Raw genomic sequence first — 63410 nt, 5'->3', positions numbered from 1 at the left:
TCCTCGGATTTGTCCCAGTCTTGCCCCACCAGGGCCTCATGTGGCGGGCTTCATCCTCCCTCCTGCCTGGGCCTCTATGAACCGAGAGTGGCCAGGGGGGGGCCTCACCATGGTGAGTTCAGCTGCTGCCCAACGCCGTTACCAGACCTCAACCGCTGCCACCGACGCCACGCGCCCAACTGCCGCTGCTGCGCGGTGCACCCGCCCGGGATTGGCCCGCCGCTGCCCAGGTGCCCATTGGTCCTCAGTGCCTCGGGGCGGACCTAGGCCTGGAATCCCGCTTCTGATTGGACGTTACTTGACTTGCGGAGTATGGTGCTTTCTGATTGGATATGGCTTTGGCGGGAAGGCTGTGGCCTAGCCAAAGCCGAGCATTCTGATGTATCCTCGGATGTTAGGTGGGAGTGGTCACGGTTTTCTCTGCGTGGGACATAGCACATTTTCGTGCACGTAAGCCCTCAATGGCGCGTGGCTTCACGTCAAGCTTGTGCTGCCTTCTTGCTTGGAGGCCCAGGCCCACTCACCTGTCTGCTCGTGATTCCGGTCTTTGCAAACGAGACACCCTCTCAAGGCCTGCCCACCATCTACCTGTAAGCATGCAAAGGAGAGCTGCTCTCCCTGCTTCGCAAGCCAATAAAAGACTTGCACCAAGTTTTTGCCTTGAATAGGCTATTCGTTGGTGTGGCACCAGCCAGGAGAACGTAAAACCAGTGTTCAACGTCCCGAACTTCCTGATGGCTTATAAACGAGGGGTTTTACGGGGAAGTTTGGGGCAGGGCGGGGGGCCCCCGGGCGGGGGGGGTCTCCTGAGAAGGTGGACGCTATTGATTGGAGGCTCATGAAGTCATGTTCACAGATGTTACTTTGTTACTTCAAGTGGCTTCATCTGGTCCACGGAGGTGTGTTCTATCTCAAGAGACTTGAGATAGACTACCAACCAACAGATGGATTGCACAGCTTCATACCCCAAATCTGCACCCGGCTTTCTTGTCCACCCTTTTTTCCGGTGCAGAAAGCCTTTGCCATCCAGCGCCAGGGAACCAGGCAGGATTGATTACTTCTTTAATCTGGGGGTTTCTGAGTTCTGGGGACAAGGGAGTTGGAGGGTATACCCAGGCTCCCCCGCCAAGGCTGCGTTGGAGTGCAGTGTCCATTTTGGGGAACTTTGGTACAATCACCTGATTCTCCATTCTGTAAGGACTGACTCTAACTTTCTTTGGGATCCACTGTGTATTTATTTCATGATGAAAGCAGGGGAAAAGGATTCTGGCATAACCCAAACTTATCATAGAATGCAACATCCTTTCTGGTGATTCCCTAGAGCATGTTGGAGCAGACCCTTAACTTTTACAGAATAGCGGGGAACTCTGCCCCTGCAGTGGCACACAGCAGGTAGAGGAGCTGGACTTTTTCTGTAGGCCTTGGGAACATTGGATAGTATGATTAGGGCGGCCTTAGAAGACTAAGCTTGGCAGCAGGGGAGGGGAGATGGAAGGAGGTCAACGGAGAGCGGGGAAACAGGAGAAACCCTCCCTCCTTCTTCCCTCCAAGAGAGTGAATCCTTCTATCTTAGGTCACCTGCCATAACAGAACACCATGGCCTGGGTAGCAATAAGTAACGGAAGTTTATTTTCTGGGTTCTAAAGGCTAGAAGAGTATGCAAGGTCAAGTTCTGGAAGGGTTGGTTTCTAGCGAGGGCTCTCTTCCTGATTGCAGAAGGCCTCCTTCTTGCTGTGTCTGCCTAGGGGTGGAGGAGAGAGCAAGCTCTCGGTGTCTCTTCTTACAAGGACACTAATCCTATCAGATCAGCGGTCCCACCTTTATGACCTCATGTAACCTTAATTGCCTCCTATTTCCAAATATAGTCGCATTGGGGGTAGGGCTTCAATGTAGGAATTTGGCAGGGGGACCCATTCAGCTCTATAGCACCCTCCTCCACCCTCACGGCTCCAATCATTCCACATACATAACTGAATTGTAGCCTGTATCACATTTAAAGTACTATTTATTTTTCTGGTTTTAAAAGTAACACATATTCAGAGGAGAAAGTGTAGGAAATGAAGAATAACATAAGGAAAATAAAAAATCATCCCCAACCCACACCTTATAGCTAAACATTATTAATATGTCAGGTATTCTTAGTTTTTTTCCCCCTGTGTATATACTTATACATGGGTTTTACAAAATGGATCCAACAATATGATTTTTGTTTTAGTAACAACTTCTTGAGATATAATCCACATACCCACTACAATTCATTTTTTTTTATTTTTTTTTCAACGTTTATTTATTTTTTGGACAGAGAGAGACAGAGCATGAACGGGCAGGGGCATAGAGAGAGAGGGAGACACAGTATCGGAAACAGGCTCCAGGCTCTGAGCCATCAGCCCAGAGCCCGACGCGGGGCTCGAACTCACAGACGCGAGATCGTGACATGCTGAAGTCGGACGCTTAACCGACTGCGCCACCCAGGCGCCCCTACAATTCATTTTTTAAAAAATAGTGTTTTTTTGTTTGTAAGTAATCTCTACACCCACTGTGGGCCTCAAACCCACAACCCTGAAATCAAATCACATGCTCTCCGCCCACTGAGCCAGCCAGGTGCCCCCAACTCACCCATTTAAACTCGTGTACAATCCAGTGGTTTGCAGTATATTCACAGAGTTGTGCAACCATCACACAATCCATTTGAAAAGTTAGAGTAGGTGACTTATTTGTTTAAGTTTATTTCTTTATTTATTTATTTAGAGAGAGCATGAGTGGTGGAGGGGGTGGAGAGAGAGAGACAGAGAGAGAGAGAGAGAGAGAATCACAAGCAGGCTTCACACTGTAAGCGGGGAGCCTGAAGTACACGGCTCAAACCCCAAACCGTGAGATCAGGACCTGAGCCAAATCAGAAGTTGGAGGCATAACTGACTGAACCCACCCAGGCGCCCCATCACAATTCATTTTAGAACATTTTTATCATCTCCAGAAAAACCCATGCTCTTTCGCTGCCAACCTCCAGTCCCTCCCATCTCCCTAGTCCTAGGCAACTTCTTTTAATTTTATTTGAGAAGAGAGAGAGAGAGAGGAGAGGAGAGAGAGCAGGAGCAGAGCAAGTGAGTGAGAGAATCCCAAGAAAGCTCCATGCTCAGCATGGAGACACAGGACACAGGACTCAATCCCCTGGGATCACAATCAGCTGAAATCAGGGTCAGATGTTCGATCCACTGAGCCACACAGGCGCCACAGCCCTAAGCAACTTCTAATCTACTTTCTGTCTTGGTAGATTTACCTATTCTGGACATTTCCTATAAACAGAATCATACAATATGTGGTCTTTTGTGAATGGCTTCTTTCACAGCATCATGTTTTCAAGGTTCATTCATGTTGTAGCATGACACATTCCTCCTGTTACATGATACATTCCCTTGGTAGCATGATCCTTCACTCCTGTTTCTTGTAAACTGCTTTATTGAGATACAGTTCACATACTCTACAATTCATCTATTTAAATGTCCAATTACTTTTGGTATATTCACAGAGTGTGTGCAGCCGTTACCACAAGCAAGTTTAGAATGCTATCATCACCTCAAATTTCATTTCTTTTTATGGCCAAATAATATTCCATTGTATGGGCATACCATTTTTATTTATTTTTTAATGTTTATTTTATTCATTTGAGAGCAAGAAAGAGCAAGGGAGGGAGGGAGAGAGAGACTCCGAGGCAGGCTCTGCTCCACCAACGCACAGCACAGAGCCTGATGCAGGGCTCCATCCCAAGGTTCGTGAGCTCATGACCTAAGCCGAAATCAAAAGGCAGTTGCTCAACTGACTGAGCCACCCAGGTGCCCCTATACCATATTTTATTTACCCATTCATCAGTTGGTGGACATTTGTACTTTGTGGATATTATGAATAAAGCTGCTGTGAACACGTTTTCATTTCTCTATGACACGAATTGCTGGGTCTGTGATAAACTACAGGTTCAACCTTTTAAGGAATTGCCAGACAAACCATGTGATTTTTTTTCAATCCTGATTTTCTCACTTAACATTAACCATGTGCTTTTTCATAAACTGTTAACGTGTTCAATGTTTTTTGAACGCTTGGCTTTTAATGATTGCAGAGTTCCAATTCTTAGTTAATCAGTCCCCTGTTATTGGGCATCTAGATTATTTCCAATTTTCATATTATAAACAGCCTTTCAGTGAGCATTTTTGGGCATCAATATTTTTTGTGAAACTTTTAAAAATATTTATTTTTGTGAGAGAGAGAGAGAGAGAGAGAGAGAAGAAGCACGAGTGAGGGAGGAGCAGAGAGGGAGGGAGACACTGAATCTGAAGCAGGCTCCAGGCTCTGAGCTTTTAGCACAGAGCCCGATGCGGGGCTCGAACTCATGAACCTACTGAGCCACTCAGGCACCCCTGGGCACCAATATTTTTATGCATCTCTGGTTATTTCTGAAGAGCAGATTAGTCAGACCATTGAATCAAAGGCATAGGCAGTTTGGTACATAAAACCTTGGTACATAAAACCTTCCAAAAACCTTGTGTCAGTTTGCGCTCTGGCAAGTTGAGTTTGGGAATGCCAGTCACACACCACCTTATATTTTCATGGTCTCTTGAAGTCACCAAGGCAGGAACTTTGGAGATCTTTGACCCCATACCCAGCTCAACATGTAGCACACAGCACAAGTTCATGTTACGGAAATTAGTGTGAGCAAAGGAAGGCCCACCCTCTGCATTAACAGAGGCCATGGGATGGAGAGGAGGGTACAAGTGTCTGAGTCATCATGAAGACAGGCTCCACAGGACTTACCACCCAGCTGACATGGGGACTCACTGCAGACTCAAGTGGTAATAAAGCATCATGAGGCCAAGAACTCTCCACATGGAAGTTGAAGTGGCCAATGTGAGAGGAAGCCACATACCGCAGTCACTTAGGGACAGACGCCAGTAGGGACGGGGTGTAGACTGGAGGCAAGTCTTTTGGACTCCACTCTGTGGGCAGCAGTCTTGATATAAAGTGCTGGAAGAATTACCTTCACTGAGATAGCGAGGTCATCAAACTCTCTGTCCACTTGGATATCCTGAGGAGAAACCCATTACAAGGCAGTACATTAGCACCTTCTGAGAACTTTGCTGGTTTTTGCTGGTACACACAAGGTTTTGGAGAAAATCCTTAGGGCAGCTTCTCTCCTATGGATGACAATGTCATTAGTCCCCAAACTATGAAAATAGGGAAGGGAAGGGGCTCCGGGGAGCTCCTTGGAGTCTGTGATTTCTTGACCTGCAGGTTGGTTGCATAGGTCTGTGCTGTTTGTGGAAATTCACACCCCAATCCATGTGCACCTTTCAGCATAAACGTTATTCCTCAATAACAAATGAAAAGGCACGGGGAGTGAGGGGAAGGATACTAGCACCAATAGTGTCTTTCTCTACATAGTCCTTTTCTGTGGGGTCTGCTATCTCATCCCATCTTCACAATGACTCTGGGTGGGAGATTTTAGCCTCATTTCACAGAAAGACCAGGCTGAGCCCTGGTTTTACATGAACTGTAAGGATTTAGAAGTATTTCCCTTACAGTTATTTATTTTTGAGAGACAGAGACACAGAGCACAAGCAGGGGATGGGCAGAGAGAGAAGGAGACACGGAATCCGAAGCAGGCTCCAGGCTCTGAGCTGTCAGCCCAGAGCCCGACGCCGGGCTCGGACTCACAAACCGTGAGATTATGACCTGAGCCGAAGTCAGACGCTCAACCAGCTGAGCCACTCAGGTGCCCCGAAGTATTTCCCTTAAAACTGAGAAGATCTAGGCTAGGGAGATTAGACTAATAACAGTCAAGGAATAGGAAAACGGAACATTGCATCTAGACAGGTGTTGCTCTCCAATTCAGAAGATCCCATGTTGATGGACTCAGGATTTGGTCCCAGGCCTGATTCCAAAGTCTGTGGTGTTTCTGTTATGCTAAAAGCTTCTGTTAATAACCATACGTTATATTGAATAAGCATGTATTTTTGCAGAAGTTTCATATATAATTCCTTTTTTTTTTTTTTTTTTTAACGATGGAATCCAGTGCTGACAGGAATTCTCAGAGCAAGCGGAACATGGTCAAGGCATGCTACTCTCTGGCTTTGGAGCTGTAGAAACTGGGCAGGCAGAAGGAAGCAATAAGCAATAAGAAGAAGGAAGCATCAGTTGTCCCAAGCCTGAAGGATTGGAACTGTAAAAACGTCTCTGGAAAGACTTTGACACAAATCTGGTTTTAAATAAATGAGGGTTGGAATAAGCAGTGATTTGTGACTAGACTTCAGTTTAATAACTTGTGTTTGGGGATTCTCTCCTTAATGTTTAACTGCTTAAATAATTTTCTCTATATATTTTTAAGTTTATTTATTTTGAGAGAGAGAGAGCGAGCGAGCAGGGGAGGGGGACACAGAGGGACAGAGAGAGAATCCTAAGCAGGCTCCCTCCTTTCAATGCAGAGACCAACATGGGGCTTGATCTCATGAACCATGAGATCATGACCTGAGCCAAAAGCAAGAGTCAGACACTTAACCAACTGAGCCGCCCAGGTGCCCTGAATTTTCTATATTAAAAAGGCACCATTGAGATGCCTCGGTGGCTCAGATGGTTGAGCATTTGACTCTTGATTTCAGCTCAGGTCATGATCTCAGGGTCATGGGATTGAGCCCTGCATCAGGCTCCATGCTTAGCATGGAGCCTGCCTAAGATTCTCTCTCTCTCTCTCTCTCTCTCTCTCTGTCTCTCTCTCTCTCTCTCTCTCTCCCTTTGCCCCTCTCCCCTAAAAGTAAAAAACAAACAAACCCACAACTGAATGAAAAGGAGTCTTAATCTCCCTCAAAGCCACACGAGTGAATCTTCCAGCACCAATATCCACCTGCAGGCAGAACAGGCCAGGGGGTGAGGTGGGTAAGTACTGAACCTTCAAATCCAAACGTCAGTGAACAGTGAGCTAAGTGTCCTCTGAGGCAATTCTCTCTCAGCCAATGAAGAACCCAGGCATGAGTCAGAGATGAGAGCGCAACGGTATCCCCCAGTCAGGAGTGGAAATAAAGCCACAGTGGCACTGTGACCCTCCATTCAGGCCTGGGCTGGAACTCAGACTTAGCCACACTGAGTATCTGAGCAGGACATGCTGTTTCTCTAATCCCTACTTTCTTCCTCTAAATGAGAACTCGTGGGGCTGTTGCAAGGATCACAGATGAGATTTATGAAAAGCTCTTACAGAGAAATCCAGCAGTTCTAGGGCAGACCCTGGATTATCCCGGACAGACTTTAGAACTCCAAAGCAGCCTTCGCCTCGCATGGGATTCCTGGACATCTGAGAAACACACACACAATTGAGAAAAACTGAGCCCAGGGAAGCTGGAGGTGGAGCAAGTCAAAAGGGAGGGAAGGATTCTTCATCTCTGATGACAAGTGCCTCAGGACAGCCCCACTGTCTCAGCTCAGAATTTGTCTCCACTGACAAAACACCCTGGGTGAGGCGGTGAGGCTGGGGAAGAGGGGAAGGGAGTATGCACTGGCTGAGCGCCCACCATATGCCCAAATCTGTGCCAGGTGCCAAAGATACGGACACACAAGGCACAGCTCTGCCTTTAAGGAATTCGCCCATCACGGGGAGGAGAGGAAAAGGAAACATCATGAAAATGCAGTGTGATAAGTGCAATGAGAGTGTACATCAACTCTTCTGGGGAGGTGAAGTTTACGCACCCGCACTGAGCTTTACGGGCGAGGCGGGCAGAGCTGGGTATTTCAGCAAGAGCAGGAGGAGCAAAACAAAGGGGAGAAATTGCATCATGTGCAGAAAATTCAGAGCAGCTTGGGGTGAGCGAATGAGCCTCAGCGGTGGAAGGCAGAGGGGCTGTGGCAGAGCCCAGAGCCCAATGTGCGGTGAATGCCATACTACTAACCTTGGATTTATCCAGAGGGGAGCCGTTGACAGGTTTAAAGCCAGGAGGGGACGGGAGCATGTTTCTGCTTTAGAAAGATCAACTGGCAGGTGAGAAGGAAGGACGAGAGATGGGAAATTCACAGGTCAACGGACCTTGAGGGGAAGTGAGAAGGAAGAGCAGGCAGCCCCAGCACCCTGCAGGAAGCAAGATGAAGGTTGGAAGGCAAGGAAAAGAGAGGGAGGAGTGAGCACTGGGCGCCTACTTCTGACTCAGTGAGGAGCCCCCCCCTCCCCCACCACCAAGAGGCAGCCCTTAGAGAGAAAGGACGCCTTCGGGTTGTGCTTTATGCCCATGGGACATCTAGGGGATGGTCCAGCAGGTGGCTGTAAATGGGGATCCAGAGCTTAAGAGAGGTCTGGGCTGCAGGGGGAAGCGTGGATGGGAGTGCTTCAGGGGGTTCTTCTTCTTCTTCTTCTTCTTCTTCTTCTTCTTCTTCTTTTTAATGTTTATTAGAGAGAGAGAGAGAGAGAGGAGAGAGAGAGAGAGAGAGAGCGCATGAGCAGGGGAGGCACAGAGAGTGGAGACAGAAGATCTAAAGTGGGCTCTGCACTGACAGTAGAGACTGATGCGGGGCTTGAACTCATGAACCTTGAGATCATGACCTGAGCCGAAGACTGATGCTTAACTGACTGAGCCACCCAGACGCCCACAGGGGGCTCTTCTGCCAGTTGATGGAGCTGAGAGCCAGGCAGGGCTGGATGCCCCCCAGGACCTGTCCTCTGAGCACAGTGGCCCACTTGGGCTTCACCTTCCATTGCACCCTCCCTTTTCCTACCCGACTGGCAATGCTGAAGAAAGGGAAACCCCATCTGTCACACAAGGCCTCAAGTAGGTCTGAGCATAGCCAACGGTACACCTGGGCTGACCCAGTGAGCTGAGAAGGAGCAAGGACAGTCGGGAGGTGGAGGTGACACTGCTGGGGGTTGGGGGGAGAAGGATGGACGAGGGAGGAGTCGGAAGAAGTGCCGGGGTCAGGTCAGAGGTGGGTGAGGGAATGGCAAGGGAAAGAAGTGGTCATAGGAGGAAACCAGGAGGTCCCCTCCCTCATCTGGGCTCTAGAAATTTCGTACCCTGCTGCCACTGGAGTGGGGAGATGAGGCAGGGGAGGGATCTGTGTGGACACATACAGGCAGGTCTATGCTGGGGCCTGCCCCATCAGGCTAGCACTCACAACAAGAATCCTCAGTGTCTGGTTGACCCGGAGGCCCAGGCCCAGGCTCAGGGCTCCCACTGCAGAGATGCGGTTGTTGCTGCAACAGAAAGACATATGCATTTTGCTACCTTCCGAGCAGCTGTGTAGAGCCAGATGGTCCCAGGGTCCAAGCTGGTGTTGCTGGTGCATCCACCTGCTTGGGCTTCATGTTCCAGCCTCCACTGATGCCCCAGGGACCCTGGGCAGGTCAGTATGTAAAAGCTGGATAACAACCCTGGTTCCCAGTGTTGAGGGAGATCACTCAGCAAGCACACCTGGAGCATCCCTCCCCTACTTTCCCCTCCCTTACCCCCCGCCCCCCACGACCCTGGGATCATGACCTGAGCCAAAACTGAGTTGGACACTCAAACAACTGAGCCACCCAGGCACCCCTCCTCCCCTTTTTAAGTGAAGATGTTTTACATATATGTTTTCACTAGCAGCCCCCACCTATCCGTCAGGAATTATGAGCTCCAAGGTACAAGTGCTGAACTTGAGGGGCACCCGGCTGGCTCAGTCGATAGAGCCCGTGACTCTTGATCTTGGGGTCATGAGTTTGAACTCTTGTAGGGTGTAGAGATTACTTAAATAATTTTTTTTTCAAACTTAAAAAAAAAAACAACCCAGTGCTAAACTTGAGTGAGAAGGAGGGAGCTGGGTGCTCTTGGATTGTGTCTCAAGCCCCATCGTGGGTAAACTGTGGTAGGCTTGGGAGTTGCTAAGGTGGTAAACAGTAACAGGATCATGGAGTCCCTGGTCCCTCAGGTGGCTATGGATCTGGAGACTGTGACACAGGGCCACCCTGTGTGCCTCACCTCATGTTGAGCTCTTCCAACACATTGTTGGTCTTAAGTGCCTCACCCACTGCAGATGCTCCAGGATCTCCAAAGCCATTGTATGAGATGTCCAGGACTCTCAGGAAGATGTTTGCCTAGAATGCAAAAGAGTGAAGCCAGGAGACCACCTGTGAAGTGGGGTCACCGCCTCAGAGCCCGGGAGGCCCAGGGTGCAAAAAAGCACGGGCTGAGAGCAGAAGGTCAGAGGTTCCTGGTAAGAGTCTTGTGGCTTGGATGACGGTGACCGGGAGAACCAAATGACTGGAAGCACGGCACCAAGGGTGGTTGTGGGTGTGGATGATCCTCAGAGACGGAGAGGCCCACCGCTCAGCAGCAGACCCCAGGGACACAGTGGTCTGGTTCCACGGCTGCTGGGGGCGGGGGGGGCGGCGAGGCTCAAGGGCAGGTCCTCTGAGGCACAGAGCAGAATGACAGAGGGACTCCGGTGAAGGGCTTTGGGGGGGCTGTGATGGGGAGAAGGGCAGGAGCTTGTGGGTGCACTGGGAGGACAGAGCCTGACCCACCACCCTGTGGGGCAGGATCCCCAGGTCAGCCCCTGAGGAGGGGGGCAAGGCAGCTGCTGCTGTTCCCTGAGGAGGGCCCCACAAAGCTAGCCAGCACCAGGGGCATCCTGGCAGGGGCTAGGAGCCACACATTCCTGAGGCTTATGAACCACAACATCGAAGGAAGCAGGTGGGATGTTTAAGACTATGTGCTGGGACGCAGGGTGCAGGGCTGTCATCTCAGGGAAGCATCTGCATGTGCCCATAGCAGGCATGTGTCACCAGACTGCACGATGTCCCCCACCAGCCATATGTCTGTAATAAATGGAGAAGGTGTGCAACATTGAACTGCAGACCCTTGAGTAAGTGACATGAGAGTGAGCACGGTATTTTGGAGTCACGAAATGGGGCTGGGACAATTAAAATCACCAAACAAAATATTCTTTAAGCTCTGCTTGAAGGATCCAAGGGTCATTTCTGAAGAGCTGCAAAGATAGGAAGCTGGCACCTGGGAGACTGTCCCCACAGGACAGGCCAGAGGGCAGATGGGTGACAGAGGTGTTCATACCTCCAGTGCCCTGGCAAAGGCTACAGCTCCTGGTCCTCGAAGGTGATTCCAGTTTATATTAAGCTCGGTGAGTCCAGTATTTTCTGCCAGGGCTGGTCCAAGCATCTCCCCTTCAGAAACACCAAGACAGGCCTTATTCACTCTGTTCTTTCCCTCAAAAAATAATACTGATGACCGCTGTGTGCCAGGGTCTCCGCTTGGCACAACAGTCACCAAGTTGAACCCTATATGGGCCTGCTCTGTCCTAAAAGAATTCACATTTAATGGGGGAGAAGCAGTTGACCCTTGAATAGCACAGGGGTTAGGGGTGCCAGCCCCTGTGCAGCCAAAAATCTGCCTATAACTTTGACCGCCCCCCCAAACCTCAACTACTAACAGCCTACTGCTATTGGATTTAGAAAGAAGACTTTATCGAGAATGTAAAGTGTTGATTAACACATATTTTGTATGTTATACATATTATATGCTGTATTCTTACAATAAAGTAACCTGAAGAAAATATTATTATTATTTTTAAAAATTTGTTTAATGTTTATTTATTTTTGAGAGAGAGAGACAGAGCGTGAGCAATGGAAGGACAGAGAGAGAGAGGGGGAGACACAGAATCAGAAGCAGGCTCCAGGCTCTGAGCTGGCAACACAGGGCCCAACGCGGGGCTTAAACTCACAAACTGAGAGATCATGACCTGAGCTGAAGTCAGACGCTTAACCGACTGAGCCACCCAGGCACCCCAATATTATTATTATTTTTAAACGTTTATTTATTTTTGAGAGACACAGAGAGAGATCGGGGGAGGGGCAGAAAGAGAGGGAGACACAGAATCGGGAGCAGGCTCCAGGCTCTGAACGGTCAGCACCGAGCCCCACATGGGGCTTGAACTCGCAAACGGTGAGATCATGTGCCGAAGTCAGATGCTCAACCGACTGAGCCACCCAGGCGCCCCACCTGAAGAAAATATTAAGAAAATTATGTGGGGCACCTGGGTGGCTCAGTAGGTCGAACATCCAACTCTTGCTTTTGGCTCAGGTCATGATCTCATGGTTTGTGAGATCAAGCCCAGTGTCAGGCTCTGTGCTGACAGTATGGAGCCTGCTTGGGATTCTCTCTCTCCCCACTCTCTGCCCCTCCCCCGCTTATGCACGTGCTTGCTCTCTCTCTCTCTCTCTCAAAATAAATAAATAAAACTTAAAAAAAGAAGGAAAATCATAAGAGGAAATACACTTATAATACTAGACTGTATTTATAAAAAAAAATTGTGTATAAGTGGACCCACGCAGTCAAACCCATGTTGTTCAAATGTAAATACAACTTAATGGGGTGTGAGTTATTATAGACTACAAATGGGGATGTGTGGGAACAGCATGGGGACTTACTCCCTTTTGAGGAGGGTCAGGAAAGTGAGGAAAAAGGAGATAATCTTGAAGACTGAGGGACTCACCGGGTGTGTGTGCATGCACAGTGGAGAACAGACATGGGAAAGAGCAAATGTGTAGAGGCATGTGGGAGCATAGAGCACCTGAGGAAATTCCCACAGGCCTGGTGGGTGGGGGGAAGCCAGTGAAATGAGGTAGCAATGATGGACACTGGAAAGATACTGAGAGGCCATCAATGCTGGACCAAGACTTTTGGGCACAAACCGATTAGTAGGCAGGGAGGGCTTTAAGAAATGACAAGGGGGGCGCCTGGGTGGCGTAGTCGGTTAAGCGTCCGACTTCAGCCAGGTCACGATCTCGCGGTCCGGGAGTTCGAGCCCCGCGTCAGGCTCTGGGCTGATGGCTCGGAGCCTGGAGCCTGTTTCCGATTCTGTGTCTCCCTCTCTCTCTGCCCCTCCCCCGTTCATGCTCTGTCTCTCTCTGTCCGAAAAATAAATAAACGTTGAAAAAAAAATTAAAAAAAAAAAAAAAAAAAAAAGAAATGACAAGGCCGGGCTCCTTAGTGGCAGGTGTAGGGTATGGACTGGGGTAGGCAGGGGCAGGGTTAGAACCCAGGACACCAGTTGGAAGGCTTGTGCCATAGTCTATAGGCAAAAGGTGATGAGGCTGGTGCAGCTGTGTGCAAAGGAGACACTTGTGGTGGAGAAAGGAAAGAGGGTGCAGTGCAGGGTAAGAAACCCCGAGAGATTTTTAGCTTATAAAATGCAGAGAAGCCCCAGCCACCCATCATGCTCTCCACTCTGTCAGCATTCAGCCAGTCTGACCTGCTCCCATGCCTCTGGGTTGTCCCCCTGTGTAGAACTGTTGACCCCCTTCTTCACCTGGATAACAGCTCCTCGTCCTTCTAACCTGGGTTCATGACATCAGGAAGCCTTGCTTACCCACCTGGGCTAGGCTGCCTCAGGCCCAAGTCCACTATGCTTCTATCTTTCCAGGCTCTGATCTAATGACCTCTCTTTGCCTGGCCAGTCTTTCCCATCAGCCTAGGAGTCCCTCAAGGATCTGAATTTGACTCCTCTCCATGGTCTCAGCTCCTCCTCTTGCAGGTTTAGTGAGGCTAGTTTGAAGAAATGTACAGAAGAAAAACAGATGCACTAATTAAGCAGAACTAGCCTGCTTGGGGGGTGTCTGGCTGGCTCAGTCAGTAGAGCATGCAACTCTTGATCTAGGGGTTGTGAGTTCAAGCCCCACCTTAGGTGTAGAAGTTACTTAAACCTGAAATATTTTTAAGTTTATTTATTTATTTTGAGAGAGGGAGAGAGTGAGCAGGGGAGGGGCAGAGAGAGAGGGAAAGAGAGAATTTGAAGCAGGCTCCACACTCTCAGCTCAGAGCCCAACTCAGGATCAATCCCACAAACCGTGAGATCATGACCTGTGCCAAAATCAAGAGTCAGAAGCACAACCTACTGAACCAACCATGAGCCCCAAAAATAAAATCTCGAAAAGAGAAAGAAAGAGAGAGGAGAGACAGAAAAGAAAAGAAAAGAAAAGATAGACAAGAAAGACAGAGACAAGAAGAAAGGAGGAAAGAAAGAAAGAAAGAAAGAAAGAAAGAAAGAAAGAAAGACAGAAAGAAAGAAAGAAAGGCAGAAAGAAAGAGGGGCACCTGGGTGGCTCAGTCCAGTAAGCATCCAACTTGGCTCAGGTCATGATCTCATAGTTGGTGGGCTCGAGCTTGCATCGGGTTCCGTGCTGACCTTGCAGAGCCTGGAGCCTGCTTCTGTGCCTCCCTCTCTCTCTGTCCCTCCCCTGCTTGCGCTCTGTCTGTCTCTCAAAAATAAATAAAAATGTTAAAAATGTTTAAAAGAAAGAAAAGAAAGAAAGAAAAAGGAAGGAAGGAAGGAAGGAAGGAAGGAAGGAAGGAAGAGAAAGAAAGAAAGAAGGAAGGAAGGAAGAAAAAGAAAAAGAAAGAAAGGGAGGAAGGAAGGAAGGAAGGAAGGAAGGAAGGAAGGAAGGAAGGAAGGAAGGAAGGAAGGAAGGAAGGAAGGAAGAAAAAGAAAGCAAGCCAGACTACTCCAGCAGGACCCACTGGAGCAAGATGCTTTGGCACCTTGGAGAGCTCCCTGCAAGGCTGCTAGGACTCCCAGTGATGCCTTCCTGAGCTAGGACTCTGGATTCCACACTTGCACTGGGTCTGACACGGCGGGTTCTCAGATACAGACGCTTCTAGGGCTGAGAAGAGAGAGTGGTGGTCCGCACTTTGTAGGGAAACCCTCCTTTCTGAACAACTAGAGGGTGAGGAGATTCTCCAACATGCATGATTGGCCTCTTGAAATTCCCATACTTGGTCTTCATGACCTCTGTAGCCAACTATGAGGCAGGGGCTACCTTCGCCATGGGTCAGATTGGGAGATTGAGACCTAAGCTCTTCACCCCTCAAGGCAGTTGAGATCCCCACAGATCCCCATTTAGGGAAACAAAATGGTCCTGCTGAGTTTGTCCTTTTCCAAGATGAAGACCTCCGTACTCCATATTTGTGCAGGCTTCACAGAGCTTTAGCTTCCGGCCCCTACTATCCTGGCTGTCTCTCTGGTGCTTACCTTTTCACTGTGAAGATCTGGGAGACATCTATACTCAGTTTTTTGGAAGTCTGAAATAAACTTCTCTCCCTGTTTTCAAGTTTATTTATTCATTTTTGAGAGAGAGAGAGAGAGAGAGAGAGAGAGAGAGAGTAGGGGAGAGGCAGAGAGAGAGGGAGACAGAAGATCTGAAGTGGGCTCTGTGCTGACAGCAGAGAGTCCAATGCAAGGCTTGAACTCACAAACCACGAGATCATGACCTGAGGTGAAGTCAGACACTTAACTGACTGATCCACCCAAGCAGCCCTGAACTTCTCTTTTAATTTCACAGACTTCTCATGATAATTCTCTTAGAAGGGAGGCACCTGGGTGGCTTCGTCAGTTAAAGCGACTGACTTCAGCTCAGGTCATGATCTAACAGTTTGTGGATTCGAGCCCCATATTGGGCTCTGTGCTGACAGCTCAGAGCCTGGAGCCTGCTTCAGATCCTGTGTCTCCTCTCTGTCTCTCTCTCTGTCTCTCTGTCTCTCTCCCCCCACACACACACCCTTGTGTTCTCTCTCTCTCTCTCTCTCTCTCTCTCTCTCAAAAAAAAAAAGATAATTTTCTTAGAAGGTAAATGGCTCTCTGGCAGTTAAATTCTAAGGCTGATTCTCAAAGGCCAAGGCTGGTACCATTCCTACCCTAAGCAGCTTGAGACAGAAAAGTGATTCCCAAACTTTCTTGATCAGATAAATCTCCTGGGGTACCCATTAAAATGTAGATGCATGGGCATCCCCCCACCAAGATTCTGGTTCAGCAGGCCCAGGGCCCAGGAATTTGTATTCCTAACCCAGGGTCCTGAGTGATTCCTGTAACTGACTGGAGTGCCTGAGGACAGACGGGTAGAAGTGCATGCTCCTGGCAAAGCTGACAGCCTGTGCAAAGGCCCCGGGACATGAGAGAAAGTGGTGAGATCAAGAAATCCCATCAAAGTGGATGTACCGTGAAGACGGTACTTGAAATAAAATCTTCATGCCTTTTGCCAAGATTTGTAGGCCTGAAGCTCTCCACTGCCTCTTCAACTCACAGCTTGGCCCCTCTCTCCTGGCTCACTAGCCCAGTCACACCGGTGTCTATCAGTCTGGGAAATAAGCCTGCATGTTTACTGTTCCTCTGCTTTAAATGCTCTCTCTCTCTGGTCTTGCTATTGCTGATTCCTTCCCACCCTGCGCATTTCAGCTTAAATGTCATCTCACAGAGCCCTCCCCAACCACCTCTCTATAGCATTCTTCTCTAAAATCATTCCTTTTGTTTATCTTGTGGCACCAATAATTGTAGACAATTATCTAGTTAACGTGTGTTCCTTGAGGCCAGGGACTTTGTTTTGTTCACAACTGGGTCCCTAGTGGCTAAATTAGCACCCAGCACATGCAGCAGCAGGCCATGACTTCCGTGGAATGGATTAAGGGTTCGGTGTGGACGGACAGGGAGAGGGGTAGGCTAAAGTGGAACATGGGAAATGGGAGCCAGAGTATGAATGTTCAGAATGGTCCTGCCAACCTTCACCCACCCCTGCCTCAGGAAGATGGGCTCAAGTGCCCCCATGGTGACCCTGGTCAGATGTTACCTGCTTGGTCATTCAGCTGGTTATAGCTCAAGTCCAGGGCTTTCAGGCCTGTGTGGGCCAGCAGGAGTTCAGCAAGGTACGGGGCTGCCTGCTCGTCTAGGCCATTTCCTGCCAGCTGTATCTTCTGCATGGTTGGGTTCACCATGAGGGCAGCACAGACAGCCTGGGCTCCCACTGCTCCCAGCTGGTTCTCCGACAGGTCCACATCTAGGGGTCAGCACCACTTCTCAATCAGTGGCATCCGAAGCCCGGCCCCACCCTCTTCCGCCTTCCTCTATCCCCCAAACCTCCAGACCTGAGGCAGCAGAAGGGGCTTTGCAGCTGGACCATCCTGGGTCGCATGGTGACTCTGCCACTCACCAGCTGCCTCTCCCCAGGCCCCCAGGCAGCTTCTCTGATGCCCACACCCACCCCACGCATCCACAAGCTTCTTTGTCAAGGGGTTAAAACCGCCTACTTCATGGAGCTGTGCAGGATGCCTGCGATGGAGATCCAGTCACCCTGTTGATGATTCGTGCCTGGCAGCGATATAATACATCCACAGAAGTCTTCACTGATGCATTTCTGGGAACTGGCAATGACGGCCCAGGTGGCCATGCTTGGAGCATGTCACATATGCAGTTTCATTTAATACTCAGTACAACTCCAAGGGCTAAGTGGTATCGTTGGGGCCATTTCACAGATTGAAAAGTAAGGCTCGGCAAGGGTGAATGGCTTGCCCAGGGTCATCCCTGGTAGAAGGTGGCTCATCGGTGGTAGAGGTGGCGTTTGCATCCAGCCCCACTTCATTCCCACCCAGCCCTCCACCCTCTCACACTGCCCACCCCTTGGCTCTCTGTGGGAGGACCCTTTCACCCTGCATTTAGGCAATGGGAGGCCACCATATGGAGGGGGAGGTGCTGGCCAGCCAAGGAGGGGAGTGGGGAGTAGGCAATCAGGAGAGGAGTAGCATCCAGCATTGGGGGCGCCACAGAGATTCTAACTCCACCCCCATCAGCCCCACCCTGTGTTAAGACCCCTGCACCAGCAACACCAACAGGCCCCAAGTGAGAAGGCCCAGCTATGGGGGGAGCCCACACCCCTCAGGAAAGGGAGGACTCAAATGTGCCCACCAGCCCCAAACTCAGCACTTACCACAAATGCTGCTGCTTTGGCTTAGGGCACCTGCCAGGGCCTCTGCACCGGCCCCACAGAGCCCATTGTCTCGAAGGTCCAGCCGCTTGACACAGGGATTGGAGTTCAGTGCGAAAGCCAGAGCCCGGGCACCCTTGGACAAAGAGGGGCCTGAGGGGCCTGGTCTTTCCTAGGGGCGAAGGCCTCAGACATGGCTAGCCACTACCCTGGCTTGTTTCCAGGGCTCAGCCCACCTGGTGCCCTCCAACTGGAAGGCTCTCTCTTTCCCACATGCCCAGGGGACACCTGCTTCTCTTTTAGGCTGCACCCGGATCTCACTTCCTGGAGCCTTCCCTGACTGCCCCCCCCCAGCAGGTTAGAGGTCCCCTGCAGGCCCCTCAACCCTTACACTGAATTCTGTCATAGCCTCGATCCTACCCGTCACCCAGATACAGGGGATGGGGCATGCCTGGCACATAGCAAAGTTGGGGAGTGTGCAGTATGGGTTCAAGAAGGGGCCACTCCATGGCTGCTGCCTCTGAGGTCCTTTTACTCCAAGCCTGGCCCCGGGGTTTCCCCAAGGTTACCTGGGGCCCCAGGCCACGGTGCCGCAGGTTCAGCTCTGGGGCGCTCCCTTGGCGCAGAAAGCAGGAGGCGGGCACAACTCTATGGGCCTGGCAAGACCTCAGGTAGAGGGTGTCCTTGACCAGTTCTCCAGGCCCATGGATGCCTGATAGGAGACAGGGAGATGATGAATGTAGATCCCTCTCTACACACAGTAGCCTCCTCCCCCCCACCCTCTGTCACCATCCAGTCTGTGTTTCCCTCTAGAAGCATTTCTTCCTCTGCTAGTAGAGACTGAGGCTCAGAGAAAGCAAATCCTTTCCCTAAAGTCACGCAGAAAGTAATAGCTAATCTGAGTAGAGCCAGGATCAGGACCCTGCCTGTCTGATGCCAAAGTGCATGCTATGTGTTTTCCACTGGGTTGCAGAACACGTATGTTTTGTGAACATTTTATGGGGGAAGAAACTGAAACAATTCTGTTTTATACATTCATTAGCTTAGTTGTTCCTGGGGGTTGGGAAAACCCAGCCCTGATCCCATTTCTGGGTAGGACACCCCCTCTTACACAGTTTGGTGGAGTTTTTGCATTTTAACATCACTTTGGGGGTGTTTTCTTCTTTTCTCTCTCTCTCTCTCTTTTCTTTCTTTCTTTCTTTCTTTCTTTCTTTCTTTCTTTCTTTCTTTCTTTCTGTTAAAGTTCATTTATTTACTTTTAAGAGAGAGAGAGAGAGCGCGAGAGAGCAGCAGAGAGGCAAAGAGAGAGGGAAAGAGAGAATCCCAAGCAGGCTCTACCCTGTCAACTCAGAGCCTGACTTGGGGCTCAATCCCACAAACTGTGAGGTCATGACCTGAGCCGAAATCAAGAGTCCGAAGCTTAATAACCAACTGAGCCAGTCAGGCACCCCTCTTTTTTTTTTTAAGATTTTATTTTTAAGTAATTTCTACACCCAAGATGGGACTCAAACTCACAACCCTAAGATCAAGAGTCCCCCACTCCACCTACTGAGCCAGCCAGGTGCCCCTGGAGGTGTTTTCTTTTTTTTTTTTTTTTCTCCTTTCCTTTCCTTTCCTTTCCTTTTCTTTCTTTCTTAAGCTTATTTCTTTCTTTTGAGATCTTTCTTTCTTTCTTTCTTTCTGAAGTTTATTTATTTATTTTGAGAGAGACAGAGACAGTGTGAGTGGGGGAGGGGTAGAGAGAGAGGGAGAGAGAGTGAGAGAGAATCCCAAGCAGGCTCCACACTGTCAGCACAGCGCGTGATGCGGGCCTCAAGCTCAAACTCATGAAACCATGAGATCAGGACCTGAGCGGAAATCAAGAGTGGGACACTTAACTGACTTCGCCACCCAAGCGCCCCTGGAGGCGTCTTCTAAAGATGGAACTCCTGATGCCGCCAGGAGCATTGTGGGGAGGGCACAGGACTGGAGAGACCACAGGCTGTCCTGAAGGTGTCCCACGTAGGGGTGCGCTCCCTGCTGGACAGGGGTCCCCTGCCTACTTGGCCCCAGCCTGCCCTCTGCAACCCTGCGGGATAAGCTCCCAGTTGAGGAGAAAGGCCTGCCCCCATCCCTGCCCGGGAGCACCTTCCGTCTCCTGGTCGGAGTCTGAATCAACTTCCGAACGCTGTTCGGCCTCCGGAGCTCCTGCAAGATGCCCAGCGGCCGCTGCCGCCGCCGCCGCCTCCTCCTCCTCCTCCTCCTCCTCCTCCTCCTCCTCCTCCTCCTCGCCTTCATTCTCCCCAGGCCTCTTGTAGGGACCCCTCATAGTTACGCCCATTTCTCAGTGGCAGCAATGAGGCGGAGACTGCACCGCACAGCAACTCGAGCCCTTCCCCGGGGATGTGGGCGGACCCTCCGTCTGCGCCGATCAATTGGATATGCCGTGCAGCGAACAGGCGTCCGCTGCAGCCAATAGGAACACTCCCCTCCCGACAGCCGTCGTCTGGGCAACCCAGGTGTTGTGGGTTGCTATAGAAACCGTCGCTGGACTGGGTAGACCTTTAGCCTGTTGACAAGCTGAGCGGATGAGAGCGTGCTCCACGGTTTCAGCATCGGTCCCCCTTCCCCGCCTTCCACGGACTGGGGAACGTGGCTGACTCCAGAGTCTGTGCCTTAGTCCCTGCGCTCTGCGGGCGCACGGCACGAGAAAGCCTGGGGAGCCTTGCAAAGCCCCATCACCCTCCTCTCTGGAGCCAGAGTCACGCTCTCACCGTATGGCTGCCAGTTCTCTCTCATGCTCTGGCGTCTTATATGCTATTTCCTCCACCAGGAACATTCCTCTCCAAGTTTCCTTGTTGAACTTCAGAATCTGCAAGCGTCACTTCAGAGATCACTTTTTTCCTGAAGTTTTTCTTCCTTTCTTTTTTTCTTTTATTAATTGTTTTGACGTTTACTTATTTTGGAGAGACAGAGAGAGACAGCGTGAGCAGGGGAGGGGCAGAGAAGGAGGGAGACACAGAATCTGAAGCAGGTTCCAGGCTCTGAGCTGTCAGCACAGAGCCCGACGCGGGGCTTGAACTCACAAACCGCAAGATCATGACCTGAGCCCAAGCCGGACGCTTAACCGACTAAGCCACCCAGGCGCCCCTTTCCTGAGGTTTTTCTTGACCCCTCCTCTGGGCTCCTGCAGTCCTCATGCTGCCCTCTCACAGCACCTATGACACTTGTCATTTCCTCCTCCTTCCCTCCCCCAAGGAAGTGAGGCAGAGGGCAGGTTGCAGGGGCTGCTCCTCTCTGCCTGGCCCTGGGCCCCTGCAGAGGGAGAGGGTGGCAGGCCCTGGGCAGCTGGTGGTTGGGACTAAACCCAGGGCTGAGGGGTGGAGGCTGGAACCTGTCCCAGTGGAAGTGTCCCTTTAAAAGCTGCTGGCCCGCCGGCTTGGACGCCTGCTTTACCTCCTATTCAGCTGTGGCTGCAGCTGCTGTGCTGACTCATGTGCCCCAGCAGACAGCAGGAGCTGGAGGCATGGGCTCCCCGGGGGCCCTGGCGGGCTGGGGGCTTCTGGATTACAAAACGGAGAAGTATGTGATAACCAGGAACTGGCGGGTGGGCGTCCTGCAGAGGTTGCTGCAGCTCGGGGTCATGGCCTACGTGGTGGGGTAAGAGAATGGCTCCTGGGCCACACTGGCTGGAGGGATAATGACTCTTAGTCCTGGGCTGAGGGTTGAGGGTTTGACTCTTCGGGGGCTGAGCTGGTGGTAGCAGAGGGGAGCAGGTGGGAACAGGGGAGCAAGTAGGCAGAAGGGAGGATCTTTGTCTGTCTGGAGGTCAGTGGATACAAGAGCAAGCTGTATGCTTGTGTACTCCTTCCTGTGTGTCCACCTGCCTCCTCTCCTGTGCCTTGTTGCCAGGCCCATATTGAGGTCTGCACACAGAGCAAGATGGGCCCCCACCCATACCCAGGAGGCCCCTGGTGGGGTAGGAAGTAGCTCCTGATGTTTGGGAGAGCTGCAGCACTAAGGTCCCCGATAGAGACCACCAATTTTAGCTGGGTCGGGGGAGTCTTTAAGGAGGAGTTGGGCCTAGCCAGGACAGGAGGAGGGTGTTGGCTGGTGAAGGAGGAGGTGATGGGCATCTCCAAGCCCATGGGTGCCATGAAAGACTGGCTCTCTGATCATGGTTGGAGCTTCTGATCTGTGCAGGGTGTTTGGGGTGGAAAATGAGGCTGGAGGGGAGCTAGGGGCCCTGAATCCTGGGTTGGGAGCCTGCAGGGTGTATGAGGAGAGAGGCTGAGAGGGTGGGTCCCACTTGCTTACCATGGGCCGGGGACGTGCCACACTGCCCATCAATTCTTCCTAAGGTGGGCTCTCCTCGCCAAAAAAGGCTACCAGGAGCGAGACCTGGACCCCCAGATTTCCGTCATCACCAAACTCAAAGGGGTTTCTGTGACCCAGATCGAGGAGCTGGGTAACCGACTGTGGGATGTGGCAGACTTCGTGAAGCCACCACAGGTAGGTGCCGTGGTTCTGCTGCTAGGCAGTGACACCTCTGATACCACCCTTGCAGAGAATGTGTGTGAGAGAGGCATGTGATGCCAGAGCAGGGTGCTGGCACCGTCATAGGGCCGGGCTTGGGAAGAGCCTTACAGAGGAGTGGTGCCTGGATAGGGCTTTCTGGGATGTGTAAGGAGTGTCTAGGAGGACAAGGGGACAGCCCAGGAAGCCAGGCCAGAGGAACAGCCTTTACAGAGGCTGTACTTAGAAGAGTGGAAAGTTTAGGAACTCAAGGCTTGAGCTTGAGGGTGGGGCAGGAGAAGCTTGGGGAACCAGGGCCTTGAGCTTCCTGAATGCTCCCCTCCCTGACCTGGGACACTCCTCCTCTGGCCCTCCCACGAGGCATTTCTGGCTCCTCCCTTTACCCAGATTGCCCACAGCCTCAGTTTCTACCTTTATCCTGCCAGTGCCAGAACTGTAACCCCAGTGACCACCTGCCTCTAGCACAGCTGCCTCCTGGGTGCACACCCACCACGTCCATAGAAAAATCATCTCCCTCTCCCAGTGTGGCCTCTCTTCATCCAATGAGGGCCAAAGCTGGACCTGTCCCTCCCTCTGACCATCCCATCTCCTAGTAGTTTTCACTGCTGCCTGTGTCGTACCTGTGTGAGGCCGTGACCTTCTAGTGGGTAGTGGGTCCCCGGATGCACTCTACCCAGCAGCCAGCCTGAGCTGTCCTATATGTTATCAATCAGAGCTTGACAGCCCTTGTTTCCACCCTGGGGAGACTTCCTTTCCATAGTGGTGGCCACCGAGTCCCTCCAGATCCTGACCGCTGTCACACCTGCTGCCTTCTCTCTTTCCTGGGTGTGCATTGCCCCAAACTTTCAGAACTCACACACACGGCGCTTGGATGCCAGCCACCCCGCCTGTCCTTAGCCACCGTTTGCCCAGGCAGAGTTCACCGCCTGCTCCACTGGCCCCTGACCATGTGTGCAACGAGGGGCCCGCCTCCCGACTAGCCTGGGCAGGCTCCTGGTCCAACTCAGCTCTGGATCTTCAGTGCCTGGAAGCGGGAGGCAATTGGAAAATTCTGGTTGAAGGAATGAATACAAACATGGAAGATACACTTGTCTCAAAGAGGCAGCTGTGGGCTTAGAAAAGGCCAGAAACCCAGCTGGCCTCTCTCCTCTATTTCAGCTTGCCTCACTGGAGGCGCTCTCCTGGGGCAGAGTTGATGACTTGATGGGGCCAGGACCCCTTTCCCCACAAGCCAAGCTGCCAGCTTCTGGCCTCTCTCTTTTGGAGAGGGAAGCAGAGACTGACTCTGACACTTGCTTTCTAGGGAGAGAATGTGTTCTTCTTGGTGACCAATTTTCTTGTGACGCCAGAACAAGTTCAGGACAGATGTCCAGAGGTAAGGTTGCTCAGGAGCTTCCCAGCGGGTCCCTAGTTCCTCTGCCGGACCTGGGTCACCAGCCATGTCCTCCGCTCGCCTTCCCAGGTAACTGAGGGCTTAGTATATATATGCTACTGTATCCCAGGCACTGAGCGAAAACCTTTTAGTGAATCATTCCATTTAGTCTTCACAAATACCTTGCCTGGTAGGAATCACTAATGATCCAGGAGCACCTGGATGGCTCAGTCCGTTAAGCGTCCTACTTCGGCTCAGGTTATGATCTCACAGTTTGTGAGTTCGAGCCCCACGTCAGGCTCTGTGCTGACAGCTCAGACCCTGGAGCCTGCTTCAGATCCTGTGTCTCCCTCTCTGCCTCTCCCCCGTTCACACTCTGCGTGTGTATGTCTCTCTCTCTCTCTCTCAAAAATAAGTAAACATTTACAAAAAATTTTTAAAAAGGAATTACTATGATCCCATTTAAGATGAGAATCTCAGTAAGGTAGAGTCACATGTTCAAGGCCGCCCAGTCTCTGGTCCTCCAAGCAGTCTTCTGGAGTCTTCCACTGTAGCCCCCTGTGAGATATCCAGGCCCCTTCCCTTCCTGGTCCCACCTCTGGGCACCTTCCAGTTTGTCAGAACTGGGTATAAGACTCAGGTGAGCTCCAATAGAGCCCTTCCTCTCTTGTATGCACAGACTCTATTAATGTGTCCCAAGTCACCTTCCATTTTTGTGGGCAAGCACGAAAACCCCAGCTTATGCTGACCTCAGGGTCACTTATGATCTCTGGGCATTAAAAAAAAAATTTTTTAACGTTTTATTTATTTTTGAGAGAGAGAGAAAGACAGAGTGCGAGTGGGGGAGGGGCAGAGAGAGAAGGAGACACAGAATCCGAAGCAGGCTCCAGGCTCTGAGCTGTCAGCACAGAGCCCGATGCGGGGCTTGAACTCACGGACCGCGAGTTCATGACCTGAGCTCCACTCAGACACTTAACCGACCGAGCCACTCAGGTGTCCCGGGCAGTTTTTACAACTGTGGTCACACCAGAGTCGCTCATCCTATTCTTGTCTATTCCTCATCCAGAATTGCAGGTTTTCCACCTAAAATCTCCCCATTGTCCCTTGCCTAAGGGTGACCCATGGATCCAGCGTCTGTCACAGTGCACAGTGCTCTTCTCTCCAGTTATGGGTTTTTTTTTCCCTCAAATTTGTGTGTGTGTGTGTGTGATAAAATACATGTAACATAAAATTTACCATCTTACCCATTAAAGAATTTTTTTTGTTTACTTTTGGGAGAGAGAGAGAGAGAGAGAGAGAGAGAGAGCGAGCGAGCAGGGGAGGGGCAGAGAGAGAGGGAAAGAGAGAGAGAGAGAATCCCAAGCAGGCTCCATGCTGTCAGCTCAGAGCCCAATGTAGGGCTTGAATTCAAACCTCGAGACCATGACCTGAGCTGACACCAAGAGTCGGACACTTAACTGACTGAGCCACCCAGGTGCCCCGCATCTTACCCGTTTTTAAGTGTATGGTTCTCCAATTGTGGATTTTGTTTGAGCAGTTGGGACTCAGGACATAGCCTTGGAAGCCTACTTCCATGGTAACAGCTTTTTAAGATCACCTCTAACACGGGACACCTGGGTGGCTCAGTCGGTTAAGCATCGACGACTCTTGGTTTCGGCCCACATCGTGATCTCACAGTTTGTAAGTCTGAGTCCTGCACTGGGCTCCATGCTGACAGTGAGGAGCCTGCTTGTGATTCTCTCTCTCCCTCTCTCTCTGCCCCTCCGCTGATTGCTCGCTCTCTCAAAGTAAATAAACTTAAACAAAAATTTTTTAAATCACATCTAACATTTAATTGCTTGCAGGGCTGGGGAGTAACTGTGTGGTCACCTGTCCCCTGTGTCCTGATTGTTGGTGCCACCACAGTTGCTGGAGGCATCACATGTCCTAGGCTGGCTCTGTCCACAAAGGATGTGAAGCATGTGCACAAAGGATGTGCTTACACACGGCAAACATACACGATGTCCTTCATTTTCTAAATGCTCAGAGGACATCTGATTAATGTTCAGGCTGTAGGCTGTCCTGAAAATTTCCTGAAGCCATCATTCTGTGTTTTCTGGATCCATGTGATTTGCCTCATGTCCCAGCTTCTAGGTCTTCCTATGAAACTACTGGAGCTGGGAAGTAATCAGATCTGACAACATGGCTTCTGGAGACTCACCAGAGATCCCGCCAGCTCTTCTCGGCGGTCCTGGTCATCCGGTCCTTCCCGACATATTGGCTGTGCTCCTTGGAGACTCACAGCCTTTAGCAAACAACTGCTGAGCCTCTTGGGGGCCAGGCCTGATGCTGGGCTTGCAAGACTCCACCCCCTTTTATCTCAAGGAGCTCCTGCACAGGCAGCCCAGCCAAGGTGGCCGGTCCCGTGATGGGGGCAGAGGCTGCAGCTGCAGACCCAGGGAGGCATGTCTGCCAGCTCAGGGCCTCAGGAAGGGTTTCCCACAGAACTCAAGGCTCAAGTGGGATCTTGAGACGGTCCAGGCAGAGGGAGCTGTATGAGCAAAGGCCCCAAGCTATGTGAGATGAGGCACCTCCAGGGTCACCTGCTGCTGAGTGGGGTTGGAGCCTAGATTTGGATTCGGGTGGCAAGGGGGTAGCCCAAGACCTCAGGGGCCCTGTGAACTCTGTGAAAGAGCTAAACTTGATCACAGGAGCATGGCAGAACTAGGGATGGTCTCTGCTGAATGAATGAGGCAGATGATGCAGAGAGCGGCCCCGTGGTGGTTATCATGAGGTTCGATTGGAGGAGACGGTGGCCCAGCCAGGGTGGAGGGGAGGGGCGGACTCAGGACACAGGAGGCCCCACTCTGTCCTCTGCCCACGTATCACGGTCCCAACCCCACACAGTCCCACTGTCTCGTTTGGCTTGGAGTCCCCAAGTCCTTCTTGCCACCCTGGCACACCGCTCCTCCTTCTGCTCCTGAGCCAGGTAACCTGGACAATGGTGCTCACTGTCAGCCTGGGGCAGAACTGTGTCTGAGAGTGTGCCTTCCTCTTTGGGGGGTGTAGGACCCCCAGAAAGGTTGCTAGTCCCCCCTTCTGACTGATCGCCAGAACGCTTTGCCCAAGAATAAGTAGGGGAGGGACTAGCCTATGGTCCCTCAGCAAGTGTGTGTGGTCCTGCCACTTCCCTACCCAGCCCCCTCCAACTAGGTCCCTGCCCTTTGTTCACCGTGCCCCACCCCTCCACTCTGGCATGAACTAGCCCTTCCCAGAGTCCCTTCACCTTCCCTGTTCTGTTGTCTGAGGTGGACCAGAGGATCTGGGCCTCCGGCCAGGAGAGAGCTATCAGGAAGGAAGGAGGCTTGCTCTGCCTTGGAATGCAGCACCTGCACCCCTATCTGGCGGGGGGTGGGGGGTGGGGGTGCTTGCCACCTTCCTCCTCCAACCACCTCCTTTTATTTTTACCCTCCAGCTTTGCCGTGTGCCCCCAAACTCAGGGACCTCTATGCAGCTAAGGCAGGGAGGGCTGTGTCCCTGCAGACTGCAAGACTGGGTCACAGAGGGGCAACAGTCCCCGAGCCCTTGGCAACTTTGCTTTCCCCACCTCAGCACCCTTCCATCCCGCTGGCTAACTGCTGGGCTGATGAGGACTGTCCGGAAGGGGAGACGGGGACACACAGCCACGGTCGGTAACTGTGGGCCCTGTCTTCCATGGGCTCCCCTGGGTGGGGGCTCCAGGGCCCAGGCTGGGACCCTGGGTGGTTCTTGAGGGCAGGCCTGGTCGTGCCTCTGCATCTCTCCTTTCTGTCAGTGGCCCCCTGCCCTGTCTCATCCCCTGGCCTTGTGGAGATTTGAGGGCCTGGTGTTTGTTTTGTATTCTCAAGGCATAAAAACGGGCCAATGTGTGGAATTCAACGGGACCCACAGGACCTGTGAGATCCAGGGCTGGTGCCCCGTGGAGAGCGGCACTGTGCCCATGTAAGTCTCTCCACCCACCCCCACCCACCTCCAGGACAAGGCCCCAGAACCCAGGAGTCTGACCTTCACTTCTTTACCAGCAGGAAGCCCCTACTGGTCCAGGCAGAGAACTTCACCTTGTTCATCAAGAACGCTGTCACCTTCAGCAAGTTCAACTTCTCCAAGTAAGTGTGGGTGTGTCCTGCTGGCCCCAGACCCTCCTTGTGTCCTGTCTTACCTGACCGTCTGTCCCATCCCCCACCCCCACCCCCAGGTCCAATGCCTTAGACACCTGGGACGCCACTTATTTCAAGCGCTGTCGCTACGACTCACGCTACAGCCCTTACTGCCCTGTGTTCCGCATTGGGGATCTCGTGGCTGCAGCTGGAGGGGTCTTTGAGGACCTGGCATTGCTGGTGGGTCCATGGGGGGAAGAGTTCCAGGAAGGCTCAGGGAGAGGGTCCCGGGGCCTGCGTGCTGGTGAAGCAGCGAGCAATGTGCTGTGTGCAGGGAGGTGCTGTGGGCGTCCGAGTCCACTGGGATTGTGACCTGGATGCTGGGGGCTCCGACTGTCGGCCCCACTACTCCTTCCAGCTGCAGGAGAGGAGCTACAACTTCAGGTGCGGCCCCTACTGCCCTCCTGCTGTTCCTTAGCCAGGTCCCCCCACTGTCCTGTGGCAACCAGGACTGGCCACACCCTGGCCCAGCTCTCTGGAGAGTCCATTGTGTGTGTGAGGAGGGCCCCAGGGGCAGGAGGGGTGTCCTAAGCTCTGGTCCCCCAGCACAGGCTCTGTCCAGCCTCCCTCCTGATCCCATCCCCCTTCTGTTCCCTGGGACTCCTCACCCCCCCCCCCCAGCCCCTCTCCCACCCCACCCTGCCTCTAGCACCTCCCTCCTCGGCTGGGGGGGGGTTCTTTTTTACTTTTCCCTTAGGTCTTATCTCAAAAATTTCAAAAACCTACATAAAAATGCAAAGCCATATACCCTCTATCTGGGTTCACTAGGGTTTTTTTGGTTTTGGTTTTATTTTTTATCATTTTGCCACATTTGCTTTCTCTCTCCCTCTCTAGAACGAGCTGGATAGAGTTAGATAGATTTCAAAGGGAAGCATTTTAGAGTAAGTGGCAGACATCTGACACTCTTCCTCTCAACACTGTCCTGAGAATGAGGACCTTACCCACGTGACCACGGTACCACAGTCACACTCAATAAATTTAACATTGGCAGAGTAAATCGAATATTTACTCTGAATTTCTCCAACCATGCCAATAATAGTCCTTTATCTTTTTATTTTCTGATCCAGGATGCTTTCAGGGATCTTGTGTTGCATTTATTGTCATGTCTTTGAGTCTCCTAAACAGATCTCCGTCAACCTGCCGGGAATCCTTGTCACTTCCTGTCACCTGGTCATTGTCACACATACGCGCACACAGCCCCCAGGCCTAGAGACCATGTCCCTTGACATTGCTCACTGGGCTTTTCCTGGCCTGGCTTCCTTGACCTCCCCGGCCCTTTGCAATGATGAGGGGCTGGCTCCCTACCCACATTCTGCTTCCTGCACCTCTGTGCTCTTACCTGTCCTACTTTCTCTGTCTAGAACACTCCTTCCTGACCCCTGGAAGACCAGCCTCAAAGTATCCCTTGTAGAAAGCCCTTCCCACCCAGTTTCTAGGGGTAGTGAGTTCCCCCTCGCCCTTTGGACTCACACAGCCCAGATCTTGCCTCCCTACCTGCCCCCTCCCCCAGTAATAGTGTCTATGTAGGGATCCTGCTGTCCCCTCTGTCCCCTCAGCAGGCAGGGAGCTTCTACGGGGCAGGTCCCAGGTTGCCTTTTCCCTGGGTCCTCAGCAATGGCACAGGGGGAGACAGCTGGGGATGGGGGTTTTTAGAATCAATGGATGGGTAAGAAGGAGGCCTGGGAGGACCAGCCCAGCCCAGGAGTGGCAGCAGAGCAAGCCACCAGACTTTCCTACCCTCAGGACAGCCACTCACTGGTGGAAAGCCTCAGGTGTGGAGGCTCGGAGTCTGCTCAAGCTCTATGGGATCCGCTTCGACATCCTTGTCACTGGGCAGGTAGGAGGTGTTGGGTGAAGGCAATGGGTGGTAGGAGTAGGAGGGGGAGACGGTCATAGCTCTAGAGGCTCAGCCCAGGTCGGTCTCAGGCAGGGAAGTTCGGCCTCATCCCCACGACCATCACTCTGGGCACCGGAGCAGCTTGGCTGGGTGTGGTGAGTCTGACTAACGTGGGCTCCATTTGGTTGCAACTGCGTGCCCAGGCCTGCCCAAGTGCATACCTGAGCCCCACCCCCCGCCCCCCACTCCTCTCCCGTGCATAACGTTGTCTTGTGGTGAGGGCCGGGGAGGTGGTAGAAGGGCAAGTTGAGGGCCAGGGCACAGGTCTGCCCTGCCTTTCCCAGATCACCTTCTTCTGTGATCTGCTGCTGTTGTATGTGGACGAAGAAGCCCATTTCTACTGGAGGACCAAGTATGAGGAGGTGAGCCACGGACCCGTCCAGATCCTTGGGTTCTGTTACACTTTGGAGGATGTTGGTCAGAGCCCTGATATGATGTTCTCATTTGCAGGCAAAGGCTCCGAAGGTGACCACCAACCCCGAGCAGACAGAACCAGCTTCTGCACCCCCGTGCGTGGCTGCCCAGGTGTCTTAGAGGGGACCCAGTCTGGGAGCCAGACACCGACACCAGAGTGACCGTGCCAAGGCTCCGGTCTCCCACTCACTGGCCTGTTCCTGAGGCCTGCAGCTGTTCCCTGCTGGTTGTGGGGTGGGGGTGGGGGCCCACCTTGGGGACCTCCTGGGCAAAGCCCCAGCAGGAGCAGGTATGGGGGAGGGGAGAATTCCACCCTCCTACTCCCAGACAGACTGTCTCTCCCCTGACTCCAGCTCTAGCAGGATGCTGCCTGGGGGAGCCAGAGAAGCCAGTTTCGTATAGAGACCTGCAGCAGAACAGGAGCCACAGAGAAGGGGAGCCCCTGGGATACGCACATGACAGGGCAATGGTCCAGTGGGGCTCCTGCTGTGTCTAGGTCTAAAGAACTCTCTCCCAGCCTCCATCACCAGTGTTTTCAGAGGTGGCCTACTCACCAGCTGTCAGCACTGACCCTCCCACTGGCAATGGCGGACTCCAGCCCTCCTCCCCCTACCTACACCCCATCTTAGGTAGAACCCCTCCCTCTCAGCTGTGCCCCGCTGGGGTCTGTGCAACTGGAGTCTAAAGCAAGGTAGAAAGAAGCCTGACAAGAGGGGTCAGCTGCTCCCATGTTGGGTTGCCTGAGGTGGGCTCCTACCCAACTCTGGGCCTCATCCATGGAATGAGGGGTGTGTAGGAAGTTAATCCAACCCCCTGGCACCCCAGGCAAGGGCACAGGCACCCTTTGGTCTCACACCTGCCCAGCTTATGAGCATCAGCTCCTTCTTGGTAGTAGCCTTTGGGGTGTGGAGGGTTGGGATGGGGAGGAGAAGGTGAAGAGGTTGAGTTAGTGGTCACTGGATCCTTTGGGATCTTCTATATGCCTCCTCATTAACCCCCCAGCCCTGGAACCTGCTCACTGGAGCCATGGGGTTAGGGAAGCTGTCCATCTGCTACCCAAGGTTATATCTAAGAACCTGTCAGGGCATCTGCACGTCCCAAAGGACACAAAGACCCCCAGCGGGCTGGCCTGGTATCTTTCAGGGTCTGAGTCCTGCCTGCTGGAGAAATCCCCCACCCCCCACAGCCCCATATCAGTAGGGGAGGAACAAGGGCTGTAGGAGCCAAACTCCTTCCTGCTCCCAGGGCAGAGGCAAGGATTTGGGAGTACCCACCCCAGGGAGGCAAGGGGCTTCTTTCTCATGGGTCCCTGGTGACCAGGGGTGTGCTGGCAGTTTGGCGGTGGAGCAACAAAGGCCAGCTGGGGAAGACCAGGGCTGGCGCTCAGGCTGAACTAGCATCTGGGAGGCACCTGGAGCCCCAGCAAAGCCTCAGGGTCTCTGCTGCTTCTCAGTCCCCAGAGCAACGTCCATGGGGAGGCAGGTTCAGAAGAGCCAGGGTGAGAGAACATGGCTCTGAGGTGCGGTCATTGGAGTTGGGGTCACATGTACCTGGTTGTCCTCAGGGCCCAACGAAAGCTGTCATAGCTGCAGAAAGTCAAGAGTAAAGCCTGCCAAAACCAGCAGCTTCCTGTGTAGTCCTTATATGCAGGAATGGGTAGTTGAAAGCAGTGGGAGGGGGCAGGGAGGGCCTGATGACCCCACCAAGGACTGGAGCCTCACAGCCACCAGTTCGACTCAAAGGTACTTGGAGCAGGCCCAGGTATTTTGCATCCATATACAGGGAGCGTATATCATACATGTGTGTAGCCTTTCTCTCAAAGCCCTTGAGGAAAGAGGTGGGGGGAGAGGATGAGTGCCAGCTGTGACAGCTGGAGAGCTGTGGCCAGGCTTGAGCTGGAAACAGCTGTTGCCTCAGTCTGCATGTGGGTGTGAACTACCAGGGTAGCCATGTGGGCCACGTGGGCACATGCTTAAGAGTCACGTGTGCCAATGCAGTGTACCTCTACATCTCTGGGGACTACATTTCCTGGAAACCCTGGGAACCCAAGAGGGGCCTGGAACTCCACTGCCCTTTCTAGGTGGCCTTTTTTGGGACCCAGGCTCTGCTCTCTGGATCTGCCCCCCAACCAGGGGACATGTGGGGAGCCTGTGCAGGGGAGCCTGACTCTGCCCTTTTCATGGATCCCTCCTCTCATGGTGTGTGCGGGGGTGTATGCAGCTTCCCTCTGAGCTCGGCAAAGGGCACCGGCCTGAGGGCAGGACCCCAGGACTCAGGCTCGGTGGTGTCCCTGACCACAGCTGGTGCCCCCCTCTTGCCAAATTTTGGCATCTTTGCTATGGATTGGGAACAATCACCTGGTTCCTGGGGGCAGGAGAGGACTCAGTGACACAAAGAATGCAATGGTGGACACAGCAGCAGGCCATGTGGCTGGCCAAGAGGTTATTATTATGGCTATCTGGGGTTGCGGGCTTCCTCCCCACCCACCCTAACCCACCCCACCTGCCCAAGTAACTGGAGTTGTTCATGAACAGTAAGGCTCTGGGCAAAATGTTCCCCACACCAGCACTGGCCACGGCCCACTCCCCAAAACCCAAAGCTAGGCACTTGGGCTAAGGCTTTAAGGTCTGGGGGTCCCCTCAGCATGGGCAGGCCTGCAAACCTGAGCTGGCTCAGACAGAAGGGACTCCCAGCTCCTCAGGGCTCCTGAGGAGGTGGGGTGAGGGCAGAGCAAGCATGGGCGGGCCTCCAGCTCGATTCACGGACTGGTGGGCTGGGCTCCTGGGAGGGCAGCTGGCTGGGGGGCTGCACAGTCTGTACCGTCTCCTCCAGGTTGGTGCTGGGGAACACCACGTAGCGTGTGGTGGTCAGCTCTGGCAACTCCCGCTGATTCTCTTTGCTGTGCCAGATGCCATAGCCAAAATACACGGCGAGCCCTGCAGGAGTTGTGGGAGACTGAAGGGCAGGTCCCGGCCCTGCTTGCTCTCCTTGCCTTCTTCCTGCAGCCCACCCAGGGCCCCAAGTCTGGCCCCCACTCACCGATCAGCAGCCAGATGGAGAAGCGCAGCCAAGTCAGGTAGCTTAGCTTCAGCATGAGGCAGATGTTGAGGAGGATACTCAGGGCTGGAGTCAGGGGCACCATGGGGATCTGAGGGGGAAGAGCAGGGCTGGGCTGGGCTGCAGAGAAAGTCTGCTGGCTCAGGGCCTGATTCCTCAAGAGTCCACAGAGCCGTTCTCCACCTCTGGAGATTCTGGAAACAAGCGCCCACTTGCCATGCAGAAAGAGAGGGAGATGGGCATACTGGCCTCCCCAACCCTGTGAGCCCTGATTCATCCTGCTACAGTAGAGGAGGAAGGGGCAAAGAGAGCTAGCTTGGCTGACGGCCAGTGGGGATTGGCTGGGGAAGGTACCTGGAAGGTGTCTTGCTGGCGCCGTTGCTGGTGGGCCCCCAGGATGAGGAGGCTGAACAGAAACATGACAGAGCTGAGCAGGAGCAGCAGGATGTAGCCCCCGTATGGGAGGTGCAGGGCTGAGTCCCCGAAGACCAGTACACAGGCCAGGGTGATGGCCGAGGCCACCAGGATGCCGAGGGCCCAAGCCACAGCAGCTCCAGGGCTGTACCTACCTAGAAAGCCCAGGTAGGGCCTTAGGGCTGGCCGCAGCTGCCCAGGCTCGGGGGCTAAGTCCTGCTCAGTGCCCACCAGCTGTATGTGGTCCGAGAAAGAATGGTACTCTTTGACGCTGGGGTCAGGGCTGGCTGGGCCTGAGGAACTGGACGGAGGGGTCCTCTGGAAGCGTAGCACAATAATGCTGGTGGCCACGAAGGTGTAGGCCAGCAGTGTGCCAATGGACAGGAACTGGACCAGTGCCTCCAGATCCAGCAGCAGTGCCAGGCAAGTCATGAGGCCCCCGAACACAAGGATGCCAGCCATGGGCACCTGCGTCCGGGGGTGCACTTGGGCAAACACCTGGAAGAAGAGCCCATCGACGGCCATGGCATAGACGATGCGTGGCAGGGAGAAGAGACTGCTGAGCAGGACAGTGTTCATGGCTGTGGCAGAGGGTGGGGGACTGGTCAGCATGGTGACAGGCCTACCAGGGGCCTCTTCTGCGAGCCAGGGCATGCCCAACCCCTTGGGAGCACGGGCATGCGTTTGTCTGGGATCTCAAGGTGAGCCTGAGGGCTTACTCCCCACCTCCCCCCCACCAGAAATGGGGCACCTTAGTTTAGGTGACAGGTCCATCAGAGAATCTGATGAGGGCTAAGTCCTTCTCCCAGGAAAGGACCTGGAAGCACATGCTCAGAACCAACATCTAATGTACAATTAGGAGGGGACAGTGGGTAGATCCCTCTCAACAAGCCTAGGTGGAGAGTCTAATAATTAGCAACTTCCTGGGCCCAATATGCAACCAGTAACAGACCCAAATTGGAGATGTGATCCCTGGGAAACTTAGGGCAGGGCCCCACTGCCCCGGTCACTTCCACCGTGCCTGAATGGCCCCTTACCGCAGATGGAGCCAGCTGCCACAATGAAGCCAGCCCAGCTATATCCCCGCCGGTAGAAGGCATCAGCGAGTGCGGAGTCAGGGTCCAGGCTGTGCCAAGGCACCATGAGGGTGAGCACGGTGGAGACAAGAATGTAGGCGCCAGCTGCCAGGCCAAGTGAGATGGTAATGGCTACAGGCACAGCTTGCTTTGGGTTTCTGGCCTCCTCACTGGAGGCAGCAATGACATCAAAGCCCACAAAGGCATAGAAGCAGGTGGCGGTGCCAGCCATGATGCCAGAGAAGCCAAAAGGTGCAAAGCCACCCTCCTCAGCACTCCAGTTGTGCGGGCGGGCGAGGATAAATCCCAAGATGATGATAAAGAGGATGATGACGAGGCTGACAACAGAGAAGGTGTGGTTGAGCCAGGAGGAAACCCGGGCTCCGCAGGAGATGAAGACAGAGGCCAAAATTATAATGCCAGCAGCCAGGAAGTCTGGGTAGTGGGCCAGCAAGGGCACCTGCCAGGTTCCAACATAGGCCTCGGTGAAGTTGTGGATGCGGTGGTTGAACATGGCATCCAGGTAGCCACTCCAGGCACGGGCCACGGCTGCACCACCAATGAGGTACTCGAGGAGCACATTCCAGCCGATGAGGAAGGCCCACAGCTCACCCATGGACACATAGGTGAACAGGTAGGCAGAGCCCGTACGTGGCAGCCGTGCCCCAAACTCTGCATAGCACAGAGCTGACAGCAAGGAAGCCACGGCAGCCACAGCGAAGGACAAGAGCACCGCAGGGCCAGCCATCTGCTTTGCCACAGTGCCTGTGAGCACATAGAGGCCTGAGCCTACCATGCCACCCACGCCCAGCAGGGTCAGGTCCAGCGTGGACAGGCAGCGCCGCAGTGATGTCTCCATGGTGGACTCCTCCAGTGGCTTCAGTCGGTTCAGCTTCTGGCAGAAGCGCGCCAGGCTGGCAGTGCTGGGCAGCCCCCTGAGCATGATGGGCACATAAGAGGAGCACCAAGCCAGCTGCCGGCACCTACCAGGGCAAGAGGGGAATGACAGGCTGACCAGTTAGGTTCGGGCCAAGCTTCAGTCTGCTCTGTCCATCCATCACCCACACACACACACACACACCCGGACCGAACACCTGCATAGCTAGCTTGCCTGAGGGTTGGGATGAGTCAGAAGTGGGCAGGAGGTCACAGGGAAGCCTCTGGGCAGGTGAAGGAACCTCTTGCAGCTGGACCTGGGCGTGCTTGGGGGGCCAGGGGTGGGGGTGGGTCTGAAGGTGGAAAGGGTGCAGCTCCAGGAGGTGTGGTTGGGAAACTCTCCTTGGTCTGGCATCCAAGAGCAAGGTGGAAGCCCCAGACTTCCCGGGAGCTGGGCAGGTCTCCAGGCCTCCAGGCCCCGGAACAGGAGCAGCCTTGCTGCCCTGGGCGGGGACCAGGCGGCCATCTGGCCTCAGACATTGGCACTCACCACTACCCCCACCCCCCGCTCCCTCCCTGGCCCCGTGAGACTTGGGGACAGACGCACAGGCCCAGAGGTGGGGCTCTCTTAGCCCTGCACCAGAAGCCAAAGCTTCTTTCTCTGCCCCCGCCCCGATAGGCTACCGCCTCCGCTGCTGCCCCTAGAGCCAGTTCCACCCGGATATCCAAGTCTTTGCCTCCTTTCAGGCCCCAGTACGTCCCTACAGGACTCGCTGAGACTTACCTGCTGTCACCGCTGCCGCCGCTCTGCGTGCTGTGCTTGCCTAGCCAGCTGGCGTCGCCCGTGCACAGAGCCCGCCCCCACTCCCCCTGCGCCAGATCCCCAGATCCAGCACGGCGCCCCACCCACCTCGCTGTCACACAAGTATCCAGATAGCCCACCGTACCCATACCTCACACGATCCAGACCAGAACTCACCAGATCTAGGGACGCCCTATTACTGTGTCTGGTTCACAGATGAGGAAGCCCAAGCCACCAGAAGTGACTAATCCAGATCACTGGGGTGGCCTCAGGAGGCAGGCAAGAGTAGGGACCAGGTCTGGAGGGATCTGGAATGCACCCCCTTGCTGTGGCTGCAGTAACCCTCCTTGATTCTTCATCCCAGCACATGTACTCTGCTCAGCCAGTTACTGTCCAAGATCCCCTCCCCCAATATTGGGGCATTTTGGGGGCTGCAAGGACTCGGGCAAGCCTCTGGTGAGATGAGGGTATGGGTCTGGCTGAGTGGCCCTGGCCAATCCCTGACCTCTCCTGTACGATGGGATGGCAGCAAGCCGCCCTCATACATTGCTGAGGGAGAGGGAGTGCACGGCTTTTGGGGAGTGTTCTGTGAGTTGAGGGAACTGCTGGCTGTTCTGAGCCTTGTTCTGAAAGGAGGCAAGTGGATTTGTGGGGAAAATCTATAGCTTTCCAGCTTGGGGCAACCCTAGGGTTCCTCAGATGCCAGTGACAGCCCATCCCAGCCTAGGAGCACCAATCAGGCTTGGAGGACCCTGGGGGACCCAAACAGCAGCTTCTCACTCATGGGTATCAGTGAGAGGTCATATGCTGGGCACCCACTCCATGCCATTTCCCACAGCATGGGCAACCCCCATGTCCCATCATGTAGCCATCACAAACTCACCTCAGACTTACTTATTCCTGGGGCTGAGGGGTCTTTGTCCCTCTGCACTTACTGCTTTTTGAAAGTGAAAAAGTTGGCTTGACATGGTCTTAACTTGTCAACAAAATGATGACAATCCATCCAAGCAAAGCAAGACCAAAATGGATTTTCAGGGCACCTGCAGCCTCTGTGTTTCAATGAGCTGGTGACAGGATGGTGGACTCCCAGACAAGATGGTGCCACTCAGAACACTCTGCCTTGGCCAATCCCCTTGATCCTTTCTGATACTTGGCTGATGTTATCTTAAAGAACTTCTCAGACGAGCTCCCACTTCCTGTAGGGACAACATCTCCCTTACTTCACTCCCCTTTGGCCAGAACGTAATCGAGCAGATGTTTCTTGTTCTGAAATGTCTCCACAAAAATCTAGAAAAATGCACTTCAACCTGAGAGACTGGGCCAGTTTTGTAACAGAAACTACCCCAAGGCCTATTAACAACTACCTGAGAGCTGGTACACGGTGTTTCAGAAAACTGTTTATCCACCCAGAGAAGGCTCTCACCACATATATGAGTATGTGTTTGAGGGCAAGCATGGTTGATACAGTGAATTGTAAACTTCCAGGGATATGACTCAGACAAGTTCTGGGGCCCCACTGAACAAGGCAGTTACACAGAGCAACCTATGAAGGTGGAGTGAAGCTAGAGCACCAAAAAGGAAAAAGAAGGAAGAGGAGGAGGAGGAAGAGAAGGGAGGAAGGGGGAAGAGGGGAGAGGGAATACTTCCCAACTTATTCTACAAAGCCAAAGGCATCACAAGAAAGCAAAACTACAGACCACTACCCCTTATGTACATAGATGCAGACTTTCTCAACAGAATACTACCAAATCGAATCCAGCAACATATAAGAAAGGTCAAGTAGTGGCACCTGGGTGGCTCAATTGGTTAAGCATCTGACTTGGCCTTGCGTCATGATCTCACAGTTCACGTGTTTGAGCCCTGCATCAGGCTCCACTGGTGGTGTGGAGCCTACTTGAGATTCTCTCTCTCTCTCCCTCCCCCCACCCCTCACCCTTCTCTCCCCACTTGCATTCTTTCTCTCAAAATAAATAAATAAACTTTAAAAAAAAGGGTCAAGTGGAATTTATCCCAGGAATGCAAGTTTGATTTAACACAGGAAAATCAAGCAATGTAACATGCCATACTAATAGAATAAAGGACCAAACCACATGGTCATCTTAATACATACAGAAGAAAGCACTCAACAAACCAGGAACATCCCTAGCCTGGTAGAGACTATCTATGAAAAACCCTTGACTAGTATACTCAAGTAGCGAAAAACTGAAAGCTTTCCCTTATTATCAAGAACAACATAAGGATGTCCACTCTCACTACTGGTACTCAACATTTTACTGGAGGTAGCAGCTATAGCAATTAGGCAAGGAAAAGAAATAAAAGGAATGCAAATTGGAAAGGAAGAAGTAAAAGTATATCTAGTCACAGATGATATGATCTTATGTACAGAAAATCCTAAGGAATCCACCCAACAAAATAACTAATAAGTCCAGCAAAGGTGCAGGGTACAAGAGCAATATACATAAATCAGAGGATCTAGTGTATAATGTGGTGACTATATTTGATAAGACTGTATTACACAATTGAAATTTTCTAAGAGAGTGGACCTTAAATATTCTCACACCAAAAAAGTAAATATATGATATGATGGATGTGTTAATGAACTATATGGGAAGAATCCTTTCACAGTGCTTAAGTAATTAAATCATTGTGACATGCACTTTAAGTATCTTACAGGATATCTCAATAAAGCTGGAAAAAATACTATATCTCACTAAAGCTGGAAAAAAAAATCTCCAAATCAATTGTATCCCTTCCTATACACTAGCAATGAATTATCCAGAATGAAATTAAGAAAATAATTCTACTTATATAATCTCAAAAAGAATAAATATATTCATAAAGATATTTAAAATATGTCAATTATATATCAGTAAAGCTGGGAAAAAGGATGCTTAGAATAATTTAAAAAATTTTAATGTCTATTTATTTTTGAGAGAGAGAGAGAGACAGCACAAGTGAGGGAGGGGCAGAGAGAGAGGGAGACACAGAATCTGAATGAAGCAGGCTCCAGGCTCTGAGCTGTCAGCACAGAGCCTGACGTGGGCTCAAACCCATGAACTGTGAGATCATGACCTGAGCTGAAGTCGAACACTTAACTGACTGAGCCACCCAGGCACCCCAATTCCTTCATGTCTTTTAATGGCTTGACAGTTCATTTCTTTTCAGTGCTGAGTAATATTACATTGTCTGGATCTATTATAGTTTATTTACCCATGCATGTACTGAAGGACATCTTGGTTGCTTCCCAGTTTTGGCAATCACACACAATCCACGTGCAAGTTTTGGTATGGACATAATCCGTCAACTGATTTGGATAAATATGGGCATATCTTGGAGATATTTCAGGTTTGATTCCAAAGAATAAAACAAATAGCACAATAAAGCAAGTCAAATGAAATTTTTGGTTTCCTAGTGCATATAAAAGTTATGTTTACGCTGTACTGTAGTCAAGTGTGCAACAGCATTATGAAAACCAATGTACATACCTTAATGAAAAAATAATTTGTTGTTAAAAATTGCTAAACATCTAGGGGCGCCTGGGTGGCGCAGTCGGTTAAGCATCCGACTTCAGCCAGGTCACGATCTCGCGGTCCGGGAGTTCAAGACCCACGTCGGGCTCTGGGCTGATGGCTCAGAGCCTGGAGCCTGTTTCCGATTCTGTGTCTCCCTCTCTCTCTCTGCCCCTCCCCCGTTCATGCTCTGTCTCTCTCTGTCCCAAAAATAAATAAACGTTGAAAAAAAAATTGCTAAACATCTTATGTACTTTTAGTGAGTCAATCTTTTTGCTGGAAGAGAGGGTCTTGCCTTGAGGTTGATGGCTGCTGACTGACCAGGGTGGTGGTTGCTGAAGGTTGGGGTGGCTGTGGAAATTTCTTAAAATAAGAAGACATGAAGTTTGCCTCATTGATGGACTCTTCCTTCCACAATTTATCTGTAGTGTGCAATGCTGTTTGATAGCATTTTATACCCACTAGAACTTCTTTCAAAATCGGAGTCAATCCACACAAATCCTGCCACTGTTTTATCAACCACGTCTGTTTTCTAAATCTTTTGTTGTCATTTCAACATCTTCACCAGGAATAGATTCCATCTCAAAAAACCACTTTCCTCTGCTCATCCATAAGAAGCAACTGCTCATCCGTTCAAGTCTTATCATGAAATTGCAGCAATTCATTCCCATCTTTAGGCTCCACTTGTAATTCTAGTTCTATCACATCTGCAACTACTTCCTCCGCTGAGGTCTTATACCGCTCAAAGTTATGTATGAAGGTTGGAATCTACTTCTTCCAAATTCCTGTTAATGTTGATATTTTGACCTCTTCCCATGAATAAGAAATGTTCTTTAAAATTTAAATTAAAAAAATTTCTTCAATGTTTATTTTTGAGAGAGAGAGCATGCAAGCAGAGAGAGAGAGGGAGACACAGAATCTGAAGCAGGCTCAAGGCTCTGAGCTGTCACCCTAGAGCTCAATTCAGGATTCAAACTCACAAGCTGTGAAATCATGACCTGAGCCGAAGTTGGACGCTTAACTGATTGAGCCACCCAGGTGCCCCTGAATCAGAGATGTTCTTGATGGTATCTAGGATGGTGAATCCTTTTCACAACATTTTCCATTGACTCTGCCTAGGTCCATCAAGGGAATCACTATCTATGACAGTTATAGTCTTGTGAAATGTATTTCTTAAATAATAAGACTTTAAAGTTGAAATTACTCCTTGATTAATGGGCTGCAGAATGGGTGTTGTGCCAGCAGGCATGAAAACAACATTAATGTCATTATACATCTCCATCAGAGCTGTTGGGTGACTGCTCACTGTCAATGAGCAGTAATATTTTGAAAGGAATCTTTTTTTTCTGAACAGTAGTTCTCAATAGTGGGCTTAAAACATTCAGTAAACCATGTTGTAAACAGCTGTGCTATCATCCAGGCTTTGATGTTCTATAGAGCACACGTAGAATAGATTTAGCATAATTCTTTTTTTTTTTTTTGACTTAGCATAATTCTTAAGGGCCATAGGATTTCTGGAATGGTAAATGAGCATTGGCTTCCACTTAAAGTCACCAGTTGCATTAGCCCCTAATAAAAGAATCAGCCTGTCCTTTGAAGCTTTGAAGCCAGGTATTGACTTCTCCTCTCTAACTATGAAAGTACTAGATGTCATCTTCTCCCAATAAAAGGCTATTCCCATCTACATTGAAAATCTGTTGTTTACTTTAGCCACCGTCATGAATTATCTTAGCTAATCTTCTAGATAACTTGCTATAGCTTCTACATCAGCACTTGCTGCTTCACACTGCACTTTTTGTTGTGGATCTGGCTTCTCTCCTTAAACCTCATGAAGCAACCTCTGCTGACTTCAAACTTCTCTTCTGCAGCTTTCTCACCTCTCTTGGCCTTCATGGAATTGGAGAGAGTTAGGAGATTGCTCTGGATTAGGCTTTGGCTTAAAGGGAATGTTGTGGCTGGTTTGATCTTCTATCCAGACCACTAAAACTTTCTCCAGATCATCAATAAGGTTGTTTCACTTTCTTATAGTTTCTCTATCATTCATGTGTTCATTGGAGTAGCACTCTCAATTTCCTTCAAGAACTTTTCTTTTGCATTCTCAGCTTGGCAAACTGTGTGGTGCAAGAGACCTAGATTTTGGCCCATCTTGGCTTTGGACATGCCTTCCTTACTAAGCTTACCCATTTCTTGCTTTTGATTTCAAATGAGAGAGGGGCGCCTGTGTGGCTCAGTTGGTTAAGCGTCTGACTTCGGCTCAGGTCATGATCTCATGGTTCGTGAGTTCGAGCCCCACATCAGGCTCTGTGCTGACAGTTCAGAGCCTGGAGCCTGCTTCAGATTCTGTGTCTCCCTCTCTTTCTGGCCCTTCCCCTCTCAAGCTCTGTCTCTCTCTCTCAAAAATAAATAAATATTTAAAAAATTAAAAAAAAATTGAGAGATACATGACTCTTCCTTTCACTTGAACACTTAGAGGCCATTGTAGGGTTATTAATTGGCCACTTTCAATATTGTTGTTTCTCAGGGAATAGGGAGGCCTGAGGAGGGGGAAAGAGATGAGGGAACAGGTGCCTGATGGAGCAATCAGAGCACACACACAACATTTATTAAGTTTGCCATCTTATGTGGGCATGGTTTGTGGCACTGCATAACAATTACAATAGTAACATCAAAGATCACTGATCACAGATCACTATAGCAGATGTAATAATGATAAAATTTGAAATATTATGAGAATTGCCAAAAAATGTGACAGAGACACAAAGTGAGTAAATATTGTTGGAAAAATGGCACTGATAGACCCCCTCAATGAAGTCTGGCAATGCTCAATTCAATTTATAAGATTTATATAAAAAACTTCAATAAAGTGAAACAATAAAACAAGTATGCCTATACCAAGGAGTGTGATTGCTGAATCATCCGGTAATAATATGTTTAGTGTTTTAAGAAACTGCCAAGCTGTCTTCCAAAATGGCTGGACCATTTTACATTCTCACCAGCAATGAAAGGGAGTTGCTATTGCTCAGTATTCTCAGCAACATTTGGTAATGTCAACATTTTGGATTTTCTCCATTCTAATGGGTGTGTAGTAGTATCTTATTGTTATTTTCATTTTCAATTCTCTAATGACATATGATGTTGAATATCTTTTCATATGCTTATCTGTATATCTTCTTTGGTAGGTGTTTGTTCAGATCTTTTGCCCATTTTTAATTGGGATGTGGTTTTCTTGTTGTTGAGTTTTAAGAGTTCTTTGTGTATTTTGGATAACAGTACGTTATCAGATTTATCTTTTATAAATATTTTCTCCTAGATTATGGCTTGTCTTCTCATTCTTTTGATGGCCAATTGATTTAAAAAATTTTTTTTAAACATTTATTCATTTTTGAGAGACAGAGACAGAGCGTGAGCAGGGGAGGAGCAGAGAGAGAAGGAGACACAGAATCTGAAGCAGGCTCCAGGCTCTGAGCTGTCAGCACAGAGCCCGACAAGGGGCTCAAACACAAATCATGAAATCATGACCTGAGCTGAAGTCAGATGCTTAACCAACTGAGCCACCCAGGCACCCCTAAATTAACATTTGTTAACTAGATCCCTGGAGGCACTGGATGGTGAACCTAGGTTTAATAAAAGGCCATAAAAATTTTGAAATAGAGAAGTTTATTACTCACAGGTCCTAGAGGGGGTACATAGCATACCTTGAAGGACCACACCAGGAGGTTAAGGCAGGGTGCAGACTGAGAGCTCGCAGAACCTATTGCACATGCCTTTATTAAGGTCTGCAGGTGGAGTACTTTGGGGTTCCCAGGCTAAGACTGGATTGGTCTATTCAAACTCAAAAGAGCGGGTTTTGGTAAACACTGCAGAGGTGTTATCTAAAGAGTGCACAAGGGGAACGCCCGCCCAGGGGGTGGCAGTGAGAATGCTTATCCCAAAGGCTACTGGGAGAATCATATCAGGAACTTACATATACTTGTGAATAAGTGGGCTCTTATCTAGGGCGTACACTCTTGGGAGGGGCCAGTATCAGTTTAAGATCCCTGTAGGCTACTAAGCCACACAAAATAATTGCTGAGGCAGCAACATTACGGACTAGTTTAGATAAACTCTCCACAAACTCTTAGAAGAAAACATAGGAGTAAATCTTCATGGCCATGGGTTAGGCAATAGTTTTTAAATTAAAAAAATTTTTAAGGTTTATTTGAGAGAGAGACAGGAGAGACAGAGAGACAGAGCACGAGCGGGAAAGGGGCAGAAACAGAGGCAGACACAGAATCTGAAGCAGGTTCCAGGCTCCAAGCTGACAGCAGAGAGCCCAATGGGAGGCTTGAACCCATGAACCGCAAGATCATGACCTGAGCCAAAGTCGGACACCCAACCAACTGAGCCACCCCAGTTTAAAAACTTTTTAAATTTATTTATTTTATTAAAAATTTTTTAATGTTTATTTATTTTTGAGAGAGACGGAGCATGAGCAGGGCAGAGAGAGAGAGGAAGACACAGAATCCAAAGCAGGCTCCAGACTGCACGCTGTCAGCACAGAGCCCCATGCAAGGCTCGAACTCACAAACTGTGAGATCATGACCCGAGCTGAAGTTGGCCAATCAACCAACTGAGCCACCCAGGTGTCCCTTTAATGTTTATTTTTGAGAGAGACACAGAGAGAGAGAGAGTGCACCTGCACAGGCACTCCAGAAGGTGAGAGGCAGAGAGAGAGAGAGGGAGACAGAAAATTCAAAGCAAGCTCTATGCTGTCAGCACAAAGCCAAATGCAGGGCTCAAACCCACAAACTGTGAGATCATGACCTGAGCCCAGGTCTGACACTTAACCAACTGAGGCACCCAGGTGCCCCCAAATTTAAAGCGTTTGTGCTTCATAGGACACTATCAAGAAAGATAAAAGGTAATAATCTACAGAATGGGAGAAAATATTTACAAATCATGTATCTGGTAATGGAGTTGTATCCAGAATATGTAAAGAACTCTTGGGGCACCTGGGTGACACAGTCGGTTAAATGTCCGACTCTTGATCTTGTCTCATGTCATGATCTCACAGTTGGTGAGCTCCAGCCCAGCATCAGTTTCTGCGCTGACAGTGTGGAGCCTGCTTGGGATTCTGTCTCTTCTTCTCTCTGCCCTTCTCCGCTTGTGTGTGTATGTGCGCATGCACGTGCGTGCTCTCTCTCTCTCTCTCTCTCTCTCTCAGAAATAAATAAACTTTAAAAAATTAAAAAAAAAACTCTTAAGGGGTGCCTGCGTGGCTCAGTTGGTTAAGCATCTGATTCTTGATTTCAGCTCAGGTCATGATCTCACGGTTTGTGAATTTGACCCCATGTCGGGCCCCGCGCTGATGGTGTAGAGCCTACCTGGAATTCTCTCTGTCCCTCTCTCTCTGCCCACTCTCTCTCTCTTTCTGTCTCTCAAAATAAATAAATAAACTTAAAAAAAAAGAACTCTCACAACTCAACAATAAAAAGATAAATAGCCTAATTTAAGAATGGGTAAAGGATTGGTAATGGGACAGATGGTAGCTACACTTGTGGCAAAGTGAACATAGTATAATATGTAAACTTGTCAAATTGCTGAGTTGTACACTTGAAACTAATGTAACATTGTGTGTCAACTATACTCAAATAAAAAATAAATATATAGATATAAATGGGTAAAGGATCTAAGAAGGAATTTCCCCAAAGAAAATATACAAATGTCCAGTAATCACATGGAAAGATTCTTGTCATCATTCATCATTATGAAAAGCAAATCAAATCCACAGTGTGATGCTACACTTTGCACCCCCTTAGGATGGCTCTAGTCAAAAAGCCAGGTCATAACAAGTGTTGAAGATATGGAGTGGTTGGAACCCTCATACACTGCTGGTGGGAATGTGAGATGGTGTAGTGGCTTGGGAAAACTGCTGGGTACTTCTTCAAAATGTTGAACACGAAGTTACTATATGATACAACCATTATGCTCCTAGGTATATACTTGAGAAATGAAAACATGTATCCACACAAAACTGGCTCCTGAATTTTCATAGCACCATTACTCCTAATAGCCAAGAACTAGAAGCATTCAAAATGTCCATCAACTGATGACGGACAAATAAAATGTGAAATATCCATACAGTAAAATACTATTTGCCCATAAGAATGAATAAAGAGGTGATAAAACATGGACAAACCTTGAAAACATAATGCTAAGTGAAAGAAGCCATTCACAAAAGACCACATACTGTACAAGTTCATTTATATGAAATGTCCAGAATAGACAAATCCATAGAGGCAGAGACAGATTAATGGTTTCCAGGGGATGAAGGGAAAGGGGAATGATTGCAAATGGCTACATGCTCTCGTTTTTTTTTGGGGGGGGTGACGAAAATTTTCTGAAATTAGTTATTGGTGATGATTGCACAATCTGTGGATATACTAAAAACCACTGAGCTGTATACACACTATCAGTGTGGAGCCTGCTTGGGATTCTCTCTCTCTCTCAAAATAAATAAATAAACCTAAAAAAAAATTTAAGATAAATCACCAAACTGTTTCCAATAAAGAACTCCAGGAGCATAAAGGGCTGAGTGCTCAGAGAAAAATGAAGACCAGTAAACAGAGGAACAGAGAAAGAAAGGGAGAAACCACTGTTTTCCCCCAAACTGGTCCATCTGTGCTGCCTGACGCAAGTCAAGGTATTACTCTTTTTTTTTTACTTTATTTATTTATTTGGGGGGGGAGGGGCAGAGAAAGAGGGAGAGACAGTAACCCAAGCAGGCTCTGTGCTGTCAGCACAAAGTCCAACACGGGGCTCAAACCCACGAACCACAAGATCATGACCTGAGCCGAAGTCAGACGCTTAATTGACTGAGCCACCTATGTGCCTCCCTCAGCCTTTCTTTTTGCCCTCAGCCCTGGCAATGACAGTCACATCTGTCCCCACCTGCTCCAGCCCTTACTAGGGGTGCATCCTCTCCCCACTTCCTATCACCCTCTCTGCCCCAAATTGACCCTGGTTCCTGGTACCCACTCTTCCCTGGGAAGAGTCTCCAGTCTATTTTTCCAAACACCATTCCCCGGAAGCCCCAGTTAGCTGCCCTACTGTGATGACGAAAACAACGCTATTCTCAGTTGCTGCTTAGGCAGGATAACCCTGTTCACAACCCAGAGTCTGGACAACTGGGTAAGGACTTGAGTTTAGGATACCTGTTGTAAGTTCCAGCTTTAGCTCCTCCTCTTCCTGCACCTTTTAAAATATCCACTAGGGGCGCCTGGGTGACTCAGTCAATTGACTAACGAACTGGGTTTCAGCTCAGGTCATGATCCTGGGATCATGGGATTAGGCCTCAAGTCGCTGCACCAAGTGTGAAGCCTCTTTAGTATTCTCTCTGTCTCTCTGTCTCTGTCTCTGTCTCTCTCTCTCTCTCCCTCTTCTCCTCTCCTCCACTCGTGTACTCTCTCTCTCAAATAAAAAAAATTTAGGGGCACCTGGGTGGTTCAGTCAGACTTCAGCTCAGGTCATAATCTCACAGTTTTTGAGTTCGAGCCCCACACGCGGCTCTCTGTTGTCAGCACAGAGCCTGCTTCAGATCTTCTGTCTCCTTCTCTCTCTGCCCCTCCCCTACATGTGCTCTCTCTCTGTCTCTCTCAAAATAAATGAACTTAAAAAATAAAATAAAATAAAATAAAATAAAATAAAATAAAAATAATTTTAAGGGCGCCTGGGTGGCTCAGTGGGTTAAGCATCTGACTTGATTTTGGTTCAGGTCATGATCTTGCAGGATCAAGCCCCATGTTGGGTTCTGCACTGGCAGCATGAAGCCTGCTTGGGATATTGTCTCTCCCTCTCTCTCTGCTCTTCCCCCGCTCACACTCTTCTCTCTCTCTCAAAATACATAAACGTTTAAAAATTAAAAAAAAAAATATATCCACTTAGAGGGGCACCTGGCTGGCTCAGTCCATAGAGCACTTGACTCTTGATCTCAAGGTTGTGAGTTCGAGCCCCACGTTGGGTGTAGAGATTACTTAAAAACAAAATCTTTAAACAAACAAACAAACAAACAAACAAATAAATAAAATATCCACTTAGAGTTAAGTCCAGGAAAAGTTAGTGACCTCCACTCTAAAGAACAGCTACCCTGCTCTCTATCTCCTGCTGTTTTGTGACCTTGGACAGAGGACTTGCCTTTCCCCACCCCACACCCCCGCCCTGCCACCACTCAATGCACCCTCACTTCTGGGATCTGTAAGTAACAATAAATCTTATGGCTTTTCCTTTGTGTGGGTATACTGAAACTGCACCTTTGATCAAAACAACTCTTTGTGTCTCATTTCTCCAAAGGGGAATGGGAGCTCAGATATTGAGGGAGCTACCTGTTGACCCCATGTGGGTGGCTTTTGCCCTTATTTATCAGGTCATATCTACATATTATATATAAGGCATCATGCCCAATGTGGGGCTTGAATTCATGACCCCGAAATCAAGTCACATGTTCCACTGACTAAGTCTGCCAGGTGCCCCTCCATAATCAATGCAATACACCACGTTGGGCTTCTCAACTCTCTAATTCTTCTCACCTCCAGACCACACTGTCTCTGAAATCTGCCAGAGCAAAGGAGAAGTGGAGAGCTGAAGAGTTGTTCCCACTGAATGCATGGTGGGAGGTGTTGCTCAAACCTAGACCATTTGAACTGCTACTGTGAACATTACGTCGTACCTCCATTGACCTAGAAGTGGTAGGCAGGGCAAAAAAGAAATCTGCATTTTGCATCTGTGTTTTCGAAATTTTTTACATTATATCTATGCATTATTATAATGTAATTAAGTTTATAAGTTACATATACTCTGCATTTATTTATTTATATTCTTGATAGTTAACTCTTTTTTTTTTTTTTCCAACGTTTATTTATTTTTGGGACAGAGAGAGACAGAGCATGAACGGGGGAGGGGCAGAGAGAGAGGGAGACACAGAATCGGAAACAGGCTCCAGGCTCCGAGCCATCAGCCCAGAGCCTGACGCGGGGCTCGAACTCCCGGACCGCGAGATCGTGACCTGGCTGAAGTCGGACGCTTAACCGACTGCGCCACCCAGGCGCCCCAGTTAACTCTTTTTTAATCCTGCCTTCTATATGAGAATTCCAGTTCACTCAGGTTGTGCTTAGAAGAACCAAGACAAGGGGTTCTTTTCCTCCATAGGGTAAACTCTGGCTCTCCCATGGACCAGCAGCAGTAATGGGGTAGTGAACTGAGGGCATCAGCCTCCCTTCCAGGAACCTTTCAAATTCTGTGTATCGTTTCACCAAGCCTGTGTGGGTGCGTGGGTGAGCAATTCTTTGGCTTTCTGCAGTGGGGGTCTCCTTGCCCCCATCCTCCCCCTGATGCCTTATACACCCCCTAAATAGCCAATCCAATCTGTAGCTGTGGCTGGCTTCCTACCCACCAGTTAAAGCCAGACTCCTTAGCCTGGCCACAGTCACGCTGGCCACACCCAGAACCTCCAGTGTCACCCTTTTTGCTACAGCACAGGCTCCTGGCTGAATCTTACAACTCTCAGACCTCCCTGTCTCCACGCCTGCTTTGCCCACCCCCTATTCCTCTTTGCTGCTTGGAAAACTCGCGATACTTTCTTTGAGACCGTGATAAACCTAAGTCTCCTAGAAGGCAAAACCAATCCTTCCCTCTGTTCAAGAGTTTTTCAGCCGCTTCCTTCAGGGAACCTGTCCGGTGGTCCACATCACGTCCACTTCTTGCAGAAATCCTGTTATATCTGCCCCGACAAACCCAGGACTTAAAAATTCTTACCAGCCCAGGATACTAACATCAGCACCAGCAAAAGTCTGCTAAAGAAATAGTCCTTACATGTATTTGCTCAAACTTAAGTCTGCCAAACCCTTTTTATCGTCATCAGCCCTTGTCACCTCCAATATCCGTGTTCAGGTAAAAACGAAGATGTACAACTACATTTTACAGATGAACATATGGGGCTCGGGTGGTGTAAGCTATGTAGTGTGGCCTCCACTCCTAATGGGGGCGCCCTGAGGCTGCCCCTCCACAGTCGCTCAGCGGGGGTCAGCCCTGCAGCATCCTATCAATGCTGCAAAAGACGCTCAGCCACTGCATCCCCACCATCAGGTCGCCACTTTCCGTCCAAAGGGATGAAAGTCGCCACTTCCCGCCCAAAGCGATGAAAGTCGTCACTTCCCGCCCAAAGTGGCAACCAATCAAAAGCTATTTCGCCGGTCAAGAAATGGCAACTGAGGTCGGATCGTGGGACCCGCCCCCTGAAGCAGTCGGAGCCAATGGTAATCGCGTGGGCAGAGAGCCAATGAGGACGCGGCACGCGGCTTGGCAAGCAGCAGTTGAGCGCGTCTTTAATCTGAGAGGAGGTGATACCACAGTGCGGCCAGAAGGCGACCACCGTGGTACGGCGGGCAGCCTGGGGCGGGAGGCCAGGGGGAAGCTTGAGGGACAGACCTAGGTGGCAGTGGGGTGCAGGGGTGCCCGACTTGGCAGCGCCAGGATGCTGGTACTACCCGGGATCAAGTCCAGAGCTTGTGGGTCTGGGGTTAGCGCCTGCCACCGTTACCCTTCGCTCATACTTCCCTAAGCAACACCAAGTGTTGTGCTCGAATTCTCTCCTACTTGCCCCTGTTACTTTGTGGGCTGACCATGGCACTTATATAGATAGGCATTATTTACAACGTATTGAAATAAGAATGATAGAAAACGGTATATGCTGAAAAATCTTGCTTCCTCCATTAGATAGGGTTTGGTATGTATGTATTTGAATATATATGTGTATATATATATATATATATATATATATGTATATATATATACACATACACACATACTTTTTTTATATGTATACATACATACATACATACATACATACATACATTTTTTGGTTGGTTTATACTTAGAATTTTCTTAGAGCCAAAGGAATCAAACAGGAATAGGTATGTATATATCACCCCTTCTTGCACCAAAAATAGCACACAGTATACACTCTTGCACCACGTTTTTTCATTGTATGAAAAATCCAGTGCCCTCCGAGTCAGCATACAAAGATTTGCTTTGTACTTTACTGCCACATAGTACTCTCATGTGTGGTTGTAGATTTTTCAGCCTGTTCAGTGTCTCTGAATACTTGGATTTTTTCCCCAGTCTTCTATACATGAAACTGCAATGAGTAATCTGTGCCTGTGCTGTTCTGACTGGTGTAGGTGTATTTGGGATGCCAGAAGTGGATGACTATGGTTTTGTAGATCTTGTCAGATCCCCTTTTATCAGCAATATGTGAGAATTTCTGTCTTCCCACAGCAGACTAAGCTTCTGCCTTTAATTTGTGCATTTTTATATCCTCAGCTCATAGATCTACTAGGTAGTTGTTGAGTTAACCCATTAATAGTTTACACATCAGTGGAACCCAACCAACACCTCTGTCATTGTATACTTCCAAAACAAGTGGTGCCTAAGAGGAGTCTTATGTGGAGAGCAGCCAGAATAATCCTGTACATATTATACACACACACATATATACACACATATAACTGTATATATACAAACTATATAATTCACTGTATAATAATTCATACTGACATCTGCATTCTTCCTCTGTAAAGCCTCTGGTTTTGAGGCCTCTCCTATTGGTCATTGTACAGCATGAAATAAAACTGCTCAAAAAATTATTTGTAGAGGTGAATTATTCCAAGTGTAAAGGAAAGCTATCTTCTATTGCCAGACAGGTAAAAGGAAGCTTCAGGATTAGAAGATATTTGTGCATTTCATCATTTTTAGGAGCTATTATTAGCAGAGGCTTTGTCTTAAAGAAGAAAAACACCATGATTAATACTTTCAGAAGAGCTATTCTGTCATTGTTGCTTGATACGATAGGGTCTTCTGAAGTTGAAATGCCTAAAATTTGATTTTTAAAGTTTATAGTACTTAGTTGAATCAACTAAGTTAGGAAACTTCTGGGGAGGGGGAGGTGGTGACAAGTTAGTGTAAATATAACCCAAAAGAACTTACATTGAGAAAATGTTGGCCATTTTAGGTACTTTCTCTTTGTTAGAAGAGTTTGTGTCTGAAAATGATTTTAATAGGAATCCTGGGGGGGGGGGGGCGCCTGGATAGCTCAGTTGGTTAAGTGTCGACTTCTAGTTTTGGCTTAGGTCATGATCCCCTGATTAGTGAGTTCAAGCCCCAACTCTGTCTCAGCGCTGGCAGCACAGAGCCTGCGTGGGATTCTCTATCCCTCCCTCCCTGCCCCTCCCCCGCTTGTGGTCTCTCAAAATAAACATGTAAATATGTTCATATTTAATATAAGTTAATGTAATTTATAAATTTATACTTTTTATAATTTTTGTATTATATATTTATATTATATGTTTATGTTATATATTATATATAATATAATTACTTATATATAATTATATGTTATATACATTTATAAACATGTAAATATGTTTATAAATGTTTATATTTAATATAAATAATGTTTATATAATATATAAATAAATATAAATATATATTATTTAATAATAAATAAACATTTAAAATTATAATAATAATAAAACAGAATAGGAATCCTAGCAGCAGACATTTTGTTTAAAATCCCTGAGCCTCATCGCAAAGTTGAGTACCTTCTGGAGAATTTGTCCCTCCCTCTAAAGGTAATTTTTTTCTGGCTCACTATTGCAGTTTGGAATCAGAATTAGAATATCAGCCATGATCTAGCCCCTTGTCTTTCACTTATTAAAAACAAGACCGGAAGCAGAAATTTTAGGCTTCAGACTGTTAGTTCTAAAAGCTAGTTGATTACAGTGCTGAGTTAGGAAGTTAGAAACAACTTGAAGTAGTTTGAGATTTCTGAACTGTAATGTGATCATAATTAGATGATGGAGAAATAATACCCATGCTTGAAATGATCTGGGCTTGCTGTCAGGAGTTCTGGGGGTGGAGGCGGCTGAGGGTCTTGGCCTTGCTGTTCCAGGGGTGTGGCGATGGTGGCAGGAGCAGGGCTTCTCAGGGATGTGGGGTCCACTCTCCCCTCCCACTACCGATCAAACTCTTACTTGAATTATTTGGAATTTATTTAGACTTGTCTTATGGTTGGTGGAGAATATGGTCTGTCTGGTAAATGCTCCCTGTGCATATGAGAAGAATGTATTCTGCTGTGTTGGGTGGAGGGTCCTCTAATGTAATTTAGCTCCATGTAGTTGATAGTGTTTGCCGATCTTCCCTACCCTGACTGATTTCCATCTAGTTCAGTCAGTTATGAGAGAATGTTGAAATCTTCTATTGCAGATTGTCTATTTCACCTTTCCCCTCTGTATGTATTTGTATATTTTGAAGCTCTGTATGGAGAAGCTGTGACTCTAATGATACATAACCATTATGGATTGTTATGTCTTCCTGTTGAATTGGTCGCTTTATCATTATGAGACGACCGTCTTTCCTTAGAAAAATTCTTTGCTTTGAAAGCAACAGTATTGGTCCTGGCTTGTGCTATCGCACCCTGCTCACTACCGTGCTGCATGTCCTTTTCCACCTGGGCTTCCCTGCAGGCCAGGTGCTGTCAACCAGGTATTGCTCAGGCAGCCCCCCCCTTCACCAAGGAGAATGCCAAGAACTTCGAGACTCTGAGGTCTCGCTAATACACCCAGCAGTGGGTTAGAGCCCACTTTGGTGCTCCTGGAGAAGTGGGGGATGAGTGGCTAAGTAGGAGACTCCAGGCTTGTCACCTCATCTCTGTGTGCCTGAGAGCCATCCTGCCCTGCTACGTGCCTGTGCACTCCTCCCAGCCCTGCTGCTCAGCCTCATCCAGGGCGTGTTTCCTCTAAACCTGCTTGAAGAAATGCCTGATGGGTGCCCATCCAATCCATCCCAGCTCCCTTCTGGCAGACGAAGGCCAGCCTGTATCGCTAATAAGCCAGTGTCATCAGAAAATAAAGTGAAATGAAAACTGCACTGTTCATGCAGCCATTCTAGCTTGCCTGTGGTTTAGCCTTAGCCTGGTATATTGTTTTCCATCCTTTACTCTTTAACCTATCTCTGGGCTTCTTGTACTTAGCTTATAGTTAGGTCTTATTTTTTTCTCTGACAATATGCCTGTTAATTAGGTATTTTCATTTAATTTGCAATGATGTTTAATGTGATGATTAGTATGGTTGGGTTTTAATCTGCCAGGTTATTGTTTGTTTTCTGTTTATCTCCTGTTTGTTCCCCCTTCCCTCTTTTTTCCTACCTCTTTGGATTTTTATAATTCCATTTTATCTTTTTTTTTATTAGCTTTGTGGCTATACCACTTCATTTTATCTTTTTGTGGTTGCTTTGGGGATTATAGAGCACATTTCCAGTCTATTGCAGTCTGCTTTCAAGTGATACTATACCATGTCCCAGCAGTATACTTCCATTTGTGCCACTGTTGGTTTTATCTTATTTTATGTTTTTAAGTTTATTTATTTTGAGAGAGAGAGAGCACGAGAGTACATGGGAGGGGAATAGAGAGAGGGAGAGAGAATCATAAGCAGGCCCCACACTGTGAACGCAGAGCCCGATGTGGGGCTTGAACTCAAACTGTGAGATCATAACCTGAGCCAAAACCAAGAGTTGGACACTCAACCGAAAGAGCCACCCAGGTGCCCTGGTGGTATTTTAATTTTATGTGAGCTATGAGCCCCATAATAAATCATTGTTTTTGCTTTAACATTCAATTGTATATATTTTTATTTTCATTTAAAAATTTTGTTTGTTTTTGAGAGAGTGCATGTGCATGCACTCAAGCTGGGGAGGGTCAGGGAGAAAGGTGGACAGAAGGTCCAAAGTGTGCTATGTACTGACAGCAGAGAGCCTGATGTGGGGCTCAAACTCACAAACTGAGATCATGACCTGAGCTGAAATCAGATGCGTGACTGACTGAGCCACCAGGCGCCCCTAACATTCAATTATATTTTTAAAATATAATAAAAAGTCTTCTATGTTTGCCCACATATTCAGCAGTTTTGGTGTTCTTCATTCCTTTGTGTAGTTCCAATGTTCCATCTAGTGTTTTCCTTCTGTCTGGTGTAATTCCCTTAATATTTCTTTTTTTTTTTAATTTTTTTTCAACGTTTATTTATTTTTGGGACAGAGAGAGACAGAGCATGAACAGGGGAGGGGCAGAGAGAGAGGGAGACATCAGCCCAGAGCCTGATGCGGGGCTCGAACCCACGGACCACGAGATCGTGACCTGGCTGAAGTTGGACACTTAACCAACTGCGCCACCCAGGCGCCCCTTAATATTTCTTGTAGTAGTGATCTGCTGATTATTAATTCCCTCAGTTTTTGATGTATGAAAAAGTCTTTACTTTGCCTCTTTAAAAAAGATTTTTTTTAACGTTTTACTTATTTTTGAAAGACAGAGAGTGACAGAGCAGGGGGGATGCAGAGACAGGGACACAACAGAATCTGAGGCAGGCTCCAGGCTCTGAGCTGTCAGCACAGAGCCCTACATGGGGCTTGAACTCACGAACTGTGAGATCATGTCCAGAGCCGAAGTTGGATGCTCAACCAACTGAGCTACCCAGATGCCCCTATTCCAGTACTTTTCTGTCATCCTCCAATCTCTTCCAGCAGTTAATTCCATCCAGTGTATTTTTCACTTCAGGCATTCTTTTTTTTTATCATTAACAGTTCAATTTAGGTGATTTTTATATCATTCCTCATTTTTTCTTCTACCTTCCTGAGCATCTGGATACATAATAGCTATTTTAATGTCCTTGTCTACTAGTTCTGTCATCTGTCATTTATGGATCTGTGGGTCTGTTTGTATCGATTATTTTTTCTTTTCATATGGTCACATACTGTGTGTATGTGCATGCACATGTGTGCACACACACGCATGTATGTTTATACCTGTAAATTTAGATTGATATTGTGAATTTTAAATTGTTGGGCGCTAGGGTTTTTCTGTTTTTGTTTGTTCTTTTTGGTATTCCCTTAAATATTTTTAGGCTTTTTTTCTGGGGTGCTATTAAATATCTAGAAACAATTTGCTCCTTTTGAGGCTTGTTTTTAAGCTTTAGGTGAGTTCCAAACAGCCTTTAGCATAGGCCTCTTTTAATGTTTATTTTTGAGAGACAGAGTGCGTGCAAGAGCAGGGGAGGGGCAGAGAGAGGGAAACAGAGGATCTGAAGCAGGCTCTGCACTGACAGCACAGAGCCCAACGTGAGGATCGAAGTCATGAACCATGAGCTCATGACCTGAACCAAAGTTGGATGCTTAACCACCTGAGCCACCCAGGCACCCCAGCGTAGGCCTCTTTTGACCCCACCACTGAGGACTCCCTTCAGGGCTATGTGAGTTAGGAGACCTTACCATCATGACAAATGTGAGCTGAGGAGTCCCTCACACTTGAGTAGTGAGTGGTGCCCCACTGTAGACTCAAGTGGGACTCTCTGTTGGCGTCCACAGAGCTCATTCTGTGCAGCTCTCTCCTGTCCATTGTCAACACCATGGTTTCTACCTGCCTTGGCCTCCCTGAACACTGAATTATTTCTCCACTCAGGGAGGTCCCTGGCTGGGCTTTGGGTTTCCTCCCCGCCATCCCAATGCAGCCTAGAAGCACCCCAGGAGTATTCTGGGGAAATGCTAAGGCTGCTTACATTGTAAGGACTACACAGGAAGCTGCTGGTTTTGGCAGGCTTTACTCCTTGACTTTCTGCAGCTATGACAGCTTTCGTTGGGCCCTGAGGACAACCAGGTACATGTGACCCCAACTCCAATGACCACACCTCAGAGCCATGTTCTCTCACCCTGGCTCTTCTGAACCTGCCTCCCCATGGACGTTGCTCTGGGGACTGAGAAGCAGCAGAGACCCTGAGGCTTTGCTGGGGCTCCAGGTGCCTCCCAGATGCTAGTTCAGCCTGAGCGCCAGCCCTGGTCTTCCCCAGCTGGCCTTTGTTGCTCCACCGCCAAACTGCCAGCACACCCCTGGTCACCAGGGACCCATGAGAAAGAAGCCCCTTGCCTCCCTGGGGTGGGTACTCCCAAATCCTTGCCTCTGCCCTGGGAGCAGGAAGGAGTTTGGCTCCTACAGCCCTTGTTCCTCCCCTACTGATATGGGGCTGTGGGGGGTGGGGGATTTCTCCAGCAGGCAGGACTCAGACCCTGAAAGATACCAGGCCAGCCCGCTGGGGGTCTTTGTGTCCTTTGGGACGTGCAGATGCCCTGACAGGTTCTTAGATATAACCTTGGGTAGCAGATGGACAGCTTCCCTAACCCCATGGCTCCAGTGAGCAGGTTCCAGGGCTGGGGGGTTAATGAGGAGGCATATAGAAGATCCCAAAGGATCCAGTGACCACTAACTCAACCTCTTCACCTTCTCCTCCCCATCCCAACCCTCCACACCCCAAGGGCTACTACCAAGAAGGAGCTGATGCTCATAAGCTGGGCAGGTGTGAGACCAAAGGGTGCCTGTGCCCTTGCCTGGGGTGCCAGGGGGTTGGATTAACTTCCTACACACCCCTCATTCCATGGATGAGGCCCAGAGTTGGGTAGGAGCCCACCTCAGGCAACCCAACATGGGAGCAGCTGACCCCTCTTGTCAGGCTTCTTTCTACCTTGCTTTAGACTCCAGTTGCACAGACCCCAGCGGGGCACAGCTGAGAGGGAGGGGTTCTACCTAAGATGGGGTGTAGGTAGGGGGAGGAGGGCTGGAGTCCGCCATTGCCAGTGGGAGGGTCAGTGCTGACAGCTGGTGAGTAGGCCACCTCTGAAAACACTGGTGATGGAGGCTGGGAGAGAGTTCTTTAGACCTAGACACAGCAGGAGCCCCACTGGACCATTGCCCTGTCATGTGCGTATCCCAGGGGCTCCCCTTCTCTGTGGCTCCTGTTCTGCTGCAGGTCTCTATACGAAACTGGCTTCTCTGGCTCCCCCAGGCAGCATCCTGCTAGAGTTGGAGTCAGGGGAGAGACAGTCTGTCTGGGAGTAGGAGGGTGGAATTCTCCCCTCCCCCATACCTGCTCCTGCTGGGGCTTTGCCCAGGAGGTCCCCAAGGTGGGCCCCCACCCCCACCCCACAACCAGCAGGGAACAGCTGCAGGCCTCAGGAACAGGCCAGTGAGTGGAAGACCGGAGCCTTGGCACGGTCACTCTGGTGTCGGTGTCTGGCTCCCAGACTGGGTCCCCTCTAAGACACCTGGGCAGCCACGCACGGGGGTGCAGAAGCTGGTTCTGTCTGCTCGGGGTTGGTGGTCACCTTCGGAGCCTTTGCCTGCAAATGAGAACATCATATCAGGGCTCTGACCAACATCCTCCAAAGTGTAACAGAACCCAAGGATCTGGACGGGTCCGTGGCTCACCTCCTCATACTTGGTCCTCCAGTAGAAATGGGCTTCTTCGTCCACATACAACAGCAGCAGATCACAGAAGAAGGTGATCTGGGAAAGGCAGGGCAGACCTGTGCCCTGGCCCTCAACTTGCCCTTCTACCACCTCCCCGGCCCTCACCACAAGACAACGTTATGCACGGGAGAGGAGTGGGGGGCGGGGGGTGGGGCTCAGGTATGCACTTGGGCAGGCCTGGGCACGCAGTTGCAACCAAATGGAGCCCACGTTAGTCAGACTCACCACACCCAGCCAAGCTGCTCCGGTGCCCAGAGTGATGGTCGTGGGGATGAGGCCGAACTTCCCTGCCTGAGACCGACCTGGGCTGAGCCTCTAGAGCTATGACCGTCTCCCCCTCCTACTCCTACCACCCATTGCCTTCACCCAACACCTCCTACCTGCCCAGTGACAAGGATGTCGAAGCGGATCCCATAGAGCTTGAGCAGACTCCGAGCCTCCACACCTGAGGCTTTCCACCAGTGAGTGGCTGTCCTGAGGGTAGGAAAGTCTGGTGGCTTGCTCTGCTGCCACTCCTGGGCTGGGCTGGTCCTCCCAGGCCTCCTTCTTACCCATCCATTGATTCTAAAAACCCCCATCCCCAGCTGTCTCCCCCTGTGCCATTGCTGAGGACCCAGGGAAAAGGCAACCTGGGACCTGCCCCGTAGAAGCTCCCTGCCTGCTGAGGGGACAGAGGGGACAGCAGGATCCCTACATAGACACTATTACTGGGGGAGGGGGCAGGTAGGGAGGCAAGATCTGGGCTGTGTGAGTCCAAAGGGCGAGGGGGAACTCACTACCCCTAGAAACTGGGTGGGAAGGGCTTTCTACAAGGGATACTTTGAGGCTGGTCTTCCAGGGGTCAGGAAGGAGTGTTCTAGACAGAGAAAGTAGGACAGGTAAGAGCACAGAGGTGCAGGAAGCAGAATGTGGGTAGGGAGCCAGCCCCTCATCATTGCAAAGGGCCGGGGAGGTCAAGGAAGCCAGGCCAGGAAAAGCCCAGTGAGCAATGTCAAGGGACATGGTCTCTAGGCCTGGGGGCTGTGTGCGCGTATGTGTGACAATGACCAGGTGACAGGAAGTGACAAGGATTCCCGGCAGGTTGACGGAGATCTGTTTAGGAGACTCAAAGACATGACAATAAATGCAACACAAGATCCCTGAAAGCATCCTGGATCAGAAAATAAAAAGATAAAGGACTATTATTGGCATGGTTGGAGAAATTCAGAGTAAATATTCGATTTACTCTGCCAATGTTAAATTTATTGAGTGTGACTGTGGTACCGTGGTCACGTGGGTAAGGTCCTCATTCTCAGGACAGTGTTGAGAGGAAGAGTGTCAGATGTCTGCCACTTACTCTAAAATGCTTCCCTTTGAAATCTATCTAACTCTATCCAGCTCGTTCTAGAGAGGGAGAGAGAAAGCAAATGTGGCAAAATGATAAAAAATAAAACCAAAACCAAAAAAACCCTAGTGAACCCAGATAGAGGGTATATGGCTTTGCATTTTTATGTAGGTTTTTGAAATTTTTGAGATAAGACCTAAGGGAAAAGTAAAAAAGAACCCCCCCCCAGCCGAGGAGGGAGGTGCTAGAGGCAGGGTGGGGTGGGAGAGGGGCTGGGGGGGGGGGTTGAGGAGTCCCAGGGAACAGAAGGGGGATGGGATCAGGAGGGAGGCTGGACAGAGCCTGTGCTGGGGGACCAGAGCTTAGGACACCCCTCCTGCCCCTGGGGCCCTCCTCACACACACAATGGACTCTCCAGAGAGCTGGGCCAGGGTGTGGCCAGTCCTGGTTGCCACAGGACAGTGGGGGGACCTGGCTAAGGAACAGCAGGAGGGCAGTAGGGGCCGCACCTGAAGTTGTAGCTCCTCTCCTGCAGCTGGAAGGAGTAGTGGGGCCGACAGTCGGAGCCCCCAGCATCCAGGTCACAATCCCAGTGGACTCGGACGCCCACAGCACCTCCCTGCACACAGCACATTGCTCGCTGCTTCACCAGCACGCAGGCCCCGGGACCCTCTCCCTGAGCCTTCCTGGAACTCTTCCCCCCATGGACCCACCAGCAATGCCAGGTCCTCAAAGACCCCTCCAGCTGCAGCCACGAGATCCCCAATGCGGAACACAGGGCAGTAAGGGCTGTAGCGTGAGTCGTAGCGACAGCGCTTGAAATAAGTGGCGTCCCAGGTGTCTAAGGCATTGGACCTGGGGGTGGGGGTGGGGGATGGGACAGACGGTCAGGTAAGACAGGACACAAGGAGGGTCTGGGGCCAGCAGGACACACCCACACTTACTTGGAGAAGTTGAACTTGCTGAAGGTGACAGCGTTCTTGATGAACAAGGTGAAGTTCTCTGCCTGGACCAGTAGGGGCTTCCTGCTGGTAAAGAAGTGAAGGTCAGACTCCTGGGTTCTGGGGCCTTGTCCTGGAGGTGGGTGGGGGTGGGTGGAGAGACTTACATGGGCACAGTGCCGCTCTCCACGGGGCACCAGCCCTGGATCTCACAGGTCCTGTGGGTCCCGTTGAATTCCACACATTGGCCCGTTTTTATGCCTTGAGAATACAAAACAAACACCAGGCCCTCAAATCTCCACAAGGCCAGGGGATGAGACAGGGCAGGGGGCCACTGACAGAAAGGAGAGATGCAGAGGCACGACCAGGCCTGCCCTCAAGAACCACCCAGGGTCCCAGCCCGGGCCCTGGAGCCCCCACCCAGGGGAGCCCATGGAAGACAGGGCCCACAGTTACCGACCGTGGCTGTGTGTCCCCGTCTCCCCTTCCGGACAGTCCTCATCAGCCCAGCAGTTAGCCAGCGGGATGGAAGGGTGCTGAGGTGGGGAAAGCAAAGTTGCCAAGGGCTCGGGGACTGTTGCCCCTCTGTGACCCAGTCTTGCAGTCTGCAGGGACACAGCCCTCCCTGCCTTAGCTGCATAGAGGTCCCTGAGTTTGGGGGCACACGGCAAAGCTGGAGGGTAAAAATAAAAGGAGGTGGTTGGAGGAGGAAGGTGGCAAGCACCCCCACCCCCCACCCCCCGCCAGATAGGGGTGCAGGTGCTGCATTCCAAGGCAGAGCAAGCCTCCTTCCTTCCTGATAGCTCTCTCCTGGCCGGAGGCCCAGATCCTCTGGTCCACCTCAGACAACAGAACAGGGAAGGTGAAGGGACTCTGGGAAGGGCTAGTTCATGCCAGAGTGGAGGGGTGGGGCACGGTGAACAAAGGGCAGGGACCTAGTTGGAGGGGGCTGGGTAGGGAAGTGGCAGGACCACACACACTTGCTGAGGGACCATAGGCTAGTCCCTCCCCTACTTATTCTTGGGCAAAGCGTTCTGGCGATCAGTCAGAAGGGGGGACTAGCAACCTTTCTGGGGGTCCTACACCCCCCAAAGAGGAAGGCACACTCTCAGACACAGTTCTGCCCCAGGCTGACAGTGAGCACCATTGTCCAGGTTACCTGGCTCAGGAGCAGAAGGAGGAGCGGTGTGCCAGGGTGGCAAGAAGGACTTGGGGACTCCAAGCCAAACGAGACAGTGGGACTGTGTGGGGTTGGGACCGTGATACGTGGGCAGAGGACAGAGTGGGGCCTCCTGTGTCCTGAGTCCGCCCCTCCCCTCCACCCTGGCTGGGCCACCGTCTCCTCCAATCGAACCTCATGATAACCACCACGGGGCCGCTCTCTGCATCATCTGCCTCATTCATTCAGCAGAGACCATCCCTAGTTCTGCCATGCTCCTGTGATCAAGTTTAGCTCTTTCACAGAGTTCACAGGGCCCCTGAGGTCTTGGGCTACCCCCTTGCCACCCGAATCCAAATCTAGGCTCCAACCCCACTCAGCAGCAGGTGACCCTGGAGGTGCCTCATCTCACATAGCTTGGGGCCTTTGCTCATACAGCTCCCTCTGCCTGGACCGTCTCAAGATCCCACTTGAGCCTTGAGTTCTGTGGGAAACCCTTCCTGAGGCCCTGAGCTGGCAGACATGCCTCCCTGGGTCTGCAGCTGCAGCCTCTGCCCCCATCACGGGACCGGCCACCTTGGCTGGGCTGCCTGTGCAGGAGCTCCTTGAGATAAAAGGGGGTGGAGTCTTGCAAGCCCAGCATCAGGCCTGGCCCCCAAGAGGCTCAGCAGTTGTTTGCTAAAGGCTGTGAGTCTCCAAGGAGCACAGCCAATATGTCGGGAAGGACCGGATGACCAGGACCGCCGAGAAGAGCTGGCGGGATCTCTGGTGAGTCTCCAGAAGCCATGTTGTCAGATCTGATTACTTCCCAGCTCCAGTAGTTTCATAGGAAGACCTAGAAGCTGGGACATGAGGCAAATCACATGGATCCAGAAAACACAGAATGATGGCTTCAGGAAATTTTCAGGACAGCCTACAGCCTGAACATTAATCAGATGTCCTCTGAGCATTTAGAAAATGAAGGACATCGTGTATGTTTGCCGTGTGTAAGCACATCCTTTGTGCACATGCTTCACATCCTTTGTGGACAGAGCCAGCCTAGGACATGTGATGCCTCCAGCAACTGTGGTGGCACCAACAATCAGGACACAGGGGACAGGTGACCACACAGTTACTCCCCAGCCCTGCAAGCAATTAAATGTTAGATGTGATTTAAAAAATTTTTGTTTAAGTTTATTTACTTTGAGAGAGCGAGCAATCAGCGGAGGGGCAGAGAGAGAGGGAGAGAGAGAATCACAAGCAGGCTCCTCACTGTCAGCATGGAGCCCAGTGCAGGACTCAGACTTACAAACTGTGAGATCACGATGTGGGCCGAAACCAAGAGTCGTCGATGCTTAACCGACTGAGCCACCCAGGTGTCCCGTGTTAGAGGTGATCTTAAAAAGCTGTTACCATGGAAGTAGGCTTCCAAGGCTATGTCCTGAGTCCCAACTGCTCAAACAAAATCCACAATTGGAGAACCATACACTTAAAAACGGGTAAGATGCGGGGCACCTGGGTGGCTCAGTCAGTTAAGTGTCCGACTCTTGGTGTCAGCTCAGGTCATGGTCTCGAGGTTTGAATTCAAGCCCTACATTGGGCTCTGAGCTGACAGCATGGAGCCTGCTTGGGATTCTCTCTCTCTCTCTTTCCCTCTCTCTCTGCCCCTCCCCTGCTCGCTCGCTCTCTCTCTCTCTCTCTCTCTCTCCCAAAAGTAAACAAAAAAAATTCTTTAATGGGTAAGATGGTAAATTTTATGTTACATGTAT

The 63410-nt window shown here is 50.2% G+C and overlaps 4 protein-coding genes across 12 annotated transcripts in view; 1 reads left to right on the top strand and 3 right to left on the bottom strand.

The window, feature by feature from the left end:
- Positions 1-4850: 4850 nt before the first annotated feature.
- Positions 4851-20125, bottom strand: LOC115508178 (leucine-rich repeat-containing protein 74B-like). Its single transcript, XM_030306601.2, has 9 exons — positions 19883-20125; positions 18325-18467; positions 17759-17891; positions 16625-16831; positions 11064-11173; positions 9972-10087; positions 9136-9214; positions 7235-7330; positions 4851-5074 (listed from the first exon to the last, which is right to left on the bottom strand). The coding sequence occupies exons 1-9, from the start codon at positions 20073-20075 to the stop codon at positions 4925-4927; spliced, it is 1227 nt and encodes a 408-aa protein (XP_030162461.1). The 5' UTR covers positions 20076-20125; the 3' UTR covers positions 4851-4924.
- Positions 20126-21205: 1080 nt separating this feature from the next.
- On the top strand, positions 21206-31723 carry LOC115508180 (P2X purinoceptor 6-like). 5 transcript variants are annotated; one of them, XM_030306612.2, is made up of 12 exons: positions 21206-21316; positions 22096-22246; positions 23574-23645; positions 27234-27309; positions 27509-27602; positions 27686-27766; positions 27856-27997; positions 28092-28201; positions 29561-29654; positions 29744-29809; positions 29999-30076; positions 30165-31723. In XM_030306612.2, the coding sequence occupies exons 1-12, from the start codon at positions 21261-21263 to the stop codon at positions 30246-30248; spliced, it is 1104 nt and encodes a 367-aa protein (XP_030162472.1). In that variant the 5' UTR covers positions 21206-21260; the 3' UTR covers positions 30249-31723. The 5 variants fall into 5 exon arrangements, with proteins under 5 accessions (XP_030162472.1, XP_030162471.1, XP_030162469.1 ...); XM_030306611.2 differs by having other exon boundaries at positions 27683-27766; XM_030306609.2 differs by having other exon boundaries at positions 21206-21394.
- Positions 31724-32638: 915 nt separating this feature from the next.
- Positions 32639-36362, bottom strand: SLC7A4 (solute carrier family 7 member 4). The gene is made up of 5 exons (XM_030306596.1): positions 36336-36362; positions 34637-35658; positions 33540-34180; positions 33168-33276; positions 32639-33064 (listed from the first exon to the last, which is right to left on the bottom strand). Exons 2-5 carry the CDS (start codon positions 35616-35618, stop codon positions 32826-32828), a joined length of 1971 nt encoding a protein of 656 aa, XP_030162456.1. The 5' UTR covers positions 35619-35658; positions 36336-36362; the 3' UTR covers positions 32639-32825.
- Positions 36363-57972: 21610 nt separating this feature from the next.
- LOC115508179 (P2X purinoceptor 6-like) overlaps positions 57973-63410 on the bottom strand; it is a 9088-nt gene continuing 3650 nt past the window's right edge. For 2 of the 5 annotated variants that reach the window (XM_030306602.1, XM_030306606.1), the window contains exons 4-12: positions 60964-61039; positions 60671-60764; positions 60507-60590; positions 60276-60417; positions 60072-60181; positions 58619-58712; positions 58464-58529; positions 58197-58274; positions 57973-58108 (exon numbers count right to left, since the gene is read on the bottom strand). In XM_030306602.1, the coding sequence (XP_030162462.1) occupies positions 58025-58108; positions 58197-58274; positions 58464-58529; positions 58619-58712; positions 60072-60181; positions 60276-60417; positions 60507-60590; positions 60671-60764; positions 60964-61039 (828 nt within the window). In that variant the 3' untranslated portion in view covers positions 57973-58024. The remainder of the gene's footprint in view (positions 58109-58196; positions 58275-58463; positions 58530-58618; positions 58713-60071; positions 60182-60275; positions 60418-60506; positions 60591-60670; positions 60765-60963; positions 61040-63410) is intronic. The other 3 variants (XM_030306603.1, XM_030306607.1, XM_030306605.1) reach the window with 2 other exon arrangements.

This window comes from Lynx canadensis, chromosome D3 (genome assembly GCF_007474595.2).
Source record: "Lynx canadensis isolate LIC74 chromosome D3, mLynCan4.pri.v2, whole genome shotgun sequence".
Taxonomy (NCBI): domain Eukaryota; kingdom Metazoa; phylum Chordata; class Mammalia; order Carnivora; family Felidae; genus Lynx; species Lynx canadensis.
This window is presented reverse-complemented; position numbering and strand designations above follow the sequence as displayed.

What these genes read in the sequence shown, in the direction of transcription:
- LOC115508180 (XM_030306608.2), top strand. Translation starts at nt 21,261, where the DNA reads ATGGGCTCCCCGGGGGCCCTGGCGGGCTGGGGGCTTCTGGATTACAAA. An exon ending in TTGAGGACCTGGCATTGCTG is followed by an intron (nt 27,998 to 28,091) that starts GTGGGTCCATGG and finishes TGCTGTGTGCAG; the next exon opens with GGAGGTGCTGTGGGCGTCCG. An exon ending in GGAGGACCAAGTATGAGGAG is followed by an intron (nt 30,077 to 30,164) that starts GTGAGCCACGGA and finishes TCTCATTTGCAG; the next exon opens with GCAAAGGCTCCGAAGGTGAC.
- SLC7A4 (XM_030306596.1), bottom strand. Translation starts at nt 35,618, where the DNA reads ATGCTCAGGGGGCTGCCCAGCACTGCCAGCCTGGCGCGCTTCTGCCAG. An exon ending in GCCAGCAAGACACCTTCCAG is followed by an intron (nt 33,277 to 33,539) that starts GTACCTTCCCCA and finishes CTTCCCCCTCAG; the next exon opens with ATCCCCATGGTGCCCCTGAC. An exon ending in CTCCATCTGGCTGCTGATCG is followed by an intron (nt 33,065 to 33,167) that starts GTGAGTGGGGGC and finishes CAACTCCTGCAG; the next exon opens with GGCTCGCCGTGTATTTTGGC.
- LOC115508178 (XM_030306601.2), bottom strand. Translation starts at nt 20,075, where the DNA reads ATGGGCGTAACTATGAGGGGTCCCTACAAGAGGCCTGGGGAGAATGAA. An exon ending in CCAAAGCAGCAGCATTTGTG is followed by an intron (nt 16,832 to 17,758) that starts GTAAGTGCTGAG and finishes GCTGACCCCTAG; the next exon opens with ATGTGGACCTGTCGGAGAAC. An exon ending in TAGAACTGCTGGATTTCTCT is followed by an intron (nt 5,075 to 7,234) that starts GTAAGAGCTTTT and finishes GTTTCTCCTCAG; the next exon opens with GATATCCAAGTGGACAGAGA.